General features: G+C 40.0%; 2 protein-coding genes across 8 annotated transcripts; one reads left to right on the top strand and one right to left on the bottom strand.

Annotated features, from left to right (window-relative positions):
* Positions 1-15,213: 15,213 nt before the first annotated feature.
* Positions 15,214-25,571, bottom strand: CWC15 (CWC15 spliceosome associated protein homolog). Of its 5 annotated transcripts, none has more exons than XM_042958227.1 (7): positions 25,483-25,571; positions 24,072-24,210; positions 23,478-23,590; positions 22,524-22,612; positions 20,751-20,864; positions 16,601-16,719; positions 15,214-15,389 (listed from the first exon to the last, which is right to left on the bottom strand). In XM_042958227.1, exons 2-7 carry the CDS (start codon positions 24,200-24,202, stop codon positions 15,260-15,262), a joined length of 696 nt encoding a protein of 231 aa, XP_042814161.1. In that variant the 5' UTR covers positions 24,203-24,210; positions 25,483-25,571; the 3' UTR covers positions 15,214-15,259. The 5 variants fall into 5 exon arrangements, with proteins under 5 accessions (XP_042814161.1, XP_042814160.1, XP_007099450.2 ...); XM_042958226.1 differs by having other exon boundaries at positions 25,422-25,500; XM_007099388.3 differs by having other exon boundaries at positions 25,407-25,494.
* On the top strand, positions 25,512-59,604 carry KDM4D (lysine demethylase 4D). 3 transcript variants are annotated; one of them, XM_042958222.1, is made up of 4 exons: positions 25,512-25,592; positions 25,755-26,000; positions 27,624-27,717; positions 57,109-59,604. In XM_042958222.1, exon 4 carries the CDS (start codon positions 57,453-57,455, stop codon positions 59,028-59,030), a length of 1,578 nt encoding a protein of 525 aa, XP_042814156.1. In that variant the 5' UTR covers positions 25,512-25,592; positions 25,755-26,000; positions 27,624-27,717; positions 57,109-57,452; the 3' UTR covers positions 59,031-59,604. The 3 variants fall into 3 exon arrangements, with proteins under 3 accessions (XP_042814156.1, XP_042814155.1, XP_042814157.1); XM_042958221.1 differs by lacking the exon at positions 25,512-25,592 and having other exon boundaries at positions 25,601-26,000; XM_042958223.1 differs by lacking the exon at positions 25,512-25,592 and having other exon boundaries at positions 25,601-26,039.
* The last annotated feature ends 12,485 nt before the right edge of the window (positions 59,605-72,089 follow it).

Genomic DNA, 72,089 nt, shown 5'->3' with positions numbered 1-72,089 from the left:
TTATAAAGGCACTGATCCCATTCATGAGGGCTCCACTGACATGACCGAATCACCTCCCCAATGCCCCACCTTCAAATACCCTCGCACTGGGCCTTAGAGCCTCAACAGATGACTTTTGGAGGCATGTGAACATCCAGCCACATCACCCTCCTCCTCTTCGTCTGGCCGTAATCTACCAAAGGAGATTATACGGACAGACAAGAAATGGTCAAGAAACCATTCAAGGCATCCTATAAGTTCTGGAATGTATTTACAACCCCCCTTCTTTTTTTCCAGAAAGGTTATGCAGTGCTTACAAAGATACCTATCACCCAAAGGGAAAAAAGTAAAATGTGGAAGGGATGGATCCAAGCAAAGGGAACACAGGTCTGGAGAGTGACTAGCAAAGGAAACGTGGAGCCAGGGAGAGGAAAGGCGTGCAGATCTGCCTCCGAACTCCCCGGGGACCAACCACAGAGGAGCCCCTGGCCTTCACGGGACTCACCAAGTCTGAGGTGAGACCAGCCCGGCTCCTCCAGAAGACTCACTGCTTCTCTAGTTGCCAAGACCCGGGTGCCATGAGGAATGCTTCCGCGGCTCCTGGCAAGGAGGCTCACTGTGATGAGCTTTGGGGGACCGTGCGAAACAGTTCCCTGTAAAAGCTGCCATCGGGTGTCACTGAGGGCTGCTTCTCATGGCGCTCTGCCCGGGGAATGGCCCATTCAGAGCAGCTGTTCGATGAAAGTGAGTCTACGGGGGTCAATAGCACAGCTATTGCACGATCTGGCCGATCCAGCGATAAAACCCATAACACGTCGATGTCGCTCGTCCATCCGTAACCACGGTTCTCATAAACCAGGCTCTCATAATGACTGGAATCAAGAGCTTGCGGGTTGTAGCCTTCGGGAGGACCAGGAGAGGGCAGGGTCCAATTTCTCCTTTGAAAATTAAGGGGCTGAATCAGGCCAAGAGCCACAAGTGGAACAAGGGGAGATAATCTCCAAATAAGAACTGAATTACGATTCCGGGGGATGTGAAGAAAAGAAAAAGGGAAGGGAGAAAACTTAAACCACCCCTGTCACCCACGGGCACTGATTCCGACCACCTTGGTCTCATGATTACCCTTCTGCTTTCACGGTGGCCCAGCGGCTGTGTGCCGCCCGTGGTCCCCCAGACACGACAGAGCAGACACAACATCTGGCCAGTGTTCTTTCCACTGCGTTCATCTGAGTGATAAGCTTGGGCACCCACCACTCTAGGTTATGCTGTGGGCTCACGTTTCAAGACTAGCTGAAGTCTCCGCTAAAAATTTGGCTTAACCTGAGAAGAGCAAATTGAGCCTAGTGGAGAACTCAGGGAAGGAACGCAGGGGCCTCCTGGGGCAACCGAGTCATTGCTGTATTTCCTGAAGCGTCTGACTCGTAATCATACCGATTCTATTTGCCTCTGAGGCCCCACTCCTCTGAACGGAGAGAATTCGAATGGAAGGTAGTTTTCATGGAACGTTATCTCCACACGAACCGTTACTGTCATTAATCTCTTTTCGTGTTTTAGCAGTGGAAAACTGACAGCTCCTTCTTTTCTGTAAAGACTGAAGGAGACGCAAGCGGGAGTTTAAACGATTGCCCGGCTTTGCAGGACACATGCTTTCCCCTCTTTTCCAGAGCCAGAAACCTCAGGAGAGGAAACAGGCTTTGTAGAAGTGGCAGGTCCCCGGGGGCAGGGTGGGTCAGCAACCTCAGGGTCCTTTCTGAGCCCCATTAAGGGTACCAGGGGCAGCGGGCTAAGCCCACTCCTGCCCTTCTCGGAGCCCTGAGGGCTTCACAAGGAAGAAGACGTTATGATACCAGATGCCTCTTCCATCGGCCTCTTCCATCGGCTCCACACTTGTGGAGCACTTTGCATCTGATGGGATTCGCACGCCATCCTGAGAGGGAGCTGTCGTCCCCCGCACCCCCCCCCCCCCACCGTGTCACAGCCGAAGAGACTGAGCCCAGTCCCCACAGCCTGTCCCCATGCTGAAGGTCGCCCTGTTAGCATGTGCTGGGGCTAGAATTTGAACCCAAATACGCAAAATCGTGCTCCTCACTACCGGAGATGTTTTGGGGTTATCGCAAATGAGCAAGACAGAGACTTGGGGCGCTCAGACTGTGGTCAAACCTTGGCCCACAGTCAGTCATTACATAAGTCATACTTGCAAAGCTCTTTTCCGGTGGACCCGCAGTGTGGAGAGGCCGTGGGAGACAAACAGAAACTGCTTCAAGTGCATTTGGGTTTTGCTCACTTGTCTTCTTCTGTTCTTGTTTGTTTGTTTTGGTGGGGGAGAGGGTAACATGTAGTAACTTGCCTTATTCAAGCAATTAAAAATCAGGTATTAAGCGCCCATTATTTTTTCTGAGGGTGGGAGGAAGCGAGAATAAATAGCACGAAGCCTCTGTGAGAGGGCAGAGGCCCCTATCTCTTATGGGAGAGTCTTTCCCGTTAGATGTGAGATATCTCGTACACCTAGAAGGAAGACACTGCGGAAAGAGGAAGAAGGAAGTGCCGATTGCACCTGCGGGGATCTGGGAAGCTTTCTGGCGGACTGCAGCTGGCCCAGGAGGGATGGGCAGAAACTAGAAGGCCGGTGTGGGAGGGGGAGAAGCAGGGAGAGTGCTGGAACATTTGAGACACTACAGGCAGACCAGCATAGGGGCTGAGGTTGGCGGTGTTTATCATTATCTTGAACAACCAACTTCGCACCCTTACTTATGGAGTGCGACATTGCAAATGAGGTTTGGAATGGCCCCGAGTGACAACCACTGATGCCCTTAGGTGACTGTTTCTTTTTCTTTTTTCTTTTTTAAGTTTGCTTATTTATTTTGAGAGAGAGAGAGCACGTGTGCGTGCAGTGGCATGAGTGGGGGAGGGGCAGAGAGAGAGGAGAAAAGAGAGAATCCCGAGCAGGCTCCTTGCTGTCAGCACAGAGCCCGACGCGGGGACCCAAACTCACGAGCCGTGGGATCATGACCTGAGCCAAAATCAAGAGTCGGACACCTGACCGACTGAGCCACCCAGGCGCCCCTTGGTGACTGTTTCTAATAGAGCAGAGTTCTCAACATCAGAGCCTTCAGGGTTGGAAGCCAGGAGAGGATGTCTCTCCCCACTGCCAGCATGGGGCGCCTCAGCTCCCCTCCCGGAACTCGGGCTCTAGCTCACCACCACCCCCCCCCGCCGCTGCCCCCCACAACCCCCCACTGCCCTCCACAGCTCTGCCAGCAGAACACGGTCCTCCCACCTGGCTGGAGCCTGTGTAGGTCCAGACTCATCGAGGCTCATTCCTCACCCACACAAGACCCTTCTGCATGGATGAAGACAGACTTCCCATCCCTCCTTGCCGAACACCAAACCTTCTCTTATCTGGACTAAATGTAGGGTTCTTTCAACAGTTCCCCCTCACCATTCTTGTTTCTCCTTGTTCGGTGCTGAATGTAGGCATTTATTTCCCCTAGAGCACAGCTGCGCACTCTGACACCCTGCCAATCCCCCGCCCTCCCTGCGTGCCAGTGTGCACCCCTCTGGGCAGTGAGGAAAATAGCTTGTTGATACGAGGGGTGGGAGAATATGGGGGTGGGGGCAGGAGAGAACTAAGGTTTATTGATCGCTTGCTATGTGCCAGGCATCATGCCAAGAGCCTTACACATGTTATGTCTTATTCTTACAAAATGGGATCATCATCCCCATTTTGCAGATTGGCAAACTGAGGCTCAGGGAGACGAAATGACTCAAGCAAAATCAAGTAAGTGGTCTCTGTCTGACCCCAGACTGGCAGACTCATATGTCAAAAGGTCAGCACTGTTTCCTGAGCATCTTTGACCCCTCCACACTTAAAACGGTGTCCTGCACCGGGGCCCCTGGGTGGCTCAGTCGGTTAAGCGTCCGGCTTCGGCTCAGGTCATGATCCCACGGTTCACGGGTTTGAGCCCTGGGTCGGGCTCTATGCTGACAGCTCAGAGCCTGGAGCCTACTTTGGATTCTATGTCTCCCTCTCTCTCTGTCCCTCCCCCGCTGTGCTCTGTCTCTCTCTCTCTCAAAAATAAATAAACATCAAAAAAAAAAAATTTTTTTAAGAACAAAACAGTGCCTTGCACAGAGTAGGTGCTCAGTGTTAAGCACGTGTTTAGACCCACCCGCTAAAGGCACTGACTCACTATTATAAGCAAAACACATTCTAGCTTTATTTCTTCCAATTTCTTTTTTGGCTTCAAAAACCACAAACTTTTCCACATGAGCGATCTTTCATTTTTCCTGGTATGCTGCTGGACCGGGGTGCTCGGGCTTCTGACAGCCTATTAAATAATTATGTTCTGTCTTCACATGTTTTATGAGCTTTTTCCAGTGACCCCGCTCAGGAGATAATGGGAGGATGGATGTAGCAGTGTTCGTCCAGGGTTGATGGATGTGCCTGCTTTGGGCAATTTTCCAGTGGAAGAGAAGAAACTCAAGGAAACATTTTTTTTTCTCTGACTTGGATGCTTTCAGCTAAATTGTGTCCTCTGCCTCAGCCTGGCCAGGGGTCTAAGGCGACTAAGCAGGTCTGGTGAGCCCTGGACTAGACCCCCCCTCGTGGCTGGTGACAGCAAAGCCAGAGTGAGCCTGGGCTGCCCCTTCTTCGGCACCCACCTCATCTCGTTTCTCATTAAATCGTGGTCAATAAAAAAGTGGTAAAACGTCAACTCCGAGTGTCCCTTTCCTCTGGAGGCTCCCATGCTTGCTTTCTCTGTCTAAAGAACATTTTCCTTCTTCCTTTCTTTCTTTTTTAAGTTTATTTATTTATTTTGAGAGAGAGAGAGAGAGAGAGAGAGAGAGAGAGAGAGAACAAGCTGGGGAGGGGCAGAGAGAGAAGGAGACAGAGGATCCGAAGCAGGCTCTGTGCTGTGGGGCTTGAACACACGGACCATGAGATCATGACCCGAGTGGAAGTCAGACACCTAACCAACTGAGCCACTCCGGTGCCCTTAGAGAACACTCCTACCTTACGTGCAAGCGCGTTCCCTTTGGCAACTGTGTGAACATTCCTTTTTCATCGAGGCTGCTCTTCCTCCAGAAAAGAGAGAAGGAAGGACAGGGAACCGGTATGGCTTGACACCCAGGCTTTCCACATGCACCTTGTTTAAACGCCACGGAGAGGAATGGCTCTGGGAGAAGTGGCAGCCGGCCAAAGTCGTGGTGTGGGCAGAAGGCAGGGAAGGAAGAGAAGGGGCTCTGCGCTGGAGATGTTTGTTGAACGTGAGGTGCTGGGGGGGTGGGGGCGCGGGTGGAGATGCTCAGCAGACACAGAAACATCTAGGAGCTGGGGCCGGAGACAGAGTCCGGAGATCAGCAACATTAAACAACCATTGCTTTCTGAAAGAGCGAGCGAAACCAGCTCTTTCCCGCCTCTACCCGGTCTCCACACTACCCGCCATCCACAAGTTCCTTAGGGAGCAAAACCCAAGGGACTGTGCCTTTGTTACTCTATGTGGGTCTGCCTCAGAATGTAAAGGCTAGAGGAGGCGGCTAAGGACAACAGGCAGGAAGGGTGTAAGTAGAGGAGTCTATGAAATGGAGGCCAGGATGAGAGTCAACACCACGGAAGAGCCTCAGAGGAAGTGTCCACATAGGGCGTTCTGAAAACGGAGCCGGCAAGGGAACAGTGAGGCAGCTGCAGTTGGGGTGCGATGCCCGACACCCCCCCCACCCCCGCTACCCTGTCCAGCCAGGACTCAACGACTGTGGGCCAGCTGCCCCAACCTGTTCAGCACTGCTCAAATCCTCGGAGTTTATTATAACATGGTTCACAGTGGGGGGAACAGAAAACAAATAGAAGAGAGAAATAATATGAACAGCCAGTCAAAAGGTGATCGTACTCATATCAGTTATTGTGAACTGTCACCAGAAGGCCCTGATTGATACCGTTTGCCAGTTTCTGTGGTATAAATTCTCCCATGATGGACAATTTCAAGCTACTTATGACTTATAACTAGCCTACAAAATTTCTGGATATTGAAATACTAGCTCTTAGGCGAGTACCAAATCCGAGATGGTTCCAGAACACCACTAAACCTTGCCCATCTCCATTAAGAAGAACGATTTAGAATTATACTAGTTATCTTGGAAATATTTCTATGCAGTTTTGCTGAGTAAGAATAACAGAGGCAGGGAATTAGATCATATGATCCCATATACGTAAAACGAGTAAGTGTTCGTGTGCAAGCGTGCGTGTGATCATAGGAGCGAAGGAGAGGAACATGGACGATACACACTAGGCTGTTGATATGGGTTCTCTCGTGGGCGCTAACATGGAAGGAGCAGGGAAAGAGAGAAAAAGGAAAGCAAGAAACAAAGTAGAAGAACGCTGAGTCTTTTTATCTTAGTTTTTCAAAAGCACACACGGGGCACCTGGGTGGTTCAGTCCGTTAAGTGTCCGACTCTTAGTTTCGGCTCAGGTCATGATCTCATGGTTCATGAGTTCAAGCTCTGCGTCAGGCTCTGTGCTGGCAGCATGGACTCTCTCTCTCTCTCTCTCTCTCTCTCTCTCTCTCTCTCCCCCTCTCTCTCTATGCCCCTTCCACTTACTCTGTCTCTGTCTCTCTCAGCATTAACTGTCACAAATTTTTTAAAAAAGTAAAAAGCACACATAATATATGAAATAAAATGAAATTCATGTTACGTGAAATTACATACACGTATCAAAAATTGTTAAGAACGGTGGCAAAGTGAGGCAAAAGCAATGTAAACGTGGTCAGTGGTGAACAGTATATATTAACTGACATATGCTGAAACTTTATATGATAATTATTGAAAAGGAAGAATAACTAAATTATGCATTAATAAAATAGTACCTTAAATTAACTTTTTTTTCTCATTAGGTAAAAATGTGTATTCCGCTTTGGGAAATAAGGGGACGGTAAGCAGGGAAGTAGGGAGTGGACAACTCTGTCATCTGATGGATGTTGACCTTGTGTTCACAGTGGACCACCAGGTGGGGACAGGATACGGACACAGACGGTTGCTCTCCTGGAGAAGCAGTGAGACAAACGCTGACTTCCTCTGCCCCAACGGTGGCCAAAGAGAGGAGGGGTCCTACCACCCAGGCTAGCCAACTTGCCAGGAAATAACTTGTACACTGTGAAATGCACCAGAACATTATGTAAACATACATTTGTGGATATGAAAAATCAATCCATGTAGTCAGAGAATCACAAAATTCAAGAGCCAAACTTCTTGGAATTTAGATTTCTTAATTACAGTCTGAGCGAGAGAGCACAGCAGCAGTTGTTTTCCCCTGGCATTAGAACAGTCTCCCAAGGTCAGAAGCATAGAACTCCCAACACCTTGGGGCTTTCTCGGTGAATCTAGAATTCCGGCACCAGACGTAGTTAGCTTAGCTCTGGCCAGCCTACACGGGGGTTAACCCATGAAACGGCTTGAAGAACGCTTCAGTGTGGATTAAAAATATGACCAGAACCTGTACGTTTTACTAACATGATGGGGCACCTCATCCTCACCGTTCTGAAAATAGGCTATAAATACCAGAGGCGCCTGAACTGGGGGAAGGAAAGGCAGAGAGCTGCGTTTGGTTTTAGACTCGCCAAAGGCAACGTCATCCTCTGTCCTGGGATCTGGCGGGTCCCTTCTCCCTGCCCTTTCTTAGGGAGCCGTTAGCGCGGACATGACGTGTGCAAACCGGATCACAGAGAGGCAGCTGGGATGGTGACAGCTTCGTGCACGGTGGAAATTTGGAACAGGTGGAGGAAAAAAGATGATGTGTGCCTGCGTGTGCAGACATGTCTGTGAGGGTGTGTGCACACACAGGTGTGTGTGAGAGAGAGCAAGTGTTTGTGTGCGCTTGGCTGTAAAACATTTTATATCTAGTTTGCCCATTAACACCTGCCCTGATATCTAGACAGAAACACACAGACTTCAGCTCAGAGGAAATGACTGTGTAATGTACCATGCTGGGAACTTGACATGCATGATGTGCAGTTCTCCTTTCCAGAGGGAAAAATACAGTCTGCTGGAAGGATAAGACAAAGGCACAAATAAACTTTTATAAAAGACAGAATATATGTGTTAATAAATGTGCTGTATCTGAACGAGTGACATGTCACTGCTAAGCATAACGGAAGCTAAGAGGAAGAACAAAATGGCGGTGCCCCTATTTCATTATGACATTGAATAATTTATTCAATGAGGTGCCTCAGTTTAAAAATAATGACCAAGCACTTTTCTCTCCTCTCCCAAATAAACAACTTAAGAAAGAGTCAAAAGATATTGCATATATAAACCCAGGTCTGAAATAAAATTGCATCGCCTAAGATTAAATTTCTTCTATCTGTGAGGATAGGGGCTGGAAGTAGAAATTAAATCAAATTAAATCGAATTAAAACAATATGTATTTATGCATATCTGAGTCTGTAGCCTGAGAATTATATCTGCTCTATATAGGGCAGGAATTAAGTTAAATAGATAGTGTATCTACCTATCTAGCTAGCTAGTACATATACATGTAGTATATACAGAATATTAGATATTAATAATGTTAAAGAATACCCAATGTTAATATAATATTGAAGAAAAAGATACTGCGGGTATATGCAGTGGTTCTCAAACTAGGATAACGATTGCTATCAATTGGAGAGCTTTAGAAAATACGGATGTCCCAAAGATTCTGATTTAATTGGTTGGGATATGGCCTGGGCATCGATGTTTTTAAGAGGTTCCAGGTAATTCTAATGTGCAGCCAAGGTTGAAAACTACTGGGAGCAGGAGAGAGGTTAGGAGAATAAAAAAGAGATTGGAAAATGTTAAATATGATTGCCAAAATTACACAAAAATTCAGCAAAATAATTGAAATGAAAGGGGGCAAAATTCTCTAGAAAGTAGAACAAAAAGAGAAATATGAAGAAAAAAAAAGATGGAAGGGTAATCTACCAATCCACTGGTGTTCTGAACAGAGACTAGAGGAAAGAGAGGGGAGAAATTTTTTTACCAGAATTCAAGGCTGGGAATCACCATCAAAGGACTCACTGAGAATCAAACAAAATACAATGGTAATAGACTCACAGCTGGTATATCATTATGAACTTGTAAACCAGCCAGAGAGAGAGACGGAGAAAGAGAGAGAACATGCCAAAAAGATCGCAGGCATTAAAAACAAAATATTAGGACATATATAAAGGAATATAAAGGAGATTGATAACAAAAGTTTTCAGAAGCAATAGTGACATTTATTGAACATTGTTTTAAATCTTTATTTATTCATTTTGAGAGAGAGAGAGGCAGAGACAGGAAGAGAGAATCCCAAGCGGGCTCCCTACCGTCAGTGCAGAGCCCCACGTGGGGCTCGATCTCACAGTTCGTGAGATCACAACTTGAGCTGAAATCGGGAGTCCAACACTTACCTGACCGAGCCACCCAGGCACCCCAGCAATCCTGGAATTTAGAAAAAAATGAAGGAAACCTTTTAAATTTTAAGAGACATTTATTTTAAACCCACACTCAGGAAAACTCTCAATGGTGTGTGTGGGGTGGCGGTTGAGGGGGCGGGTGGGGGTGAGTCAGCGGGTGGGGGCGGATAGACTAAAGCTAGATGTAGACATACAAGGACCCAGACGTGCTACCTCTCATTCATCCTTCCCTAGGAAGTTACTGCAGGGCGTATTCTGAGAGACGAACAAATCGAGGAGAAAGACACGGGACCCTGAAAATGGGAGATTCCATGTGGGAGAACATTAAAGGCTGAGAGTATTCACCTAGAAGGGTAGAGAGAGAACTTGCCTACTAATCTCATATAATGAAATAACTTTTAAAAATAAAGATAAATAAAGACATTAACGAAAAAGAGAAAGGTAATCAGAAACTCTCAGAAAATAAAAAAGCTGTGTCAGCCAAGGAATTGAATCACAATATTGGTATTTTAAACTCATTGATCTACAAAATCTTCTCATAGAATCAATTTATCTGTTTTCTTTTTCTTTTGTTATTTTCTGCTTTTGCTATCATGCTCCGAAAGGCCACCCCAGCTCAGGATTAAACACGCATTTACCTATATGTTTCTCTAGTATATTTATTTGTTCTTTTCCTTTAAATCTTCAAGGAGAGGAAATGTCCCCCAGAGGACTTCTGAGGGAACAGCTCTGTGCGGGCAGCCAGACCTCACAGGCACCTGCACCGGCCCCCTGCGCAGGAGCTGAGCGCAGCTGATGCGAATCCTGGCAGGATGCCTTGGGATCTTTCTGGACTGGGGAAAACGGGAGATTTGCCAGGAGCAAATCGCTGTCTCCTAAGGATTCCGTCAGGGACAGCTTCCCATGGCCTTCTGGTACTGATGTGGTTTGCGGCTTTCTACCTCCCTTGGGGTACAGCAGAAAGCTATGCAAATTAGCTGCAGCCTTGGGGCGCCTGGGTGGCTCAGTCAGTTGAGCGGCTGACTTCGGAACCACAAGATCAGGACTCGATCTCAGAACCACAAGATCAGGACCTGAGCCGAAACCAAGAGTCGGACACACAACCGACTGAACCACCCAGGTGCCCCAGATGGCCTCTCCTTTCTTGACTGGCCAAATCAATGAGTCTTACACTGCCCTTGTGCTCAACGGTAGCAATGTATTTTCTACCACGTTGTTGGGAAACTTTCCTGACACCATTTACTGAATCGTTTACGCTTTCCCCATAGATTTTCTTTTTTCCTGCTTCTTTACCTTTAAAAATTTTTCTTATGTGTAAAAATTTTTCACGTACTTGCATTTGTTTCTGAACTTTTCACTATGTTCCGTTTGTACAAATTTATGTTCATAGACAAGTGTTCGACAATTTGGTCAAGACATTCGTTAAAAAATAAAATCCCAACTTGCATGTCCACAGTGTTTCAATTAAAAATGAGTAAATGATAATGAGATAAACCTAAAAATCCCAGCCTCCTGGAATTTTATCATTTCTTTTGGGTGGAGGGCTGGTATCTTCCCACCGTTGAGCCTTCCCATCCAGATATAGGTTATTTCTCCCCACGTATTAACCTTTTCTAACGCCCCACAGTAGAGTGTTAGAGTTTTCTTCAAAGAAGTCCTGCACGTTGCTTACGTGTGTGACTATATGCCTTAGATTTTGTGTAGCTCCCATGAACGGGATTGTTTTCCATTTTATTTCTTAAATGGTGATGGTTTGTTGAAGGGGGTAAGTAGGGAAGTGACCTGGTAGCCAGTGACTCTTTGGGGGACGGGAGAGGGGTGCCTGGTGGGGCTGGGCCTGTGACTCTGTGGGGCCACTGCCCAAGCATTGCTGCGGGCCTTGTCTCAGTTCTTCTCCTCATCCCTAGCCTTTTGTGCCCTAGTGGTCTCCTGGAAGTACACGCTCTCTGAGAGTGACTAAGTCCCAGCACTTACTTAACTCACCTTCTGGAAATAGGCCTCTGGGACCAGGAGTTAGAGTTTCTTTTTGTGTTGTTGTTTCATTTTTTTTTTAAGTTTATTTATTTATGTTGAGGGAGAGACATAGACAGCGAACAGGGGAGGGGCAGAGAGAGAGGGAGACAGTATCTCAGCACCATCGGCAGGGAGCCCGATGCAGAACTCGAACCCACAAACCTGAATCGAGATCAAGAGTTGGACACTTAACCGACTGAGCCACTCAGGCGCCCCAAGGAGTTAGACTTTCAAGGACAGGTGTGTGTTGAGGAAATCCCAGGATGCATTAGAACACTTCTTCTGAAGTCAAAAGGTTATTGAAGCACCTGCTCCTCTTACCTTCTTCCCCGGACTCTGGCACATACAGAGATGGCTGAGCTCTGGGAGGGCTGCTTCCAAGTAGTCTGGGGCCTTTAAGAGCTATTTCTTTGCCTCTTTCTCAAAAGAGAGGCGGCTCAAAAGTATGGTTAGATGAAAAGATCACCCTGGAGAGAGAACAGGGCAGATGCCTCTCTTGGGAGAGTGAACATGACAGATTTCTCCCTCCCCTTCCTCCCCCTCCTCATGTGCCTCTGACAGCTAGGCCAGGCGAGAGCCCGACATTCTCAAACGAAGAAAAACACCTAAAACAGTTTTGATATAGAAAGATCCCTATGGCTAAGATGTAGCAGGGGCCTCTACGGGAGTGTGATTTAGAGAAGGGGTGAGAGCCACCTCCCCACAATACCACAAACAAAATGGCACCCAACATTCATCGAAGGGGGAGCCCAAGGCCGGTCCTGTCTTCCATGTTCCACAGACTTTGCCCCGTGAAGGGGGGTTGGGTTAACACGTGGGTCATCAGAAAGGCCGGCTGACCTCCTCTCCCTTGCTCCACCCCCTCCTCCTCAGAGTGGTATCATCTAAGGAGTCCTCCTAAGTAGCCGTCTCAGAGACAGGGCACACCCCACCCCACTCCCGCTCCCTGGTGCTGGTGCTTCCAGTCTCCAGGGGACACGGACCCAGGAGGGCCTGATCCTGCGAAGCCAGGAGCATGAATGAACGGCCTCTAGTATTTTGGTGCAGAAATTTAGTCTTGCTAAGGAAGTGGGGCACATGAATTGACAGAGGTAGAGTCAGAGCTGAGCAGAGGAGGTGCCTTTTCAGTATTCTTTTTTTTTTTTTTAATGTTTACCTATTTTTGAGAGACAGAGAGAGAGAGAGAGAGAGAGAGCAGGGAAGGGGCAGAGGGAGGGAAGGAGACACAGAATCCGAAGCAGGCTCCAGGCTCTGAGCCATCAGCACAGAGCCCGACGCGGGGCTTGAACTCACGAATGGTGAGATCATGACCTGAGCCAATGTCAGACGCTTGACCGACTGGGCTACCCAGGTGTCCTTAAGTATTCTTAAGATAAGCCTCTATTCCACTGGAGTGTCTGTCACTAGGTTTCTGATCCTAGCAACCAAGCAAAAGCAATTACCGTATCTCTTGCCCAACCCAAGCTCTGATGAGTTAGGGAGTCTCTTAATTCAAAGTGAGACCATGAATAGAACAATAGGCTTTCTAAGTTTTAGCGACCCCTGCTGTATGCCAGCATAGAGAACATGTAAGACATCCCTACTATGTACCTGCCAGATACCTACACCTCAGAGCATTACTCAGTTCCCACCAAACTCCCTTATGGCTGTCTCACTGCTATTGTTTCGTAGGTGAGGAAAGTCGGGACTAATTAACATGAAGAGGCAGTCGAGCCTAGTAATTAAGAGGATGGGCTTTAAGAATAAAGACCGTTCTAGGTTGGCATCTCGCCCTTACCCCCTTAAAGGTTTAGGACTTTGCTTTTAAACTTCTCTTATAAACTTCAATTTCCTTGTCTATAAAACAGGGAAAATAATGCCTACCTTTCACAGGGAGCGGTGTCTATTAAATGAACGCAGTACAAGCAACCTTCGTGAATACCGTGTCAAAGCCTGAAGTGACAGACCCGGGCTTCACGTCTAGGTCCATCTGGCTTCAAAGCCCTGGTCCGCACTCAGCATGGGCCCTCAGAGGGATAAAAGGTCCCTCAATGTTTTCCAAGATTGCAAGGCATCAGAACTAAGAAGACTGTTCCCTGCTCTGTAAATCTGAGAGCTGACACCGAAACATTAGGTTTCTTGCATCCGACTCAGGTTACACAACCTGTTTTACGCTGGGAAACTATAGTCAAAAGGGGAATGAAGACATCGAAATGACGTTTACTCCGATTCTTCCTGAACCAAACAGGGAATCTGAAGTCAGCGCAGGCTGTGGTAAGGGTGCACCTACATCAGCCCCAGTGCGGGATCCGCCTTTCAGATGCTAAAAAATTAAAGCTTTTTATGATTCAGTGCCCCCCACCTCTTTTCCTTCACTTTGCCCAGAGTCCCAAGACTAGTTTTGGGAATCTAAGGTCTTTCACATCACATCTAAAAGCACATTTTCATGTAGTTTGAAGGCATTCATACCTGTATTACCTTTGATGCAGTCATTTGGCCTAAGTTTCATCTTCATTTGGAAGCCCCCCGGGACTTCCTTCGTATGTAACAGTGGTGCTATTTTGAAACTTGAAAACGAATGTAAAGGCACTTTGTAAATTGTAAAGCTGGAGATATTTTAAAAATAGGGCTTTAAATATTAATAAAGGGTTTAAAAAAACCCCACTAATTGAAGTATTCAAAATTTTGTGTAAATAGATCAACTGGAAAAAAATGCACAGCATGAATGTAGAAACCTGGGCCCCATTTCCAGCTTTACTCCTGGCTCAGGCTACATACAACCTGTGTCCAAGCTTCCACTGGGGAAATGCTGGAGTAGTGAATATGCTCTCAAAGGGTTGGAATAAATAGTCAGTGATAAAAGCATGTTATTTTTGCTTTCTAAGTTTTATCTTTAACCTTATCGAGCTATCAGTTACAACTGAAGAATCTTAGGACGGAGTCTCTGTAAATGGCTCCATTTCTGATCCCAATTTTTCCACCAAAGTGACACCCTTAAATCAGAGCCCAGGCTTAGGGAAACTTAACTTCCCAGCTGTGAAGAGACGTTCCCACTTCCCACATACATATCCTCGAAGGTAACAAACAAACAAACAAAATCCTATTTCCACAGGTTTTATTTCATGTACTGTTTGCTGTTTAGAACTTTCCTATGCTCTGCATCCTAAAGTCGATCAGTGTGCAAACTCTATCTCATTCAAAAGAGACATGGCCGTTGAGTATCCAGGAAAACACAGGTGAGTGCCACATGCTCACTGGGCATGCTTAAGGAGCTGTTTTGGGCCAAGTGAAAAAGAAAGGAGTGCTTGCAGAAGCGAAAGATACCCCATGCACCCTCAGACACACACTCAGGGAGCTTAGAGGTTGAGGACACTCTTCTATACCAACATGTGGGCCAAAACAGAATTCTTTTCATCTTCCATCACGCTTTTAAAAAAGCAGAGAAGACATTACACATTAACTGACCTTAAATCAATGTCAAAGAAATGAGGAGAAAAAATTAATGCACAAAGAATACAATTCACAAAACAAAATATGCAATGTTTTAAAAGCTGCATACATTTCAACAAAAAAGATGGGGACACAGATTTGGTTATATAGATTTTTCAAAATATTTATTATAAGAAGGCTCCCTTTCCCATATTAAAAGGAAAACATATGACTGGAAATATTCCAAGAATGGAAACTAGGTTAAACCAATTCCCAAGTCCTTATCAAATAATGGATCCATAAAGGAGAGTATATTTTGGAACTTAAAATTAGGGAAGCCTATGCTTAATGTAGATGGGGAAAGAGAAAACAGAACAAAGAATGATCGTTTACATTTTACAGTCTTTAATTAAGCACATAAAACTGTACTATTTAATATATTTCTCCATGAACTTTTTGTGAAATTCAGATCGCAGTGTATCATTTACAAATCTTTTGTCTTTCTTCTGATCATCTACACCTTTTGCACAGTTCTTGAAAACAACATCATCATCCCACCTAAAGGAAAAAAGCAAACAGAACACTTACATGTCTGTATCAGGAGACATGAAAAAAGTGAGTTGCAAAGCTTAGTCATTACCCAGAAATATGCTCAACATATACATCATCTGATGCAGCAATTACACCCAAAAGAATAAAGTAATTCTTAATAGGTTGTAATTTTGCTTTATTACAGCAGGAAAGGCAATTCCTATTTAGAGCATACATTCTTATGACTTCTCCTGTATGAGAAACTCTGAGTTAAAAAGCAGAAATACACTGGCTTAATTGCATAAATATTTAATGTTTTCAGGTCTGAAACAAAGAGGCAGCACTGGTATTACCCCTGGTTACTGTAGATGGTTCTAGATGATAATAACTGGTCAATTTACTATAGTTCGGATTACCAGATTTTATGCTCTTTGATCAGTTACCACTTAGTAATCATCCACTATAGTATGTGCATTTTATGGCAACAAAAGAAGAAACTACTGGGGTATAACCAGTAAGGCTCATGTGCTGGCCCATGTCCACCTGTCACTGCTAGAGTAAAGAATATTCTGGGTGACCCTCAGAAGAGGGACAGAGCATGGGGAAGTGTGCACATGGATTCCTCCTGTAGCTTTCCCCCTTATGACCTGGCTGTGGCTCTGTTAGTCATGAGGACAACTATATGCAGAGTCCTCTGTGTCCTTCTGGCGAGTCTCTGAATGTGAAGGGTGAGCTTGGGACTCTTCCCACACAGATCTAAAATGTAACTTCTGTAGGGTCAATGGCTCAATGCACTGCTCCATCCCTAGCGCTTGGAACAGTACCTGGGGGCACCTGGGTGGCTCAGTCGGTTAAGCAGCCGACTTCAGCTCAGGTCATGATCTCACGGCTCGTGAGTTCAAGTCCTGCAGCGGGCTCGGTGCTGACACCTCAGAGCCTAGAGCCTGCTTTGAATTCTGTGTCTCCCTTTCTCTCTGCCCCTCCCCAGCTTGCACTCTCTCTCTCTCAAAAATAAACAAGCACTAAAAAAATTAAAAAACAACAGTATTTGGTGCACAGCTAGTTATCAGAAATATCTACTGAAAGTAAGTACATGTTCATTCCTTCTCCTTCTATCATTGTAATATCTGACGGAGAAGATGACCAGTGAAAAAGGGGTTTTTAGAGGCTTCACATAATATAGCTTGGTATAAAACTCCCAATCTGCAATATATATCCAACCCGTTAGTGTAAAGTACCTTCTTTTAACTTTGAAGTTGGCCTGAGGCTGGGATGGGCCAGTGAGATTAAGGAGAGGGTTTCCACTCAATATGTTTTCCATACGTATTCTTTCTTCTTCAGCTTTTTGTTCTTGTTCCTGTCAATGACAGAGGAGGGCTCATTTACTTACATCAATTCTGGGATCAATCTTCTTGCATAACTCCTATTTTAAAAGACTGTTAGGATTTTTATGAGGGAGCTGGAGTAAGAATCAAGGTAGCCTTTTTTTTTTTTTTTTTTTTAAAGATGTAAGATATACCAGAAAAGTCTCACTTAATCCAAACAATTTGGCTTTTTTACTAGAAGTATTTCATGCTTATCATCATACATTCATTAGTCCGACTCTGAAATTCTAGAATGCATATTTAAACCTATTTTCTTTCTTGAAGTACATACAAAATTCATCGCTCATTCTAAGAGAATACATCAATAAATATATTCTAATAATTTCAGAATATATTAAACATCAAAAAGACACATTTAGCAAAACTATTACCCTTATTTTTAAAGATGGGCTATATATAACCACAATTAAAAAATAATTTTATTTTGAACTATTAACAATGTAAACTTGCAGCTCCAGGATTAGTGACAAGTTATTATTAACCAAGAAGTAGCTCCTAAAATAAAACAATCATGTAAAATCTTATATTCAGTTAACATGCATTTCTACTAATTCACCGCAGGTTTTTCCATTTTGTTCTTATCATTTATTGTTACTAACTCTCTTACACCTCTCATTCTTCATCAGCTACAAGCTCGTCCTTCTTCACTTTTAATTTAGCATTAACCTCTTTAAACCCAAATCACCCTGTTTCATTCTTAAAAATATAAAATGCCTAGAATTCTTAGCCATAGTAACTGCTGATCTATCTGTTCAGGCTATTTTAAACCAAAGATAAATCCTACTTTATTGGATTTTGGGGATGACAAAAATTAATCAAGGAAAAAGAGACTTTCAATTTAAAGTGAACCTAATAGTGTTTTATATCACTTTAAAAAATAACCTAATTTTTCATACAGGCTAATGATTATTTCATTTTAATATCCAAGTGTGAACAACAGATTTCATTTTTAAGAGGCCAAATAACTGGGAAGTGACAAGATGCAACTTTCAGGGAAATAAACAGGGAAATTACTTTAGGTCACTTTCAGACCTTAAGCAAACAAAATTAAGAGCATCCATCATAGATTAAGAGCAGACAGCTTTCTAAAAACTATGTATTTTTAACAAATTATATTGATGCTGAAAGTGAAAAGATATTTCTCTGAGATGCTATAAAAAAAAGAGCTCAAATATACAATGTATCCAACTTATAATAATAATGTATGTGATATGATAAAGTTCTGGCCATTTTATATCTGCATTTTTTCTTTCAGAGTCCTGGCTGATTGCCAAACACAGCACTGGAACAAAGGTGCCCACCCTTTCCATACTCAAGTACCAGGCACATTATGGTTCCCAAACATAGGCTAATAATGAGTAACAGCCTGCATATCAAATCCAAACTGCTCCGTTTTTATAAATAAAATGTTACTAGAACATGGATAGTCAACCTCATTCATTTTGGTATTGTTTGCAGTGGCTTCTGTGCTACAGAGAGCACTAGAGACTGCATGGTCTGCAAGCCTGAAATGTCCTGAAATATTTACCATCGGGCCCTTTACAGAAAGCTTCCTAACCCCTGACATAGGGTGACTGGTTTGAAAATGTTATTTTGGGACACCTCAAAAACCAGCCACTAGAAAACCAGACAGGCAAACAGGAAAAAAAGAAATAACTGTCATTCAATCCCAAGAAACATCAATACATTTTTGTACAAAGATAGTAGATGAGCCCCACAAAATTCCAAGATCTTTGTCTAAAATGTTTATTCTTGGTGCGCCTGGGTGGCTCAGTTGGTTAAGCGTCCGACTTCAGCTCAGGTCATGATCTCACAGCTTGTGAGTTCGAGCCCTGTGTGGGGCTCTGTGCTGACAGCTCGGAGCCTGGAGCCTGCTATGGATTCTGGGTCTCCCTCCCTCTCTGCCCCTCCCCTAGCTCGCATTCTGTTTCTGTCTCTCTCAAAAATAAACAAATGTTAAAAAAATAAATGAAATGAAATACCTTTATCTTTCCTAACGGTCAACCAAATGCATTTGAATTCTATGTCTCTTTACATATCTAGAGCTGTTAGGCAAGCTGATAGATTCTGGAATAGAACAACTGCCCTCTAGTGGTGTGCAAGTAATATCAGGAAAGTTCTTATAATTCTTTGATTTTTAAAAATTAGATACAATTATAGGCTATTATGGGAATTATGCCAAACTTTGATGAGAACTATCCTTAAAACATTCTTCTTCCAATTTGAAATCCAGCAATGTTCTACTTCCCTAGACTCCTCACATGAACCCATGTCAGTCTTTTTCCCCCCTTTAAACAGAACAAATTCTTGGTTCAAGCTTGGTTCAAGCTTGCACAGAGAGAGGCTCATTAAAAAAAGCTGAGTTGTTTTGTTTGAAAGTGGAGGCAGATATCTTCATCTGAATGTCTCGTAATGAATCAAATTCAACCTGTTCCAGAGGTCGTCATCTCTTTTCTCTCCGTCTAAACACGCTCATCCTTCTGTCATCCCCTGTATTAGTGACTGGCAGCAACATCTCCCCAGAAACTAGGGGGTCATCGTGGCTGCCACATCTAATCAGCCACTTTATCTGGTCAATTTTACTTCCTCGACAGCTCTATCAGCATCTACTTGCGTCTCTCAATTCCAATTCCTATTATGCAAAATTATCATAATTGCATGTGAGGATTACTGGAACAGCCTCCTCAATCAGTTCTCTCAATACAACCTCCATACCTCTGCCAGAGTAATCTTTCCAAACTGCGTATCCAATAATTTTATTATTCATGTTTCCCGGTGTTACTGAAATATTTCATAATAAAATAAACAAAAAAATAAAATGCATATCCAACCTTATCAATCTCCTGCTGAAATCAACTAGCTCCTCATGGCCTTCAAAACCCGAGTCCAAACTCCTTTAGCGCTGGCTTGTGAACCACTAAAGCTGTGACCTGTTCGAGCTCACCTGTTTCTTGTCTTATTTTTATTACTATGGCCAATTCATCCAAAGTTTACAAGTATGTACTATGGGGGCGCCTGTATGGCTCAGTCGGTTAAGCAACGGACTTCTGCTCAGGTCATGATCTCACGGTTCATAGGTTCGAGCCCCACATCAGGCTCTGTGCTGACAGCTTGGAGCCTGGAGCCTGCTTCGGATTCTGTGTCTCCCTCTCTCTCTGCCCCTCCCCCACTTGTGCTCTGTCTCTCTCTCTCTCTCAAAAATAAGTAAAATGTAAAAAAAAAATTAAAAAAAAAGTATGTACCATGGATCCTATGTAATCCTTGTAACTCTCACTGAGACAGACATTCTTTTCTTTCACTGTATAAATGGAGAGAATATGGGGACCCAGAAGTTAGGTAAATTGCCCTAAGTTATATAAAACCTATTGACAGACTATATCAACATATGCCTGGAAAGAAGGCTGCAAAGAGGAGACAAAGATAGCCTCATTATATCCATGGGTTCTCGGTAGGCCATGATTATATATCGTATTCAACTTTGATTCCTCTGACACTTACTGGACAATGACTCAATGTCTGCTGAACATATGAACAAGTATGTGAACGAAGAGCAGACTGGTAGTATTATTAGGCATGTCTGAGCTATTTGGAAAGAATTTTTTTTTTTTTTTTTAATTATTTTATTTTTGAGACAGAGAAAGAGAATGAGCAGGGAAGGGGCAGAGAGAGAGGGAGACACAGAATCGGAAGCAGGCTCCAGGCTCTGAGCCATCAGCACAGAGCCCGATGCGGGGCTCAAACTCACAGAGTGTGAGATTATGCCCTGAGCCGAAGTCAGATGCTCAACCGACTGAGCCACCCAGGCACCCCTGGAAAGAATTTTTAACACAACCAAGGAAGTTAGGATGTCACAAAAATAATAGGACTTGTAGACCTACAAGTGCTGTAATATCTAGACATAGCATGATTTCTAATACAAGATGATATTACTTACATCAAAAAATATTTCTAGTTTAGCACAGAAGATGGAGAAAGATGTAAATATTTAGTATTTCCATTTTACCTTCCTGGCCTGCTCTTCAGCTCTTTCTTTTTTAATTTTTTCTAGCTCTGCAAGAAGAGCTGCAGTATCATCATCATCACTCTCCTCTTCAAAATCTTCATCTTCATCTTCCTCCTGAAAAAGAATGACAACGGCCCAGGAGATTGGAAAGAAAATGCACATTATTCATTTATTTTTCCATAAAAATCACACTTATCAAATCTCTGGGGCAGCGGTCAGTTTCCTGTTGGGGAAGATAAATGTACTTAAATATAATTAAAATCAACAAGCAACCAAAAAATAAAATAAAACCCCACAAACAAGCTTACAGAATACTTACTAAAATGTCCCTCATATGTTTGAGATTGTAACTTCAAATAGGGTAACAAAATATCTCTCAAATTTACAGGGTCAAAAGAGATTTTACATATGAAAATAGTTCTAAAATCAGAGAAGAAATACTACACTGATATACGCAGTACATATGTACATGGTGTATCACCCTGAGAGCCAAATAATTTTACTAGCTCAAAACAACTTTTAAGCTAGGAAGTAAGGATCATCAAAAGTACAAAAAAGGGCGCTACATTCTCAGAATAATTTCAAACAAATAGTTATCAAATCCCATTTAAAATTGGGTTCCCTTTATTTAATTACTGAGTTCACTACTGAATTCAGTCTGTCAGGTCTGGAATTAATTGTTGACATATACATTTAGTTTGATGCTCCCCACGAAAGGCCACTCATGTTTTCCCACTGTATGTAGAAAATTGCAAGTTAATTACAGACTATAGGGCCCCAATGAATTTTAATGTTAACTGAAGCACTAATTCTGAAAACCTTCCACTTGGATCGTTTCCCTTCCTAAGCAGAGGAAGCCATTAAGTTGAAGTGCACATCTAGAGAGGGCACCTTTGGTATCTAAATGTGGAAAGGCCCCTGGGTTCAACTCTTGAGGGTGCTGACAGACACCCTAGGATGAGGAATGCCCTCTGGGGGTACAGAAAACATGGTCAACCTCCAGGATTTAGTACAGAGAATTCTTTTTTAGGGAAGCTTATTCTTTAATAGAGCACTTCCTTATGTGGTTCTCTGGAGATCAAACTTGCCCTTGAAGTTTGATTACTCTTTTTTTTTTTTTCTTCTATTTTTTTTCTTTTTCTTTTTTTTTTTTATATAAATTTTTTTTTTTAACGTTTATTCATCTTTGAGACAGAGAGAGACAGAGCATGAATAGGGGAGGGGCAGAGAGAGAGGGAGACACAGAATCTGAAACAGGCTCCAGGCTCTGAGCTGTCAGCACAGAGCCCGATGCGGGGCTTGAACTCACGGACCGTGAGATCATGACCTGAGCCGAAGTCAGACGCTTAACCGACCAAGCCACCCAGGCGCCCCGAAGTTTGATTACTCTTGTGATTAATACTTTTTGTTTAAGAATCAACCATGGGGCGCCTGGGTGGATCAATCGGTTAAGTGTCCAACTCCTGATTTTGGCTCAGGTCATGATCTCACGGTTCGTGAGACCAAGCCCCGTGTCCAGCTCTGCGCGGAGCCTGCTTGGGATTCTCCCTCTCTCTTTCTGCCTCTCCCCTGCTCACGCTCTCACTCTCTCAAAATAAATAAATAAACTTAAAAATCAACCATAAAGCTTAACACTGATGTCAGGGCTACATGTGAATAACAGGAAGTAAATAAATACAGGTCACTTCTCAAAGTCAAAAAACAAAAAAAGCATTTCAGAAAACACAATAAAAAAATTATCACGTGGAGATCAATGGAGGAAATAAAACATACATCTGTTAGAGGATCATCTGCATCAAGGTTGGCAGCAGGAATCTGGTCTAACCGAGGTTTCTTTGACACTGATGAGGAGGTTGTATGTTCTGGGGGAAAACAAACATCATTTAGCTTACTAAAATAAACACTGCATTTCTTGTAACATTTTAGGGACGTGTGGGCACAAAGAGCTTACAGGAACCACAGTGCTTGGAATGTGCCCTTGGTTAAGTATTTGTTGAATGAATTAATGAAAGTATTGATTTGAATAGGAGAACTATATAGCCTCTCTCGGGAAATTGAGGAAATAGTTTACATATACTGAAAATATAAAAAAGCTACTGTAACTGATGCCTGTAAATGCCTGCCAAAAACTAGCGATAAAACTAAGAGACCCTCATAGACAGAAACTTATGGGGCTCAATGAGTGTGGCTATTCTCAACAGTAAAAACCTTTATGTGAGGGGCGCCTGGGTGGCTCAGTCAGTTAAGCGTCTGACTTCGGCTCAGGTCACGATCTCGCAGTTTCTGAGTTCGAGCCCTGCATCGGGCTCTGTGCTGACAGCTCGTAGACTGGAGCCTGCTTCAGATTCTGTGTCTCCCTCTCTCCCTGGCCCTTCCCCTCTCGAGCTCTGTCTCTCTCTCAAAAAATAAATAAACATTTAAAAAAAAGATTAAAAAAAAAAAACAAAACACCTTTATGTGAACTGAAACAACAGCTACTAGATATCCCCAGGTCATCCTGTTCCTTCTACCACAGAAGCACAGATGGAATTAGAACCCAACCTCATCAGTGCTAATCTAATCGCTTAAGAAAGTGTTACTGATGTCTTAAAGCAAACAATATTTTAAACTGTTCACACCAATATTTTAAAGGCAAACAAAATACTGATCAGTTCCAATTAGAACATGAAATAAAAACCGTCATTGACCTAATTTCAGGAAACAAATGTCTGGGGGTAGTGTTAGTACCTCGCGTTGGACGATCTCTATTTTTTTCTCTGGCGGCAGCTCGCTCTCTCTCCTCCAGCTCTCTCCTGAAGTCACGGTTGCGAACCTCTTCAGGGGCATCCTGAGTGGTTTGTCTAAAGGAGAAACAAATGAGGGCAAAAATGTTACTTAGGCAACATGGATACAAGTTACATCCTTGTGATGTTTCCAATATTTCAAAAAGCACAAAGTGAGTCACACATATTTTCCCATAAGGCTGCAGATGAATTAAAATGTCTTTACTTTTTGTTAGCCATGTCATCTCAGGGCTCATTACTGTGACACTTTTAATCTCATAATGATTAGTGCAGACCGTGCACAGGCCCTCTGAGGTAACTATTACTGTGCCACCTACATATGGAAATTCCCAGTTAACAGCAATTTCTGCATCAGTAATATACAGTAGTGCATTATAATCAGAGCATAATTTTAATGTCAAATACTCTATTGCATTCTACGCCTATGAAAATAGATGACTTAAGCGATCAATCCTCAAACATGTTACAGTCTCATGACCATGCCATTTAACATTTTTAGTCTTGTTTTCTGAACAAGAAAATGAAAAGTCTTCGTTACCTATATTTTATCTTTGTATGAGAAGGTAGGTCTCTACTTGAATACTGCTTTGAGAGTTGGCTCAAATCACCTTCTCCTTTTCCTCTCCCCCCTCTCGCAGGTTCAAAAGTTGGCCTAGCTGCTGTTGTCATCTTTTATGCTTTAAAGAAAAACAGTATCCAGTTAATTCCAATATGATAAACTCTCATTGCATAAAGTATTCATAAATATCCATCCTTGTGAAATAATTTCCAAAACTCATTCTCCAAAATTTACCTAAAGAATCTCAAACAAAAGTTTTGAAGAAAACAAATTATGAAGCTCAGGGTGTATAAGGAATACGGCTTCTTAGGCGGCTCTTAGTGCAAAAAAATCTCTCATGAAGATCTGAGTTTGTGTTCCTGTTCTCCTGTCTCTGTGACCTTGGGCAAGTCACCGGGCTTAAGTTTCTGTGAAATGGGCTAGATATCCCTCAAAGGATTATTATATGAGAATTGAAATGTCAAAGTCTTGTAAAATTTAGCACTGCCACGATTAAGTTTTAAAAATTCTCAACTCAACATTACTCCACCAGACACCCTAACTAAACCTCGTACAACAGAAAATAGGCTACTGACAAGAACAAAAATTACTTTAAAATCACTGACAAAGTTAGTGAGTGTCCTGGAGAAACGTGTGCTAAAGTTTAATGACGGTTACGTGGGCAAAATTCTCCGACAACCCTTTGTTGATCCAATTTTCTCCTACAGCCACCGTTATAAGTCAGATCTTTTGTAGGTTACGAAGCTCAAGACAGGACACTCCCCCGCAAAGGATTCTGATAAGCAAAACTCCGGGACCCACTCCTTGCGTTACTTTTGGTTTTGAGCTGCCAAGAGTGGTGCCTGGCAGATGTGGCTCCTAAAACCCCGTTAAGGGTCCGAAAAGCATGAGTGTGGGGACGCTGGGGGAACCGGTATACTGTTCCAGATTTTCAAAAAGGGAAAAGGGGTGTATGCAAAGGGAGAAACTGGGTTGTCTGCCGCTGGGGGCGCCGCCGCCTCCCACACACCCCCGGATCATCGTCGCTCCCACCTCCCGGGGGTTCGCCTTCAGGCTGTTACCAGAAACTCGCTGACTCTCCACCCAAGGCCCGATTCGCAGGGGGTTGGGGGGTTGGAGGGGCGTGGACCCTATTTAACGCCGTCTGCAAAGCTGCCTTCACGCTGCGCGCTCCGCGGCCGGCCTGGGATTCGCCGGGTTCTACCACCGCCCGCTGCTCCGCGGCCTCCTCCGCCCGCGCCCGGTTCTCTACTGCCGACTCCGGCCGCAACCACCCTTTCCCGCCCCTCTCGGACAACAGAGACGACCTGCTACCCTCCTGCCGGTCACGTCGGCCGGGGTCTAATGCTGCAGCCTCCGGAAATCATACAGGCACCATTACGACTCGTACCTCCCAGGAGCCTCTGCGCCCAAAGCCAGGGGCCAAGACCCGGAAGCAAACCCTAAGCTCTTTAGTCGCAGTTTAGAGGCGGAGGCAGAGACCAATCCGCAGCAGGCAAGGTGGAAGTCGGCGTGACGACAGAAAGGGGCGGGGCCGAAACGGCCCAGGGGGCGGGCGTTTGAAATCAGTGCTTTAGGGTAGACCCTAAACATCATTTTATACCTTCGAGAACCAATTACTTAATGTCTCTTCCGTCTTTCCCTTCCCCGACCCCCTCCCAGACTCCTTCATTCCGGTGCTGCGTGGACGGAAAGCCCCGGGTAGCCGACACCACGTCCCCGGCTAGCGAGAGAGAGCGTAGAGAAGGATTACACCAAACTGTTTAAATCCAACGGCTCCAGCTTCCTCTCTCCTGAGCTAGACCCAACAAGCCTAGAGAGTTGGGCTACGGAAAAACTAGTGTTTTCATTTAATTGGATATGAAGAAAGAACAAATATGTACGGGGGCAACCACGATCTTTATAAAGGTACCATTCCTGCAAAAATATTAGTCTGCAAAAGCAAAGGTTGTATTCGTATTGTTTGTTAAAATTTCTATTTTTTAGAAAAGTCTAAGTTCTAGTGGGAGGGGAGATGTCACTATTCGAGATTCATTTATGAACCCGATTACGAGCGTTTAGAACGGTGGGCCCAACTGCCAGAAGCACGAGATGCAGTTATAAGATGGCTACTCAAGCGTTAGGTGAACTTTTAATGAGACAACGAACGAGGCGGGGGGGTGGGGGGGGACCTCAGCAGTCGTCTTTCCTCCCTTTCCCAAGAAGCACTCTGGGAGCAGGGCTCTCGTTTGCTTAGCCCATATTGGTATCTCCTCACATAGTTTTTGGCCACAGCAGATACTCAATATTTATTAAACAAATGAAAATTCAGCTCCTCCAACTTGGTTTCAAATGTAAAGAGCTCATTAAATTGAACATTAAAAAGCTTTATTTTCGGAACTCTTTCTTTGAAACTTATAAATGAAAAAAAGTAAAAAAAAAAAAAAAAAGCCCCTTATAAAGTTCAAGATGAAGATCTTAGTTCTTAATGGAGGTGTTTCTCCCCTAGTTTTGCACATCTCCGTAAAGGATGCTACCATGTATGAGTTATTAAACCCAAATCTTGAGGATCCTAATTGAATTCCTTTTTCTAAACCCTTCACATTTAGTTTATTTGCAACACTTGCCAATTTTACTTCCAAAATGATACCCCACATTTCATTCCACTGCCACTACCCTAAGTCTAAGACACTATTTTTCACCGGCATTTGCAATTGCTCCCTAATGCGTCTTCTTGCTTCCACTTTTGTCCAACGTACAGTTAATTTTGCATGCAGCAGTGAGAGTGACCTTTGAAAATTACAAAGCAGGTAGTTAAGTTACTCTCCTGCAGAAAAATCCACTGCACTTAGAGTAAAAGTCAAATTCCTTAATGCGACTTGAGACCTCGTGGAGTCTGGTTCCTGCCTAGCTCCTTGACTTCACTTATAATCAGACACTTCTTACATATTAAACTTTAGCCACAGCCAACAGGGCGTTTCTGTTTCAGAAACGAGGGTAAGGTTCCTTTGTACTAGGTTTTCTCTGTTGCCTGTGCCCCAAGACGACTGTTAACATCCTTCAAGTCTCTGCTCAAATGTTACTGTGTCAGTGAGGCTTTTCCCTGACATCTTCTTTGTCACCCCCAAGCCCCGAACATGCAAATACCGTCACATCGCCCTACTTTATTTTTTTTGTAGTACCAAATGCTGCCAAATTTATTCTGCCATTGTTTTTTCGCCTTGTTTTTTGTCTGAGAGGCAGTATAGCAGAGTCGTTAAGAGATAAGGGATCTATAGCCTGTCTTGGTGCTAAATTCCAGGTGTGCCTTTGACTAGCTGTTTAGCCTTGCCCTAAAGGGAAAGTTATTTTCCCTTTTTGTGCCCTCAGTTTCCATTATATAAAATGGGGATAATTCTAGTCTTGACCTCCTATTGTTATGATAAGGATTAAATGAAGTAATACTTGTAAAGTGCTTAAAACAGTCTCAGCAAACAGTACTTGCTAAATTAATGTTAGCTATTATTATTATTAATATTATTTTTATTATTATTGTCTATCTTCCTATATTAGAACGTAAGTTCCAGGAAAGCAGGAACCTTGTCTCTCTTGTTCACTGGTGTATCCTCTGCATGTAGAACAGTGCCTGGCACATAATAGGTGCTGAGTAAGTATTTGTTGAATGAATGAATGATTGATGCACTATGAAGTGGAGGAAAGAAGTAACAATGACAGGGTGGTGACACAATTATAGATAATACCCCTGGTTTCTATATCCCAGCTGCCCTTATCAGCCCTGAGTCAATCACCCTGATTCCTTTTGCTCTTAGCCCACCACCATGGGCTAATCTTTGGATCACCATGATTAAATAACCACCCCTGTAATTCCATTAACACCCACGTACAATATCATCAGTCCATGAAGTTAAAAGCTTTGACCTAAATGGTCTGAAAGTAGTAATTAGAAAACACTAAAAAAGTGTTTGCTTAAGTGATTTTAAAGTACTGATAAATGAAACCAAAAGCTTTTGACTTAAGTGGTTTGAAAGTATTAGAAAAAAAAACCTAAAAGCAAGTTTACTAAAAACTTAAAATATACCTTATCAGTTACCTTTGCTGGCAAAAGTCATATATAACCTCCCAGGAGTTCTCATTTTAAGCCCATGACCACAGAAATCCAGTTGTGCCTCGAATTCTGCCTGCCAAACCTCTTATGCTCCTCTAATTGCTTATTTTTCCACTCTGCAATGATATGATTTCCTACAGTCCCCTCTTTCTTCAAATCTACACACCCTTTCCACCCTCTTTTCCCTTCTCATCCTCTTTCCCAGGAGTGGATGATCTTCTGACTACTTGCGAAAACAAAAGCTCTTAAACAAGGATTTCTCACGTGCCCTCCAGCAGATCTACCAAACTGCCCATGACTGTGCCCATTACCCTCAGCTCTCTATGGGTTACTAGACATGAGATGACCTAAGCCCCCTCCTTTGTGGTCTGGATCCTAATCCCTCCAACCTTCTTTGTAACTGACATCCTGCTGTATTTCTTATCTCTCATAATCTATGAATCAATCCATTCCTTGTAGATCATTCTTATCAGGTTTTGGATACATATAGTAGATCTTAACCTTTAACAATGCTCCTTCATTTTAATATGACAAAGGCAGTATTTTAATTCAATGTGTAAGGGATATTTTACATAATAACTATGACTGTAAAACCGACTCTTGTGGCAGGATGTAATGTGGAGTTCTAGCTTCAGAATTTACACAAATAGTATGTCCTATTGAATTGAATATCCAAAAGGAAAAAAGAAACCATAAATATCTAAGAAGAAATCTTAAGAGACTATTTCCACAACTAGGGTTTGTAAAGACCTTTTGAGCAAGGCAGAACACCTAAGAGCTGTGCAAAGAGTAAATGTAAAACTTTATCTATATAAAATTTTTATTTTATTAAAGAAGGTGCTTAAAACAAAGTCAAAGATAAATGCTAGATTAACAGGTGAATTTTGTAATACCTATAACGTAAAAGGTTACTACTACTATACATAACAAGATACAAACAACCCAATTAAAAAGATGGGCAAAGAATATAAACAGGCCATTCAGAGATAGCAATTCCAAAGAAACAATAAACATAAAAGACACACAACCTCCCTATTAGGAAGATGAAAGGAAACTAATAATTACCACATTATAGTATCAGATTGGCAATAATTTTGACAAATTAACAAGACAATTGGATGGGATTGGGAGAAAAGGGGATCCAGCTAGACAATAGGCATTGGCTCCTGATTTCTCTCACAGTGAAAATAAAAGGTGCTCACAGTGACCTACAAGACTCTCCCCTACATGACTGATTTCCTCTCTTGCTCATGTCTCTCTAGGCTACATCCCTTCCTGGTGTTATGTGATCATATCTCCTGCCTTAGGGTCCTTGCAATAGCTATTTCCTTGGCCAAGAACACTCTCACTTGTCTTATTCAGGTGTAGGTTTAAATGAGGTCACCCAAACATGACAGTCCTATTGAAAGTTGCAACCCTCCTCCCCGTTGGTCCCCCAGCATTCTGTTCTCCTTATCTCCCTTATCCTGCTGTCCTTTTCTTTTTTACATAGCATATGTCCTCTTCCATGATCCTATATAATTTAGATATGTTTATTATTTCTTTCTCTACTTATTCCATGCAGTATATAAATTCTACAAGGGCAGAATCTTTGTTCATCCCAATGATGTAAGCCAAGCACCTAGAACAGTGCCTGGCACCAAGAGATGCCCACAATTTTTTTACAAATGAATTAATGAATGAATGGATGGATGGATGAATGAATGAGTGATTGAGTGAGTGAGTTCACAGGGAAAGAAATCACATTTTGGTATAAAAAGCTATTGCCTTAATCTCTTTTATATTTTAAAGGAGAGAAAAGTAATTTAACATTCTGCTAGTCTGGAAATAGATTTGAAATGAAGATACACCAAGACCCAAAAAGATTTCTTTTCAGGAAAGAATCACTAAATGAAAAATCCTGTGACTCTCAGGCTCTATAGGCACCATCAAAATTCTAATTCAGTCAGCCCCACCCCCATCCAGTCACAGCTCTAATTTAATCCAACCTTCTTTCAATTCCTCCAATTCTAGTAAACCCTCTCATTTTTACAAAGTTACAAAATGTGAAAATTTTGCTTGAAAATGTTTCTTTGAAGCTTTGAATAAGAAAATGAAGAAAAACCCCCAGTGGTCACAAGTCAGAAATCACGTTCAAACAAACAAACAAACAAACATAAACAATGGCATCTGTTTAAACTGTTTAACTTGAAAATGCCCAATTTTCTAAGATAAAAAAAACTGGTCCTTTGTTTTGACAAGACTAGATGCCCTGAAGCCCAGAGAGATGATTTTCTGGAGACAACTTCAGAATGAAATTTGTGATGGTTCAGGCTAGATTACTGGATAATAGTGTAATTTTAACACCTTTTACTTAATATGAGCACATGGCTACCTCATCAGCTGGCCAGCCCATAATTACCAAGACAATTAAAAACAAACATATTAAAGAAAAAAACAGTTAAAACTAAACAACTGATGTGGGGAAAATAAAGAGACAGACATACTGGGCAAATTCTAAGCAATGCCAACAAAAGAACTGTAGCAACATTATCAAAAGTATTTTGGGGGTACTTGGGTAGCTCAGCTGGTTAGGCATCTGACTCTTGATTTTGGCTGAAATCATGATCTTGCAGTTCACGAGGTCAAGCTGTGCATCAGGCTCAGTGCTGACAGCTGGAGACTACTTGGGATTCTCTCTCTCTCCCTCTCTCTCTACCCCTCCCTCACGTGTGTTCTCTCTCTCTCTCCTTCCCTCCCTCCTCAAAAAATAAATATTTAATAAAAAAAAGTATTCTTTAAATAGAATAGCATTAAGAAGGACATGAATAGGGCCATCCTATCATATCATAAAGAAAAATACTCTAGGAAAATATTTCCAATCATGAATATGCAACTAACTACGTAGTCGGGAAAAATATAAAGCAAAAATAAAGAATTAAAAGGAAAAACTGACATCCATAATTACAATGGGAATTTTTTTTAACGTAAATTTTCTCAGATTAATAGATCAAGCAGATAAATTAACAACATTGAAGCATTGAGTACATAGATACATATGCTCATTGCATTTATATATGCATATTTATATATTATGTTTATATGTGTATAAAATCCTTGAAAACGAGAATACACATCATTTTTAATAAACATTGAACATTTACAAATTTTAATCAAATATAAAGCCCTCAAATTTCAATAAATGCTTATGTATATCTAAATGATAATATTTAGTCTTGCCAATTTTTGAGCTTTATATAATGTTAAAAATGTTATATAAATGAATCATATGTGTTCATTGTGTTTTGCTTTTTTCCTTCGACTTAATGTATATTTTGTGTAGCTGTAGTATACTATGTGGAATTCCATCGTGTAAAAATACGCAATATGTGTTATTCTAATAACTATGCTTTCTGATGTGGGTGTTACAAATAATGCCACTATGAACACTCTTATAAATGTGCAGAGATGTATGTGTGTACATTTTATTTATATATATCCTGTCAGCAGGGTGAGGGTTTTAGTTCCATACTTTCACCACACTTGATATTGTCCAACTTTTCAATTTTAACTCACCTGATACATGATAGTAGTATCTTATTGAGGTCTGAATTTGCATTCTTTTGATTACTAAACAACATACATATGTTTAATGTCCATTTGGACTTCTTTTGTGAGGAATTGAGGTCTTTTTTTCTATTGATTCCTCTGAGTTTTTAGTACTTAGGTACCAGCTCTGTTGCTTATTTATGCTACATGTGTATTTTCCATTTCTTGACTCCTCCTTTTGGTATATTTTGATATACAAAAAGTCTTAGTATTTGGGTAGTTCAGCTGATCAGTCTTTTCCTTTCTGCTTTGTGCATGGTATTTATTGATTGAGAAATTCTTCCCTACTTGAAGTTATAAGAAATTCCTGGATATTACCCAAAAGTTTTATAGTTACAGCTTTCACGGTTCCACTAGGAATTCATTTTTGTGCATGCTGTGATAGAGAGGTCTTGAAATCTGGTAAAGCAAGCCATCTTATCTTGACCCTCTTTTATGAGTGCTGTACTATTCTTGGCCCTTTGTGCTTCAATATAAAATGTGAAATGTTATATTCTACAAAAATACTTTTGGGATTTTGATTAGAATAACATTGAATCTATAGATCAATATAAGAAGAATTGACAATTCTACACTATTGAATCTTTAAATCTATGAACAGTTATGTCTTTCCATTTATTTAGGTCTACTTCAATTGCCTCTAAGTAAATTTATATTATTTTCTTTTTAGAAAACTTGCAAGATTTTGTTATCTTTGGCCTTATGTGCCACTTAATTTTTAATACTATTGTAAATGGCATCTTTCTTAAATTTTGATTTCCTAGTTGTTGCTGATATATATAAATTTTTTTATATATTGCTATTTTAAATTCAGAGACCTTGCTAAACCTTCTTATTAATTAAAGTAGCTTATTTATAAATCTTTTGGATTTTTCATATGTGCAGTGATATCTGTGAATAATGATGGCTTTGTTTCTTCCTTTCCAATCTTTCCCCTCTCCTCTCTCTTTTTCCTTGCTACCTTATGTTGGATAGGACATCCTGGGCAGTGTTTAATAAAGAAATCACAGGCATCCTTATCTTTTTCCTGATCAGAAAGGGAAAGCATTCAACTTTTACTAGTAAAGTGAAGGTTTTAGGTAGATGCACTTTACTCAATAAAATTTCCTTAAAATTTTTAGTTTGCTAAATGGGTGGTGGATTTTATCAAACACTTCTACATCTAGTGGGGTTCTCTTTTAGTTTGTTAGTGTGTTCCTGTATGTATTTATTTAACTATCAACCTTTCATTCTTAGAATAAACCCACCTTGATCCTGATGAATATATTGCAGGAATCAATTTACTCAAATTCTATTTAGGACTTTTGCATCTATGTTCATAAGTGAGATTAGCTTGTTATGTTCCTTTCTCATAGTGTCCTCATTAGAGATTTGTGTAATAAAATGTGTTGGAAAATATTCTTTTTTCTGTTCTCTGAAAATTTGTCTAAGGTTGACATTGTTTCTTCTTTGAATGTTTGGTAAAATTTGATGGTTAGACCATCTGGACTTAGAATTTTATTTGTGAAGAGAGTTTTGAACTACTGTTTCGGTTTTCTTGATGTTTATAGATATACTCAGTGCTCTATTTCTTCATGTGTCAATTTTGCTATTATGTTTTTCTAAGAATTTGTTTCATCTGAATTTTAAAATATATTGGCTTAAAGTTATTTATTCTGTCTTTACTTATTTTTTAAATGTCTGCAGCAGTTACAGTGATGATCTTTTAATCTTTCCTGATATTGGTCACTTGTGCCTTCTATTTTTGGTCTTTGCTATTTTCATCAGAGGCTTTCGATTTTATTTGACTTTTCAAAAAAACAACCTTTGATTTTGTTCATCCTCTCTATTTTATATTGGTTTTCTATTTCATCCATTTCTGGTTGTATTTTTATTATTTTCTTTTTTCTACTTTCCTTGCTTTTTTCCTAAATTTCTGAAATGGATGCTTAGCTCATTTAATTTTTCAGACTTCTTTCTTTTCCTTTTTAGATATTTATTTAAATATATAAATCTTCTTTTTAATACCTTTTACTACATCCCACAAGATTTGAAATGTAGAATACCCCCCTCTAATTTAAAGTATTTCCTAATTTCCATTTTTATTTCTTTCTGATTAAAAGTTTGTTTAGAAATTTATTTTTAATTTTATAAAATTTGGGATTTGGGATTTGGGTGTCTTTTTTATATTGATTTCTAACTTTGTTGTTTATAATTATGGCCTGCCTGCTTTTAGCCCTTTAACATTTGTTAAAACTTGTTTTCTGGCCACAGGTTTATGGTCAATTTTGTAAGGTTTCCATAGGACTTGAAAAAAAATTCTATTCTGTATTTTTGGGAGTACAAAGTTCAGTATATGACCATTAGGTCAATTTTTAGATTTCATTGCTCAAGTATTCTATATTTCTTTACAAATACTTGATCAATTAGTAGAGTCCTGGTCCTGTTTTTCTTGATTCCCTGTCACTCTCAAAAGTGTGTCAGATTGGTGTTAAATGATATGATGTAACTTAAAGTTTAGAACCACTCTTATTAAATTCTGAAATGAATGTAGAATTTCTACTAATCAGTCAACATTCAGTATTTTACTGGAGATCATATCTAATTATATAAGACTTCCATTCCTGCCCAGCTTCCAAAAAAAAAAAAAAAAAGAAAAGAAAAGAAAAAAAAAAGAAGCAATGACTACTGGAAAAGAAGAGATATGAGTTTTGTATTTTTTTCAGAAAATATCTATATGGAAAAGTCTAGAGTCAATGGTCAGGCTGGTTTAACTAATAGGAAAAAGAGGTGTAAAGTTTGAAAAGAGATGTAGATCAATAAATAATGAAAATTAATAGAAAAATGTCTATCATAATACACTCAAAAAATTAAGAAGTTCCTAAGAATGTATCTAAGGCAACATATACATTATCTTTATGGATAAAATTTTGAAGCTTTATTGAAATACATATAAGATCTGAATAAATGGAGGAATACCAGTTAGTGAATGGGAATGCCCAGTATGGGAGGTATGTCCACCTCAAGTTTTTCTTTAACTCATGCAATTTCAGTTCAAATCAATAATATTTTTGTGGAACTTGAAAAATTTATCCTAAAATTAATACTGAAGTTTAACTCTACTAATCTACCCAAATTAATTCTGAAAAAGATGAATAAGCACATAGGGACTTGACTTACCAATTACCAATACTAAGCATAAAGCTATTATAATTAAATAGTATAGATTCAGCACAGAAATGGACAAATCAATGGACTTGAATGTAGAGTTTAGAAAGAGATCCATGTTTATATTGGAACTTGGCATGTGAGAGTGAAAGATTCCAACTCAGTGGGAAAATGGGGATAGACAGATTTCTACAAACAACAACAACAACCACCAAAACGACAATATAGATCCCTACTTCCCAACAGCATTCTAAATGGATGAAACAAAGAAAACAAAAGAAAATAAAATCTTTGTGACTTAAAGGAACAGTATGTTACTTAAACAGGACATAAGGGAACAGATCATAATGGAAAAGATAAGTTTGATTACATTTAATTTTCAAAATACCTAAAAAAGACACCATGAACAAATTTAAATGGAGGTGATGGGGTGAAGTGAGCTATTTACACACTGTGACAGACATAGAATTAGCATCACAGACATTTAAAGAACTCTTACAAATCAGTAGAAAAAGAAAAACTAATTGAAAAAGCAAAGGGTATAACTGGTAATTCATAAATTGAAACCCACATAAAGGCAATAATCAATGAAAAAACCTGCACCTCATCAGGAAACAAGCCACACAATCATATAAAAGGAAATAAATAATTTTGCCAATCAAATAGTTAACTAAAAATTTGACATTCTCAAGTGCATCTAGGGGTATGGAGAAAGAAACTTCTATTCAGTGCATGTGTTAATTAGGAAAATCACTAGGTAAAGCAACTTGACCTTGCGTAATAAAATGCAAAATACAGTTTCTGTATCACCTAAAAATATCTACCCTAGGTAAATTCTCACATATAATTACCAGAACACACATAAAAGTTTTTAGTGTAGCATCGTTCATAAAAAACAAAACAAAACAAAAAACACTTAAGTAATCTAAATACCCACTAATAGAGAAATGCATTGAATAAAGTATATTCTTATAAGAGACTATATATGTATATTTTTGTGTATTATGAGTTGAGACAGTGTTGAATTCAAAAACTGAAAAAAATTAGCATATTATGAAATCATTTATATAAAATAAAAGTAGTAGATACACAAAACAATAGTCCATATTTTTAGTGGATACACAACACATAACACACATACAAATGAAAAGACATCCACCAATCAAAAAATGCACCAAATTCATAATAATTGTTTATGAGGCTGGGAAAGAAAAGGAGATTAGGATTTGCAGTTTACGTCTAAAAGGGACTTCCACTTCATCTGAAATATTTATTTCTTCTATTTAAAAGTACCTGAAACAGGAACAAGATCCTTCAGGATGTCTGTTCTCACTACTTCTACTCAATATTACACCGAAGATTCTAATCAGGGTAGTTAGGCAAGGAAAAAAAAAAAAAAAAAGAACAGCATCCAAATTGGAAAGGAGGGACTAAAACTGTCTTTATTGACCAACAGAGGGCATGATTTTATGTAGAGAAAATCTTAAGGAACCACTAAAGGACTGCTAGAACTAGGTAAGTTTGGCAAGATTTCAGAATATAAGACCAGTATACAAAAATCAGTTGATTTCTGTACACTAGCAATGAGCAATGTGAATTAAAAATGAAGTTAAGAAATCAGTTCCATTCTCAATAGCATCAAAAAGAATAAACTGTTTAAGAATAAACTTAACAAAAGAAGTGGAAACTACATTGGAAACTACAAAATGTTGTTAAAGAAGAGCTAAATAAATGCAAAAGCATTCCATATTCATGGATCAGAAGACTTAATTTTGTTAAGATGGCTATACACCCCAAACTGATCTATGGATTCAGTGCAATTCTATTTAATTACTTCCGGCTCAACCCCCCCCCCCCCAGAAAATAAAACTTTATGCTGAAGTTGATATATAAATACAAAGGACCTGGAATACCAAAACAATCTTAAAGAACAAAAAATTTGGAGGACTCACACTTCCTGATTTTAAAACTTACAGCAAAGCTGTAATAATTAAGACACTGGTATCTGGATAGCTATATAATTAACTGGAATATAATTGAGAGCCTGAAATAAACCCTTAGCCAGTTGATTTCAACAAAAGTTTCAAGAAAATTCAACAGTTAAAGAATAGTTTTTTTTTTTTTTAACATTCTGCTGGAACAGTGGATATCCACAAACAAAAGAATGAATTTGGATCCCTACCTCACACCATATACAAAAATTAAGTCAAAATTGACCATGGACCTAAATGTAAGCAAATACTGTAAATGTCTTAGAAGAAAACAGGAATATATCTGCATGACCTTGGGCTAGGCAATAATTTCTTAACTACAACAGCAAAAGCACAAGCAATAAAAGAATTGATCAGTTGCACTTAATTAAAATTGAAAATTTGTACACTTCCAAAGACATAATTAAGAAAGTGAAATGGTAATGCACAGACTGGCAGAAAATATTTGCAAATGATATACTCAACAAGGGACTTATCACCAGGACATAGAAAGACCTCTTGCAACTCCATAATGAGAAGACAAATAACTCAAAAAATGAGTAAAGAATTTGAATAGAAATTTCTTCAGAAAAGACATGGGCAATGAGCATAGGAAAAAAAAAATGCTCAACATCAAATTAGTCATTAAGGAAAGACAAACCAAAACTGCAAGATAATTCACACCAACTAGTAGAAATACTATTTTAAAAAAAGGCAATAATAAGTATTGGTGAGAATGTTGAAACATAAGGATGCTCCTATATTGCTGGTGGAAATTTAAAATTTTGCAGGCACTTCAGAAAATCAGTGTAGCAGTTTCTCTGAACATTAAACATAAGAGTTACCATATGATCCAGCAATTCCACTCCTAGGTATCTACACAAAAATAAAAACACATGTCCCCACATAGACTTGTACATGAATGTTCATAATAGCCAAAGGATGAAGACAACCTAAATGTTATCAATGGATGAATGGACAACTAAAATGTGGTATATTCATAACAATGGAATATTATTTGACCATAAAAGGAAGCAAAATACTGATACTACAACAGGGACGAACCCCAAAAACATGCTGAGTGAAACAAGCCAGACACACAAAAAACTCATTATATGATCCTATTTATATGAAATTTCCAGACTAGGCAATAGATTAGTGGTTTCTTGGAGCTGAGGGTGGAAATGGGTTGTGACTGAAAATGGGCATGACGTTTCTTTTTGGAGTGATGGAAATGTTCTAAAACTAGATTATGGTGATGGTTGCACAGCTTTGTAAATATACCAAAAATTATTGAATTGTACATTTAAAATGGGTGAAATTTTTGTTATGTAAATTATATCTCAATAAAGCTGTTTTTTTAAAAAAAACACTTGAAGCAAATATGAAAAAATGCTAAGAATGTCAAGTCTGGCTGTTTGGAATGCAGGTTTTTGTTATATATGCAATTTTCTCTATTATTTAATGTTTCTAAAAAACAGAAAATTAAGACACCATAAATTCCTGAGCCCCAATTTCAAATGAAATAGATACACAAATCTAAAGCCTTTTCTTTTTTTTTTTTTCAATGTTTACTTATTATTTTTGAGAGAGAGAAAGAGACAGAGCATGAGCGGGGGAGGGACAGAGAGAGAGGGAGACACACAGAATTGGAAGCAGGCTCCAGGCTCGGAGCTGTCAGCATAGAGCCTGACATGGGGCTCGAACCCATGAACTGTGAGATCATGACCTGAGCCAAAGTCAGACACTTAACCAATTGAACCACCCAGGCACCCCTAAAGTCTTTTCATTATACTCTCACCCGCAGGTACTGACAGTTGCCCTCAGCCCCAAAGGAAATGACTGGATACTTGTCAGAGCACTCTCAATGAAACTTACCAGTCATACATAGCAAACAAAACTCTTCAGTGCCTGGCTCTTAAACATAAGCCAAGAATAATAGATATATGAGGAAAGCACTTAACATGAAGGACAGAAACCAAAGCGTCCTGGAAGAGTGAATTCAGGGGAAACAGACACAATGTAGAAAGCAAATGGAACCTTAAAAAAATCCCCAGAATTAATACTTCTAGAGAGAGAAAAAAATCTGAAGCCATGGAAAATATCAGAAATCCATAATGAAAGGAATATTCAGAAAGCAAAAAAGAATTTATGGAAATTAAAAATAATTGCTAAAAGATTTGGAAAATAAAGTGTAACAAAAGAACAAAAAGATGGAAAATAGAGCAAAGATAAGAAAATTAGAGGGTAAGTCCAAGAGGTTTCATAACCAACTAATTGTATTTCTAGAAAGAGAGAACTGAAAATATAGTGGGAAGGAATATATTAAAGAAATGATATCAGCCTCACAGCAACGAAGAACATGAGTTTCTATATCAGAAGGTCTAGCTCAATAGTTGACAAAAAAGACTTACGGATCATGTCCTAATGAAATCTGTGAAAATCAGGACCAAAGGAATATCCTAAAAGTGTCAAGAGAGTAAAAACAGGATGCACAAAAAGGATCACAAAACACATTGGTTTTGGATTTCTGGAAGCTAGAATTCAATGGAACAATGTCTTCACGGTCCTGAAAGAAAAACGTAAAGGTAGAACAAAGGCATTTTCAAACATGCAAACTTTGGTAGTTAATATACTTATGACCAACTTTGAATTTCCTTTTTAATATTTAGGAAAATTCCCATATTAGGTCTCCTGCCTTGCCAAGGTTGAAGCCAGAATTCAATCATCCAGCATCTGTTTTAGCAAAGATATAGACATATGACTTAGGCTCTTCCCATCAGACACTTGATTGGAACACCTCAATTTGAAGAAATGTGAGGAAGTTGGTTTTGTACAGGATTTGTTCCTGGAGGAGGTGGTGAAGGACAGTGAGCTTTCAGAGGCAGCAGTGGCATAGACTCTAGTTGGTAACTAGAGTTACCCATGGTCTGTTGCCCATGGTCTTTAGTACCTTGGACAAAAGAAGGTATAGGAATACTTTAATATAGATTGTTCGATAATTTGGGTGTTGTTCCTAGATGCACAGTCTAAAAACCTATTCTCTGGTCCTTCCAAAGATTCTGTAAACTACTTAATAATCTATAATGTAACCTCCAAGGATGCGCCTGGTGGACATGCTCCATCAACACAAGGGAGTAAACCAGGAAAGAAGACTGAGGTGGGAGGAATCAGGGATCTAACATAATAGAGAAAGGGAATCTCTAGGATTATGATAAGTAGAAACTCTAGCCTGCAGGCTATGCAGCACCCTAAAGACTAACCAGTCCAGATTCAAGAAAGCATATGGAGGGCTCCAGGAAGGATATTTCTGAAGAGAGAAATCTGATTTGGTACCTGATGTGTTTTATGTATCTACAAGATATTTACACTACTGGAAATGAATTTGGGAATGAATTAGTATGTATAAAACCAAGCAAATGAAACAATGAGACAATTATTAACTACCTGATAAATAAAATTTTGTATGTGGAAATGCAGTCATGGTGTACTACGTGACTCAGCTGTAACGAGTTTTGCATGGTAAAAATATAGACTTGGTTTAACCAAAAAATTTGATACAGCTATAGGAGAGGATGGAGTAGGGGAAGTCTGTGTTGGGATGAAGCATAAGAGAACTAAATCTGTATCTTTTATAGTATGACTATCCACAATATCTAAAACTGAAAAGTCTAGAAATGTTGGAAAAAGAGAACACAAGAAACAGCTAAAATACCTAAGAGTGATTATTTTTGAGGAGTGGAAATGAGGGACAGGAAGTGTATTAGTTATTGGCCAGGGTTTTTTAGCTGCATATTATAGAATTTACTCTAGAATTCACTGTAGTCTAAGGCAAAGGAGTTTTGTGTTTTGTTTGTTTGTTTGTTTGTTTGTTTGTTTTTAGCATTAAGTAGTTTAGAATCTCTGGAAAAGTCCAAGAACCAGACTTACATGCTACTCAAGAACTGTATTGGCAATTCAAAGAAGCACATGTTAGAAGTTGCCTCAATTCAATAGAGTGGCTGTGTCTTGTAGATAATGGAGTTCAAAAAAGACTTCTGGCTCTTGCCTCTCTCTGCTGCTAGATACCACCGTGACTGCCACAGTATCCATGTAACAAAGGAAAGAAATAGAGAAAACTCTAATGAGGTTAATATTCCCATGCTCAGTTTATTATATGTCACAACAAAATCATAATGTGACATTTGAATTGCTGATTTAAAGGCCAAGTCCTCCCTGCAAAACAAAGTAAAACCAAATGAAGGCCAAGTCCCAATCTTTGTTACAATTTAATCTATGCTGTTCATGCCCGACACTAACCACCAAACTCTTGGATGTTCCTAAAAAAGAAACTGACACCAAACATTGGCATTTGAGGCACAAAGTGTACAAGAAAAAAATCACTTTTTTATCTTCTCTTTTCCATGCAGCTAATAAAGAAGAGTACGTTGAAATTTGTGGGGCAGAAACATGCAGATATCTTGGGGAGAGAAGCAAGCACATCTCATGGAAGGGATTTATAGCTTTAGACAAGTACCCATTAGAGGTGAAAGCTAACTGTCAAGTAAAACATTCTGGATAGCTCCCACTTCAACAGTTTCTGCTAAGTACCAAATACGTGGCCCAGACAAATAGTTGGCAGGGAGGCCTAGGGTTGGTGGGGAAGAGTCTCGAGGAGGTTGGTCTGGAAGGTAGGGGTTATAACTTAGAGAAGTGAGAGAGGAAGATTATAGAGTCAGGGACAATGACAAAGAATTTGGAGCCCAAGGTTTGGGTTAGGTACTATTGAGAGATATATTTGAGGAAACAAGATATATAGATGGTGGTTTAAGTACAATCGCTTACTTTGTTTCCTCCAAAACTCCACTCAAGTAACAATAATAGGATTTTTGGCTTACAAAAAAACAGGTAGACAAGTAGAAACTGATTTACCAAACCCTGTAAAGTTGAATCCTAAATTGGCAATGAGGAAAGCCAAGAAGCAATGCAATTGTCTCTACAGAACCCAAAGACTTAGGCTTTCATGGCACTAGATACCTCTGAACATGGCAGTTAAAAGGAGGCTAAGGAGGATTTCTTGAAAATCTAAGAAGCAGTCAGAGCGAGCCTAAGATCCCCTCCCTTCCTAAACTTCTCTGTTGCCCTGATGGAAGACTAAATCTAAGAATCAGTTAGAGCCTCAGATCCCCTCCCTTTCTAAACTCCTCTTTTGCCCTGATGGAAGACTAAGCTTCATTTTCTAGAGAAGGTGAAAAAGATGGCCTCTGGACTGGGAATTTCCAGCACCTCTTGAGAGAGTGGCTGTCATAGGGAAAACAAACTGGCTTAGTGAACTTTACAAGTTGGATATTAGAAATTTCAGGGCCCCTTTTCCATATATTAGGGAAGTCAGGCCTGTCCCCTCCAGGAGGAAGACTAGAAGATCCGTCACTATTGAATATGACCAGCCCCAGAGATACATCAGAGGCTCACCCAAGAAACAGCCCAGACAGATCATCATTTAGGGAAACATAATCACCATACACCCTGAGCTTCTAAACAGTTTTTTGTGTTATAGTTCTATATGAACCAACTACTAAGGATCACCAGACATTTGAGGAAAGCCTTAAAGCTGAAAGATAGAAACTGAGACAAAAAATTAATAAAAGGAAATTTCAAAGAAACAGACCATACAGGCGGAAAAGAACCTTCAAAAGCCATTGACATGTTAATATTTTCAGAGAGATAGAAGAAATGTACCCATGAAACAAGAACAGGACAATAAGACACGGGGTGGGGGACAAGGAAGCTACATACACACAAAAAAGCTAAGGGATCAAAAATGCCTTGGAAATTAAAAGTTTGAGAAAGATGGAAAAGACAACTGAAGGAGTTTGGGAAGGTAAAGATGAGGACGTTTTTCTAGAAGAGCATAGTGATAAAAGGATACAAAACTGGGAGAAGAAAAGTTACAAAAGTTAAAGGCCCAATCCATGAGGCCTGATATCCAAATAACAGGAGTTAATAAACAGAGGAAAAAAGTAGAGGAAGTCATCAAAGAAGTAAAAAGTTTTTCCTTAAACTAAAGAACCTGAATTTTGAGACTGAAAAAAAAATTTAAGAACACTGGGATAAAGAAAATCTATAAACTTGAGAGGAAGAGAGAAAACACACAACAAACAGGACATATTTAAAGGACCAGGCATTAGATTTACATCTTCCTTTTTCCTCACATCATCCCCACAAAACAATAAAACAAGTTAACTTAAAAAAAAAAAAAAAGAATTAAAGGTACAATTAACATATAAAAGGGAAAAAAGTAAGATACTACTTAACCTGCCTCTGAAGGGGAAGTAAACTTTTTAAACAGATGTGAAAGACATTACAAAGCAAAAGACTCACCTTAAAACACTGAAATATGTGTCAACATTTTAGATTAAATAAAATCAAGGAACTATAAAGAAGCGGGAAACTGGGAAAAACCTATGAACATATCTAATAAAGGGCTTAATACGTAAAATTTTCATATGGGCAATATGTAAAATGTTCATATAAGTACATGAGAAAAAGCACTAGGACCCTAAAATGGTCCTAGGAAAATGGGCAAAGGTTATGAACCAATACATATGATGAAATGCAAATAGCTCATATTCATGAAAGGAAAAAAAAAAAAAAAGCCTTAGTGGTACTCCAAGAAATGTAAATTAAAACTTGAGCTCCACTTTTTTGCTTACCAAACAAGTAGTTTGTTTTTCCTTTCCCCTCACCCCCCAAAGTAAAGTTACTTAATGGTGAGGACGTGAAACATTCTTTCTGAAGAGTTTTGGAAATAACAGGTTAAGGACCTTAAGATATTTAAATCCTACAGTGCAATCATTCCATTGCCACATATCTAAGGAACTTTGTTAATTTCACCAATATTTTACTGTGCATACTGTTCAAGGTACTGAAATTAGGATACATATTTATAAGTAATAACTGTCCAATAGTACAAAGTTCAGTCACTTGTATCATAAACAGAATTTATTCAACCATCAAATCCATGGTTATAAATTATTTTCAATGAGTGGTAAGTAGAATTTGTAATTCAGGAGGGAATCTTTTATTAAACACAGAATTTAGATACTTCCAGCAGAAACAGTGGCTAATGTCTGAGGCGGACAGTGACTAGGGTAGCTGTATTATCATTTGTAGAAATAAAGACATCTAAAGGAGGAAATTAATTTTAGGAGAAAGATGATCAATTTGTACTAAAAAAGTTGATTTTCAGGGGCTCAGTGGGCTGTCCAAGATGAAGAAAAATGTTAGGAGCAAGTCGGTATGATAGAAAATTATGACAATAAATTATATCTTTGAAGAGTGAGAGTGCAATGCTAAAGAAAGCCATGAACATAAATGGGGAATTTAAAGAAAGAAAGAAAGAAAAAAAGACACTTAAGAGAGTGGAGCTTCGAGGTTAGTTTGCTTGCGTGTGGTAGGAAGAGGAAGTGGAAACAGGGAGATAAAGAAGAAGAACCAGAGTTAAGAGGAATTAGCAGTGCCTAGAGGTCAGGGTTTTAGGACGAAGAAGGGGGTGCTCCGTGAATCAGTGATGTGGAGAGATAAAGTATAACCCCTGGAATAGCATTTGGGAGGAAGCAATTCGATGATTTACGGAGATCAATTCCAGTGGAGAAGTGGGGGCAGAACCAGAAGATGAGAGAGAGGAGGAAGTGGGTTTGTGAACAAAGACTGTTTCTGTTTGTGCTTTTGACATGTTAGGTACTGAAAGGAAAGTGAGAGAAAGGACAATAACTTAAATTAAGAGACAGGTGACTGAGATTTAACAAAGGCAAAGGTGATAGTGATTATGTAATTGACCATCCTGGAACAGTGGGAGGTATTGATTGAAGGGGTTTAAAGGGAGAGATTAGCCAGAGAGGAGTATGTCCTCTTGAGAAAGAAGAGCAGGAAGAAAGCATGTGACCAAGAGGAGAGAGGCTGCAGGTGTATACCAAATAGCCTCACTTAATTATTTCTTGAATAAATTTTTGGAGTGCACAATATAGAAATTACAAGATCCCTTGGAAACTATAATAAAGAACAGGACACAGACCATGCTTTCAAAATACTTTTATATGGAAGACAAGTACAAAAATAGCTCTGGAGATTGAGACCACAAGTTCTTGGGTTAAATATGAATTTTTCTCCTCCATAAATTGGGGACAATGATGGCACCAACTTCATACATGACCAGTTGTGAGGTTTGAATGAGACTCTATTTAGGAAGTGTTTAATAAAAGGCCTGGCAAAATGAGATACTAAATAAAGGTAACTCTTGCTGTTCATAGTATATCAAGTATGAAGGATAAGTGCTAAGAGAGAACAATAGGAGATGAGAGAAGAGATGGTGTTTTTTTGGGGGGGTGGGCATAAAGGAAGAAAAGGGGTCAACTTCATGTACTTGAGAAGGGATGGAATTTAAGGACTGAGAAGGAAGGAAGGGAAATTTGGGTGAGATAATGTGGGTAGAGGCAGACAGTTTGAAATTTCATAGCATAAAGTAAAAAGGATTTCAAGACATCAATAAAATGACACTCGGTTAAAAAATACCTAAGTTAAAAAAAAAAAGTCCATTTCAAGCATCCCCATTCTCTTTCCAGCTTACATTTCCTAGTGTTCTAACAAGATTGTTTGACCCACTGGAGAAACTGAGTCCACAAGTCAAATACTATTTCATTCTCCATCACCACACTCATGTTCTCATTTCTTTTTTTAGCCAGGATAGATTTAATGGCCGATGATTATAATCACTCCATCTACCTAATCTAATCCATCAGTGTCCCACTTTGCATGAGACATACTTGCCTGGAAAAACCTAACCCTGATGGAACCTTACTATTTGCTTTCTTCCCATCTTTTGAATGCCCCTTGTTCATGGGGAAATTTTTTGTCCCGCTGGATAGTCCTTGTGGGGGCTGCCACCAGTTTTTCAAGGCCCGGGGATAAATACTTCAAAGTTACACAGTATGAGTTAAGGAAACACATCAAGTCCAAGGTGCACACAGTCCCCCTTTTTCTTTAGCATTTCCACAGAGAGACATCTCATGTTCAGGAGGCAGGCTGGATATGACTTTCGTTTTGTTCTTGTGGAGGGGCTCCTTCCCCTGTTCTTCCTTCTTATAGGGCTCCAATGGCAGCAACTTTATCAGGAACAGTACATACAGACTGCTGGGGGAATCAGTCTAGATGTCATACCAGCTATTTGGGGCCTGCCCTTTAGGAGGCAGCTGGGGACCTTGGGTCCATTTAGATGGTACAGTTCTCTAGCCATGGGAAGCAAGCCATTATTCCCGTGGGAAGCTGTACATAACCACTTCCCATCAGCTAGGGGAAGGAGTTTGGACTACTCTATTGTTGAGGCATTCTAGGGTAAACATCTAGGGTCATTTTTGGACACTGCTTCATAACCATCTATCCCCAAGACTCTTGAGTGCTCTCAGTTATATCTGGAATAAGAAGAGAGAGATGTTATTTGACATCCACCCAGAATTTAGAGTCTAAATTAATTGTATTTGTCATGTTCCCTTAAGGACGAGCCAGATTGTTATCTGGTCCCCTCATCCACATTTATTAGCAATAAGTTCTGTAAAGACCGAGAGGTTATTTTACCAGCTATAACCTTCCTTTCGTCCTTGGACACTAAAGTTGGAAAAGGAGAGGAGTGTACTGATCCTCCTTATCCCACCTCTGCAGATTCTTTAGTGCCTTAGGGTCCATCTAAAGCAGAGGTGCCAAGAGCTACCACCGCTTACTCAAAGTGCCTCTGCCATTGGCATTTGAGTCTGCAGCATCTGTTTGTTTGGGTACTTTTACAGAAGCCACCAGGTCACAGAAAGCAAACCCTTCCTTGGCTATTTTGGCTTCAGATCCCAGACCCAAAGGAAAAAGAGTTTATGTTTAATAAAGAAGCCAAACTATGGTGACCTTGTTGGGGAATGGGATGGCATTGGATTGGGCATGCGTCCTAGCTTCCTCTTGTCTGGATGGACCTCGAATAAGGTGGAAGAACCTAGGGTGCCAAGACTCTTGGGAACCACAGGAGATGTGAGGAGTTTCTATTATTTTGAGGTGATCTTGTGTAGTCTTATTGGGGAGACTGTAGGGTGAGATAAAATGCCTCAATCTCTAACCATAATGTGGTTGACTCTTCCCCAGGAGCTCCTCCTCACCACATTTCTTTGGCAAGGTTTTCTTTTCTTCCCTATAGTTTTTGGGCAGACCCAAATGCTAATATGTTTTATTCCCTAACAACTGTGCTATCTTTCCTATACTATTTTCTTCCCGTCCTGTCAGTGTTCCCAAGGAAATCTTTCTGTTCCTAGGAGGGTTCTATAATTTATATAACCTTCAGATCCCACAAAATGTGCTTGTGCTCTTGGTTTCTGGCAAACTTCCAGGCAATTTGTCCAGAAAAAGTCAGAAATTTCCAATAATTTTCTAAGGTGACTCCAAGTGGAATCAAAATCTCCAGGAGGTCTGCTCTGATTTCAAACACCAACTTAAGATAGTAGTAAGCTAGGGGCACCTGGGTGGCTCAGTTGGTTAAGCGCCTGACTCGATTTCACCTTAGGTCGTGATCTGACGCTCGTGAAGTTGAGCCCCGCATGGGGCTCCACACTGAGTGTGGATCTTGCCTGGGATTCTCTCTCTCCCTCTCTCTCTGCCCCTCCCCAACTCATGCGCCAATGCTTGTGCTCACGTTTTCTCTCTCTCTCTCTCTCTCTCTCTCTCTCTCTCTCTCTCAATAGAAATAAATAAATAAACAGTAAAAAAAAAAAAAAGATAGGAGTAGGCTTACTTGTCCCCCCCATAGGTACATCTAGGTAGTTTACCTGGAAAGCCCAGCATTAACTGCTCTATATCATCTTCCAGCTATTCCTCCTTACTCAGTCCTTGGCAGTTTCTCCAGTCACAGTAGCTCTGGCTGTGGAGAAAGCTGTTTGAGCTTACAAATTGTTTTTATTTTTATTTTTAAACACAATTTCAGATTTGTTGAGGGTTGGCCGTCATTTCCCGTCTTTATTTTCTTGTAAGAAGTCTCCAAGAAAAAAATTCAGGCAAAACACGCATGCTTTGTAGCTGGTAACATTGAAAATGAGGGTGTTTACTAAAACAAAGAACATTGTGAGTTCAGTTGGAAGAGGTGGTTGGATAGCTAATTGGATTCAGTGGTGATTGGACTAGGGATGATGGACTTGGGGTGGGGCCAATGTGATTAGAATTTTGAAAAGACATATAAGTTCATGTTTCATTGGGAGTTGTTTTCTTGAGAGACTGTTTTCTTGAGAGAAAACCATCTCTAATTTTATCCAAAACAAGGCAATCGGAGAAGGTGATATTTGAACTGAAACTCAAGGGAGGTAAGAGAATTGCTTGTCTGCAAAGACCATCAGGTAGGCGTACTCCAGGCTTTTCTGAGACACAGCCCGGGATGTGGTTGGAAGTGAGAGAGCAAGAGGTAGGTAGAGTAGAAAGCAGTGATACTGAGCATCAAGAGGTAGTGGGGTACCAGATCATGTAGGGACTCTTAGGACATTTGAAGGATTCTAAGTGAATGGAGTAGGCATGCCCAAATTTGAAGACAGGGAAGATAAAATAGAATATTTGGAGAGCAGATAAACAGAAATTAGGAGAGCATAAAAGGATTAGCAAACAGTATTAAGGGACCTCTTGAGATAATGTCAATGAAGTAGTTAGCATCTTTTTCTCCTTAAGAATGTTTCTTTTATTTCACTGCTAAGAATGATACTTGCTGTTCATTTTTTTACATTGAAACCCTTCATCTTACTATAGAAATATTTTTTAATGGTTTACCAGTAAAGAATTTAAAAATCATGAATAAGTGTTGAATTTCATCAAATAGTTTTTTGGTACCTACAAGATGATGATAGTTTTCATTTTCTTTGTTAGTATTCTGAATTACTTCATTAGATTTTCAGATACTGAATCATCCTTATATTCCTGGAATACATTCTATTTGGTCATGAGATATTATTCTTTTAATATGTTTCTTTATTTGGTTTGATAACATTCTGTTTAAGCTTTCATCTATGTTTATAACTTAAAGATGGCCTATAGCATAATTTTCTGTTGTTTTAATTTTCTGTTGTTTTCTTATTTTGCTATCAGACATTGTAGCCTCATCTGAGTGGCTTTCTAGCTTTTTCTCTGAAAGAATTTGCATTAATAAGAGCTAACTTTCTTAAAAATTTGCTAGATTCACCTATAATATGATGTATTTCTTGGACTTTTAGGGGTCATACTTGGAACCAGATTCTTATGCTTCTGTGTTCATGCTTCCTAGTTTTTCTTGGGTCCATTTTGGATATTTTTTCTCTGTAGAAAATTGATCTCTTTTGAAAATTTTGCTAGCAAGATGCTGATACGATTCTCTTAAATTTTTTCTACTGTATTATTAGATTTGTGTTCTGTTAATTCCTATTACTGCTTGTTGTCTTCTCTCTTTTCTTATGATCAATTATACTCATGGTTTGTTGCTTTTATTAATCTCTTTAAAGAACATTTTTGGTCTTCATACCGGTTGTGTATGTATTATCTTTCATTAATTTCATCTTTATTCCTTGTCATTTCTTTAATCCTCTTCCTTTTGTCTCTATTTTCTAGCCCCTTTAATTAATTCAGTGTTTAGTTCATTTATTTCTGTTAATGTAATGAAATATGTCTCGTAGTCTTTAATGCTAGCTTAATGCCTAAACTCAATCTTTATTTTATTTTTATTTTTTCATTGAGGTATAATTAACATACAATGTTATATTAGATTCAGGTATACAATATAATTTGGCAATTCTATATATTACCCAGTGCTCATCATGATAATGTGTAGAAATTGTTGAATCACTATATTGTACATGTGAAACTAATACAACACTGTATGTTAACTATACTGGAATTAAAATAAATTTTTAAAATTAAAAAAAAAATTTAAAGAGTGCTTTGTCTCTTTTGTTTGCTCATTTGTTTTGTTTCTTCAATTTCACATTTGAGTGAAATCATATGGTGTTTGTCTTTCTCTGTCTGACCCATTTCACTTTATATCCTCTAGGTCCATCCACATTGTTACAAATGGCAAGATCTCATTCTTTTTATGGCTAAGTAATATTCTATTTCTTCTTTATCCATTTCATTTATTGATGGACACTTGGGTTACTTCCATATCTTAGATATTATAAACAATACTTCAATAAACATTGGGGTGCATATGTCTTTGCAAGTAAGTTTTTTCATATTCTTTGGGTAAGTACCCAGCAGTGGAATGACTGGATAATATGGTAGTTCTATTTTTAATCTTAGAGGAATCTTCACACTGTTGCCTACAGTGGTTGCACCAATTTGCATGCTTACCAACAATGCGCAAAGGGTTCCTTTTTCTCCACATCCTTGCCCACGCTTTTTGATTGTAGCCATTCTGACATAAGTAAAGAGTTATCTCATTGTTGTTTTGATTTTCATTTCCCTGATGATTAGTGATATTGAGAATATTTTCATATGTCTGTTGGCCATCTGTATGTTGTCTTTGGAAAAATGTCTATTCAGGTCTTTGTCCATTTTTTAATCAGATTGTTTTTTTTCAGTTTTTGTTTTTGTTTTAGGTGTTGGGTTGTATAAGTTCTCTATGTATTTTGGATATTAACCCCTTATTGCATGTATCATTTACAAATATTTTCTCCCATTTATAGGTTGCCTTTTTATTTTGTCAGTGGTTTCCTTGACTGTGTAAAAGCTTTTTATTTTGATGTAGTCCCAATAGTTTATTTTTGCTTTTGTGTCCCTTGCCTGTGGAGACAAATATAGAAAAATGTTTATATGACTGATGTCAAAGAAACTACTGTCTATGCTTTCTTCTAAGAATTTATGGTTTCAGGTCTCCCCATTTAGGTCCTTAATTCATTCTGAGTTTATTTTGTGTATGGTATAAAAGAGTAGTTCAGTTTCATTCTTTTTTTTTTTTTTTTTATGGCTATCCAGTTTTCCCAACACCTTTTGTTGAAGAGACTTTTTCCCATTGCATATTCTTGCCTATTTTGTTATAGATTAATTGACCATAGAAACATGGGTTTATTTATGGGATCTCTTTTCTGTTCCATTGATCTATGTGTCTACTTTTGTGCTCATAACATGCTATTTTGATTACTATAGCTTTGTAGTATATCTTGAAATCTGGGATTGTGATACCTCCAGCTTTGTTTTTCTTTCTCAAGATGGCTTTAGATATTCAGTCTCTTGTGGTTCCATACAAATTTGAGGATTATTTGTTTTAGTTCTGTGAAGAATGTTGTTGGTATTTTGATGAGGATTGTATTAAGTCTGTAGATTGCTTTGGGTGATGTGCACATTTTACCAACATTGGTTCTTTCAATCCATGAGCATGGAATATCCTTTCATTTGTGACTTCAATTTGTTTTTTTTTTATTTTAAATTTATTTATTTATTTTTGAGAGAGAAAGAGAGAGAGAGTGAGCATGATCAGGGGAGGGGCAGAGAGAGGGGGAGAGAGAGAATCCCAAGTGGGTATCGTGCTGCCAGCATGGATCCCAGTGTAAGACTCAGTCCCACAAACCATTAGATCACAACTTGAGCCGAAATTGAGAGTTGCATGCTTAACTGACTGAGCTACCCAGGTGCCCCAGCTCTTCTTTAAATGCTTTGTAGAAAATGAACAAATCAGGAGACTATAGATGCTGGAGAGGATGTGGAGAAACGGGAACCCTCTTGCACTGTTGGTGGGAATGCAAATTGGTGCAGCCACTCTAGAAAACAGTGGGGGTTCCTTAAAAAATTAAAAATAGACTTACCCTATGATCCAGCAGTAGCACTGCTAGGAATTTACCCAAGGGATATAAGAGTACTGATGCATAGGGGCACTTGTACCCCAATGTTTATAGCAGCACTCTCAACTAGCCAAATTTTGGAAAAAAACCTAAATGTCCATCAACTGATGAATGGATAAAGAAATTGTGGTTTATATACACAATGGAGTACTACGTGGCAATGAGAAAGAATGAAATCTGGCCCTTTGTAGCAACGTGGATGGAACTGGAGAGTGTGATGCTAAGTGAAATAAGCCATACAGAGAAAGACAGATGCCATATGGTTTCACTCTTATGTGGATCCTGAGAAACTTAACAGAAGCCCATGGGGGAGGGGAAGGAAAAAAAAATGAGGTTAGAGTGGGAGAAAGCCAAAGCATAAGAGACTGTTAAAAACTGAGAACAAAATGAGGGTTGACGGGGGGTGGGGGGGGGAGGGGTGGGAGGGAGGGAAGAGTAGGTGATGGGCATTGAAGAGGGCATCTTTTGGGATGAGCACTGGGTGTTGTATGGAAACCAATTTGACAATAAATTTCATATATTAAAAAAAAAATAAATGCTTGGTAGAATCTACCTATAAAGCCATCTGGTTCTGGACTTTTGTCTTTTGGAAGTTTTTTGATTACTGATTTAATTTCATTGCTATTAATTGGTGTGTTCCAATTTTCTATTTCTTTCTGATTAAGTTTTGGAATATTATATATTTCTAAGAATTTATCCATTTTCTTCTAGGTTGTCCAGTTTGTTGGCATATAGTTTTTCATACTATTGTCTTATAATACTTTTCACTTCTGGGGTGTCAGTTGTTATTTCACCTCCTTTATTTCTGATTTTAATTATTGGAGTCCTCTCTCTTTTTTCTTGATGAGTCTGGCTAAAGGTTTATCAATTTTGTTTATCTTATCCTGGTTTCATTGTGCTATTCAGTTTATTTTTTTAGTCTCTGTTTCATTTATTTCTGCTCTAATCTTTACTATTTCCTTTTTTCCATTGGCTTTGGGCTTTGTTTGTTTTTCTTTTTCTAGCTTCTTTAGGTCTAAGGTTAGGTTGTTTGTTTGAGATTTTTCTTGTTTCTTTAGGTAGGCCTGTATTGCTATAAACTTCCCTCTTAGGACAGCTTTTGCTTAATCCTAAAAATTTGGGGCCATTGTGTTTTCATTATATGTCTCCATGTAGTTTTTCATTTTTTATTTTTTACTTTTTTAATGTTTATTTTTGAGATAAAGAGAGAGTGAGAGAGCAAGTGAGGGGCAGAGAGAGACAGAGACAGAATACAAAGCAGGCTCCAGGCTCCGAGCTGTCAGTACAGAGCCTGATGCGGGGCTTGAACTCACAAACTGTGAGATCATGACCTGAACTGAAGTCAGACACTTAACCAACTGAGCCACTCAGGATCCCCTGTCTCCATGTATTTTTTGATATCCTCTTTGATTTCTTGGTTGACCCATTTATTGTTTAATAGTATGTTATTTAACCTTCATGTATTTTAATTCTTTCCAGATTTTCTTGATTTCTAGTTTCATACTGTTGTGGTCAGAAAAGATGCATGATATGATTACAACTTTTTTAAATTTATTGAGACTTGTTTTGTGGCCTAATGTGATCTCTTCTGGAGAATTTCCATATGCACTTGAAAAGAATGTGTATTCCACTGTTTCAGGATAGAATGCTCTGAATATATCTGTTAGATGTATCTGGCCCAATGTGTCATTCAAAGACACTCTTTCCTTGTTGATTTTCTGTCTGGATGATCCATCCATTGATATAAGTGGGCATTAAAGTCCCCTACTATTATTGTATTAGTGTCAATTTCTTCCTTTATATCAATCAATAGTTGTTTTATGTACTTAGTTGCTCCCATATTGGGTGTATATTTACAGTTGTTATAGCTTCTTGTTGGATTGTTCCTTTTGTCGTTATGTAGTATCCTTCTTTGTCTCTTTTATAGACTTTGTTTTAAAGTATATTTTGTCCAATGTAAATATTGCTACCACAGCTTTCTTTCCACTTCCATTTGCATGGTAAATGTTTTTCCATCCCTTCACTTTCAATCTGCATGTGTCTAGATCTGAAGTGAGTCTCTTGTAGCAGCATATAGATGGATCTTGCTTTTTTATCCATTTAGTCACCCTATGTTTTTTAATTAGAGCATTCAGTTCATTTACATTTAAAGTAATTATGATAGTTATATACTTATTGCCATTTTGCTACTTATTTTACGTTTGTTTTTGTAGTTCTTCTCTGTTCCTTCTTTCCTTGTTCTGTTCCCTTGTGGTTTGACGGCTTGATATGATTGGTTTCCTTTCTCTATTTTTTATGTATCTATTACAGGTTTTGATTTTTGGTTACCATTAGGTTCAGATGTAACATCTTATGCATATAGCAGTCTATATCAGGTCATTTACATTTGAACTCATTATAAAATTTTTATTCCCCCACCCCATGTTTTATGTATAAGATGTCATACTTTATATCCTTTTATTTTGTGAATCCCTTGACTGATTTTTATAGATTTTGTTGATTTTACTGCTTTTGTGGTTTAGCCTCCATTATGGTTTTATAAATGATTAATCTACTACTTTATTATATGTTTGCATTTGCCTATGAAAATTTTTCCTTTCATAATTTTCTTATTCCTGATTATGGCATTTTCTTTCCACTCAAAGAATTCCCTTTAATGTTTCTCATAAGGCTGCTTTAGTGGTGATGAGCCCTCTAACTTTTGTTTGTCTGGGAAACTCTTTGTCTCTCCTTTTATTCTGAATGATAATAAAGCTGAGTAGAGTATTCTTAATTGCAGGTTTCTTTCTTTCAGTACTTTGAATATATCTTGCCACTCTCTTCTGGCCTGCAAAGTTTTTGCTGAAAAATTAGCTGATAGCTTTATGGGGTTTTCCTTGTATGTAACTCTTTTCTCTGGCTGCTTTTAAAATTCTCTCTTTATCACTACATTTTGCCATTTTAATTATTATGTGTCTTGGTGTGGACCTCTTTGGGTTAATTTTGTTGGGGACTCTCCGTGCTTCCTGGATCTAGATGTCTGTTTCCTTCCCCAGATTAGGGATGTTTTCACTTATTCAAATTAATTTTCTACCCCATTCTCTCTCTCTCTTTTTCTGAGATCCCCATAATGCAAATGTTATTACCTTTGAGGATGTCACCAAGTTTCTTTAACTGATTCTCATGTTTTATTATGCTTGTTTTCTTTTTTCTATTCAACTTGATTGCTGACCATTACCCTGTCTTCCAAGTGCTGGTCTGTTCTTCCACCTCCTCTAATCTGCTATCAATTTCTTCCAGTGTATTTTTTATTTCAGTTATTGAGTTCTTTATCTCAGATTGGTTCTTTTTTATATTTTCTCTCTTTGTTTAAGGTTTTACTGAGTCCATAAGTATGTTTATGACCATTACTTTGAATTTTTATCAGGCATATTGCTTATCTCAGTTTCATTTAGTTCTCTTGCTATGGTTTTGTCCTCTTCTCTTTTTGAACATATTCCTCTGTCTTCTTATTTTGTCAAGCTCTCAGTGTCTGTTTCTATGTATTAGGAAAGTCAGCTATGTCTCCTGATCTTGGAAAGTTGAGGCTCTATAAAGAAGAGGTCCTTAGGTGCCTTACAGCACAATGCCCCCTGTTCACCAGAACCAAGCACTTCAGAGATGTATACTATGTGGGCTGCATGCACCCCCCATTATGGCTGAGCTGCACTTAAAGTCTATTTTTTGATAAACATATGAAAATTTGTGAAAATCATCATAGCTTGATGAATTATCACAATTAGCTCTTCTGATAGCTGTGTAACCAGCCCTAGGTTAAGAACAAGAGTATTAATATTTCTTCAGAGGCTTCCTTATGCCCCACTCACAATCTCTCTTTTTCTCAAAGGTAACTACTACTCTGACATCTAATATAGCTAACTTTGCCTCATTTTTATCTTTTCTTTAAGTTTTTTTATTTGTTTTGAGAAAGAAAGAGAGAGAGCAAGTGGGGGAGGGCCAGAGAGAGAGGGAGAAAGAGAGTCGCAAGCAGGCTCCACACTGACAGCACAGAGTCTGATGTGCTGTCACACAAACTCATGAACTGTGAGATCATGACCTGAGCTGAAACCAAGAGTTGGATGGTTAACCGACTGAGCCACTCAGGTGCCCCTCATTTTTATCTTTATAAAAATGGAATCATGGATTATGTTGCTCAGTATGATGTTTATAGAATTATTTTTTATGTTTCTATGTGGTTTTGTTTATCGTCATTCTATATTATATTCAATTGTATGAATATACCATAATGTTCATCCATTCAACAGTTGATGGGTATTTAGGTTGTTTCCAGTATTTGGCTACTAGAAGTAATTTTGTTATGAACATTCTCAGAGGTACCTTTTAGTGCAGAGTCATGCATGTTACCTAGGCATGTTTCCTCATGTATGCATGTGTATGTGTTCAATTTTATACATGCATATGCTCAGTTTTATTAGTACATACTATCCAAATAGTTTTCCAAGGTGAGTGTAATGATTTCCATTATCTTTATTAGAGTATGAAATTCCCATTGTTCCACATCCACACCACCTCTTGTTTTATCATCTTATAAAATTTTAGCCTTTTATGTGGTATATATATAAAATGGAATACTACTCAGCAACAAAAAAGAATGAAATCTTGCCATTTGCAACAACATGGATGGAACTGGAGTGCATTATGCTAAGTGAAATAAGTCGGTCAGGGAAAGACAGATATCATATGTTTTCACTCATATGTGGAAGTTGAGAAACTTAACAGAAGACTGGGGGAAGGGAAAGAAAAAATATATATAGTTATGAAGAGGGAGGAAAACCATAAGAGACTTTTAAATACAGAAAATAAACAGGGTGAAAGGGGGTGGGGGTGGGGGTATGGGAAAAATGGGTGATGGGCATTGAGGAGAGCACTCATTGGGATGAGCACTGGGTGTTTTATGTAAGTGATGAATCATGGGAATCTACTCCCAAGAGCACACCGTATGCACTGTATGTCAGCTAACTTGACAATAAGTTATATAAAAAAATAAAAATAAATAAATAAAAATAAAATAAAATTTTAGCCCTTTGGGTGCCTGGGTGGCTCAGTTGGTTAAGCATCTGACTCTTGATTTCAGCTCAGGTCATGATCTCACAGTCAGTTCATGGGATCAAGCCCCGTGTCTGGCTCTGCTCGGACAGAGTGGAGCCTGCTTGGGATTCTCTCTCTCTCCCTCTCTCTTTGCCCCTCCCACTCCCCCCGTCAAAATAAATAAATAAACTTAAAAAAATTTTTAGCCATTTTTTGAGCGTTCAATAATGTTCCATGGTGGTATTTTATCTGTAACTCTCTAATACTTTTCCTACATTAACTTTCAAAATTTTTGTATTTTTTTCTTTTAGGCTTTGTCTAAACACTGCCCTGAAGACACTACCTTTAGGATACCCACCGAAGACTGAGTGATTCAACAAACCTCAAGAGGACCGAACCAGGTGCCAACAGAGGAGCATCACAGAATTGCAGGCACAGCCACCCTCATTTCTGGGCAAATATTCTACCACGAGTGCTGCTCCCTGATGAATCAGCAAGCCTAACAAACATTATCCTTTAATTTGCATAGTAATAGTAGTCCACTGGTGTTTCCAGCTGACACAGACACTCAAATTCATTTTTGAAAAAGTAGCATTTTCCAGCATCCTCAAATATCCAGAAGATATCTAAAAAGTTTGGGCTTTGGTGCTTATTAATGAAAACCATGAAGTCTAAGGCCAACTTTGCTCAGAACCCAAATTGTACCATAATGATATTTCATCCAACCAAAGAAGAATTTAATGACTTTGATAAATACATTGCATACATGGAATCCGAAGGCGCACACCGCGCAGGCCTGGCCAAGGTGATTCCCCCCAAGGAATGGAAAGCCAGGCAGACCTATGACGATATCAGTGACATCTTAATAGCAACTCCCCTCCAGCAGGTGGTCTCCGGGCGGGCAGGTGTGTTTACTCAATACCATAAAAAGAAGAAAGCCATGACAGTGGCGGAGTATCGCCAACTGGCAAACAGCGGAAAGTATCGGACTCCGCCACACTCGGATTTTGAGGATTTGGAGCGAAAGTATTGGAAAACCCGCCTGTACGATTCTCCGATTTATGGCGCTGACATCAGCGGCTCCTTGTTTGCGGAAAACACTCAACAGTGGAACCTTGGCCACCTGGGAACCATCCAGGACCTGCTGGAGCAGGAGTGCGGCGTGGTCATCGAGGGCGTCAACACGCCCTACCTGTACTTTGGCATGTGGAAGACCACCTTCGCCTGGCACACGGAGGACATGGACCTTTACAGCATCAACTACCTGCACTTCGGGGAGCCCAAAACGTGGTACGCGGTGCCCCCGGAGCACGGCCGGCGCCTGGAGCGCCTGGCCACCGAGCTGTTCCCGGGCAGTGCCCGCGCCTGTGACGCCTTCCTGCGGCACAAGGTGGCTCTCATCTCGCCCACGGTCCTCAAGGACAACGGGATCCCCTTCAATCGGATCACTCAGGAGGCTGGCGAGTTCATGGTGACGTTTCCCTATGGCTACCACTCTGGCTTCAACCACGGCTTCAACTGCGCAGAAGCCATCAACTTCGCCACCCCGCGATGGATCGATTATGGCAAAGTGGCGTCTCAGTGCAGCTGCGGGGAGGCCAGGGTCACCTTCTCCATGGACGCCTTCGTGCGCATCCTGCAGCCTGAGCGCTATGAGCTGTGGAAGCGCGGGCAGGACCGGGCTGTTGTGGACCACACGGAGCCCACCTCGCCAGACAAGGGGGAGCTCAGCGCCTGGAGGGAGGCCCAAGCTCCCCGGAGAGCCCTGCTGGGCCTGAGGCACCTCCCACCCCGCCGGGCCACGCGCACCCCTCGGCCTGTGGCCGCTAGTGGTGGGACTGGCCGTCGCACCCCGATGTGCCTGGCCTCCCCACGCTCCTCGCCGGCCCAGAGTTCTTCCTCTGATGCCCAGTCTGGGCTTGTCCCCGCCTGCACTTCCCAGGAGGCCGGCCCCACCCGACCACCGACCCCGATTCCCTCTGCCCGAGATGTTCATCCCTCAATGGGCAGATGTGGTCCTGGTCGTCGTCCTCGGGAACAAGGGGCCCGGGGGCCCAGCATCCAGGCCCGGGCCAAGAGGCGTCTCTCGGTGGGAACAACGCACACAGCCCAGTACCCTGAGGCTCTGCCCGGTCCTGTGGATGAACCCTCAGTGGACAACCCTGTACCACTGAGCCCTGGACTCCAGCAACCTGCGGAGGCTTCTGGGTACAGTTGTGCCCTTTTCCCCTAAGCCCAGGGGATAATGTTGTAACCTACTGCTCTTGTGTGTGGAGGCTCCTTGAGACCCACCACATTTACATCAGAGCTTTGGGCCAGCCTGCAGGTTACTGGTCTTCAGAGGCCAGTGATGTTGCCACTGATGCGTTGAGTCCATGTTCTTTATCATGTTCGCCATAGTTTGTTCTTCCTGCCAGACTCTGGAGTGTCTTTGGACACTGCTAATTCCTGTGTTGCCAACTGAGGTTCCATCCACTAGACACTCTTGTGTCTCTGTAAGCTAGGTCCTGCTGAGGTCATGAGAGCATAATCTTCCCCAGACTCCTCTGGGCCAATGCTTCTGGGTTTTGATTCTCCTCCAATCTCCCTGACTTTTCTCCAACCCTACCCCTTCCCCCCTTTCTTGCAAAACAAGGCCGTTTTGACCAAATGGGTCAGTAGAGACTCAGAACATAATTTATGATCTTTCTGAGTCTTGGATGTATTCAAAATGTGTTATGGCCAGTATTTGTTCACAAATGTATTAAAGGTAACCACAATGTTAAAATCTAAAATTCGTTTCTAATAAATATTGTGCATTCAAATAATTGAGGGGTTGAGGTTATTCTTTTCTGCACTTTTCTTGATAATTATATCAGAACATTTCAAGCAAGGCTGATTTTTGTTGGCTGGCTGCATTGCGTGATGTTGATGAGGAAGCAATTTGGCAGATGGTTATTGGGTATGAGCTGACGGGGTGGGTGAGGGGATTGGGCTTGCAGCCCTATCTTAAGGGTGACTTGGTGGAAGTCACCTGGTACTTTTCTGGGCAGTAGGACCCCAGCTGCTGGGAGGTGAGCATGCAGGGGACCAAAGTGCCCCATCCCAAGACCTTCTCCCCAAGTCTGCACTGCGTTTTCAATACTTTGCATGGCCCATTCATTGACTCATCCCAGGAGACATGTGCACAAAGAAATGGACAAGAGAATTCTACTTGTTAACATGTGCTGTGAAGACAGGAAAGGGGTGGGATGCTGGAACACACTGGGCAGGGCTGGCCTAGATTGGGAATCACAGAGAGTTTCATTGAGCAGGAGACCTCTGCCAAGACCCAACTAACAAAAAGGAAGCTGCATCCAGAGCTGACTTCCACTTAGAGGAAACAGTAAGTGGAATAGACCCAACATGGAACTTCTGTTTTCTCAGGAATAGAGAGGAAGCTCATTTGTGTCTGGGCATAGAGAGGAAGAAAGAGAGAGGCAAGGTGTAGGATATGAGGCCCTTGTAGCTCATGTAGAGTATCAGGGTTTTTTTCACCTTGACAGGAGAAGGCATTGGAAGTTTGACACAGCCCTTGACATGCTGGGATTTATGGATTTAAGCAGCGAACTGAGTTGTGGTGTGACGATGTGGGGGCAGGAGTAGTTAGAAAGCCCAAACAATAGTGGTGAGAGTCAATGGTTATTTCGATGTCAGAATTGAAAATACACACAAGTGGAAAAACTCAGAATCAGTCTTGGAAATTGCAAGTGAGGGTTGGGTACAGAAGGAAACATTTCAGAGAAGCAAAGCGCCTCTCTACTCCCTCCAGCTCTCCCCTAAGAACATCACGAAAGCTCTGGCATTGGAAGCCCCACGTATCCCCGAAGGCAAGAGTAATGAAAACATAGTGTTGGGTGGGAATTCTGATGCAGGAATGTGTGTCTCATTCTACACCATGCAGCTGGGCACCTTGGTCTTTCCTAAGGTGACAGGAGATGGAAGTAGACTCTGGAATGCTGGGCTTGGGAAGCTGAGCTCAGAGACACCCGGTACAGCGGGTGACGGGGGGGTGGGGGTGGAAGCCCCGGATGGAAGTGGACTGGAAGCATCTGGAAGAGAGCAGCCCTAGAGAGCAACTGGACCCACAGCATATCTTACATAAGCAACGAAGACACTTCGGTGTAACGCGTTACTGAGAGCTTGAGGGGTTTTTTTTGGTCCTTCAATTGAGATCAGTTGTGGATACAGCAGTGTAGGGGAATGCAAGAATTCTGAAAATTTCAAGGGCAATCCCTGGCTCATGTTCCTATTTTAAATGTTAGGAATTGAGATTCTCATTATGTTTCAGGAATCTTACAAACTCTTCTCTGGCAGATAGATGTCCCGGGCAGCTTAGCATAAGCTCAAAAAAGGGTTGGGTCTTAAAGGGGAAGAAACAAAGCTGATTTCCAGAAAATATCGTTCCCATTGGCATTCCTCTGTTTTCAGCCAGTTATTTTCACATACTTGTTTTAATTTGCCTTGCTCAATAAGGACAAGAAATATTAAGAATGTTGTTCAGCGTACTCAAACTTTTCTAAGCTTTTTAATGTTTGTTTGTTTGTTTGTTTGTTTGAGAGAGAGAGCAAGAGAAGAGAAGGGGCAGAGAGTGAGAGAGAGAATCTCAAACAGGGTCAAAGCTGTTGGTGCAGAGCGGACACAGGACTCGATCTTATGAACCATGAGATCATGACCTGAGCCAAAATGAACAGACTGACGCTCAACTGACCGAACCACCCAAGTGCCCCTAAACTAGTCTTCTTGAAAGGACAGGGAGCCGAGGGTGGTATTGAAGGGGCTTCTGCAAGCAGTTTTATTCACAATCCTATTTCATTCGTGGTGACACCCTCAGTGTAGACACTCAGTGTTGACTACTCTTCTCAGTAAAAGACACCCATCTCCAGCTGTCTCTCATGTCCACTAAGGTTTTCCTATGCTCAATCTTGGTAAAGCAAGGGGCATTTATCATAACAATTATATAAATTGCCACTTTTGTTCTCACTGCCATGATCTCTTCTAGACATTTCTTAACCTGTGAGAGAGAACAATGGTGAATTCAGTGTATATTCAAGTTTATAGACAAAAGTATATGCGGCCACAGGTAATATGGTGTGCGTGGTCTTATCAACTTATCCCATTACGTTTTATTTTTTATTTTTTTTAATGTTTATTCATTTTTGAGAGACAGAGGCAGAGCACGAGCGGGCGAGGGGCAGAGAGAGAGGGAGACATGGAATCCGAAGCAGGCTCCAGGCTCTGAGCTGTCAGCACAGAGCCCGATGTGGGGCTCAAACCCACAGACTGCAAGATCATGACCTGAGCTGAAGTCAGATGTTTAACCCACTGAGCCACCCAGGCACCCCCCGTTAGGTTTTAAAAATTCAATATTACATTTACAAGCTCTGAAGACATTGCTTTATATAGGTCTTAGTCCAACAAATTAAACGAGATCTGTTGTCAATTTTTATCTTATTCACTCCCCTTCTGATGGACAACAGGATTATTTCCAAATCTTTGTGAATTCAAACGCTTTCCTGAACAGCTTTGTATAAAGAAATAGAAATACTATGTTGTATTTAATGATCATTTTCAACTTTCCTAGAACAGTCAGATTGGCTTCCAATTTATATCTCCACTAGCAGTGAGGGAGTTCTAGCTTCTCTATATTTTGGCCCATTCTTAAAAATCACATGCTTTTATGCCTCCTAATATAAATGAGTAAAAACTAGAATCTCATTGTGTTTGCCTGATTGCTAGGAACTCTGCACATATTTTCATATTAGCCATTTGGATATAATTTGTTAATATTGCCTAATCTGAGGTTTTGCCCTCTTTTGGGGGGCTAGGGGATTGTTTTGTTTTGTTTTTTGTAGTTTTTTGTTTGTTTGTTTTTTGCCTTTGTAGAGGTTTTGTGATATTCAGGATACTAATTCATTGTGGGGTTGGTGGTTTGTTTGTTTGTTTGTTTGTTTGTTTTTTTGGCATGATGAAAATCTCCTAGAGTGTAATTTTTAATTGTTTTTATATCATTGAATTAGGGTTCTAAAGGTAAACTGAACCAATAGAATATATAGAGACACATAGAAGAGGAGCTCTTATTATAGGAATTGGTTCACATGGTTGCAGAGGCCAAGAAATCCAATGATTTTCTAGATTAATGTTCTGCAAGCCTGACAACCAGAAATATGGTGATGTAACTCAGCATGAGTCCAATGGCCTGAGAATCTGGGAGCCAATGGTAGAAGTCTGAGTCTGGGTCTCATCACACTTAAAAGTAAAAAAAAAAAACAAAACAGTAAGGGCCTCTGGGTGGCTCATTTGGTTAAGCATCTAACTCTTGACTTCTGCTCAGGTCGTGATCTCGCTGTGCTGAGAAGGAGCCCCATGTCTGGCTCTTCGCCGACAGCACGGAGCCTGCTGGGAATTCTCTCTTTCTCTCTCTCTCTCTCTGTTCCCTTCTGTTCATGCTCACTCTTATCTCAAAACAAATTAAAAAATGTTAAAAAATTTAAAAAAATTTACCAGCAAAAGATGGGTTTATTCTGGAAAAGGAGAATCACAGGGTGAGACAAAAAAGCTGGGGCAAAACTGTACGTGACTCCGGGGAACAAAGGACAGATATGCTTTTTTAAGGAGACCAGGGGTAAGTTAGGAAGGCTCTTTTAAATTAAATGTCCACTGCAGTGAAGTGGGAGTTTCAAATGTGATGGTTTTTCATTGGCTGAGCTGTTGCCCGAGATGAGGAAAGCACCTCTTCCTCCAGCTATTATCCAGTAGTAGCCACCTGCAAGATCAAGTCCACGTAAGGTTGAGTCTGCCTCTTCCTGTTGGGTCCGAAATTGACATGAGAGCTCCCCCTGCCAAAAGCTCCCGGCTCCACTTTGGTGAGGTTCTCCACTACCAATTTTCATAGGCCAAACACCTGGGAACCAGAGGCCCTACGTCTGATGTCGCAGGGCAGGCAAAGACGCTGTGTCAGCTCAAACCAAGAGGCTGCATTGACCTTTCTTCTTCTTTCATTCCGTTCCAGCACTTGATGACTTGGATCAGCTCACCTGTATGGCTGAAAGTGATCTTTACTCGGTTTACTGATGCAAATGCTAATCTCTTCCTGAGACACCCACGCAGACACACCCAGGAATAATTTCTTTAGCAGCTACTGTGGGCAGCTCTGAGCCCAATCAAGTCCATGCATAAAACTAACCATCAGAGTCATTACATTGGAATGAGTTAAGTATATCAGACATTGCCACCATGGTGCTTTTGGTTCTTTAAGGCCTTTTTTTCCACCCTGAGTTCAAAAAGACAAATTCTTCAGTATGTTTTCTGTTAGTCGTCAAGCTCTGTTTTGAATCTTCAGCCTGCAATCCACCTCAAATTTATGTAAGTGGTGTGAGGTAGAGCTCTACTATTTTTTTTTTTTTCTCTCAAAAATAGTCCAGGGGCGCCTGGGTGGCTCAGTCGGTTGAGTGTCTGACTTCGGCTCAGGTCACGATCTCGCGGTCCGTGAGTTCGAGCCCCGCGTCGGGCTCTGGGCTGATGGCTCAGAGCCTGGAGCCTACTTCCGATTCTGTGTCTCCCTCTCTCTCTGCCCCTCCCCCGTTCATGCTCTGTCTTTCTCTGTCTCAAAAATAAATAAACATTAAAAAAAAAATTTTTAAAAAAAATAGTCCATTCTCCCCCACCCCCAGTTTGGTGTTCCGTCCCCATTATATAGAGATTCCCAGTTACACAGTATGCGTGTCTGGCCTCATCTATCTCGTCTACAGATGTGTTTGTTCGTTGCAACTCAACTATCACAGCCTCATAGTGGAGAAGTCAGCCTTCTTTGTCCTCCTTTCAAGGAATAATCTCGGAGATTCTTTGAATATCTGACTCTACCACTTGCTAGATCTGTAACCTTAAGAAGTTTGCCTAATGTCTCCTTGACTCAGTTTCCTCACCCGGCCAACATGAGGATAAGGAGGAGGACTTCCCTGGAAGGGTCGTTATGAAAATTAAACCAATAATTCTAGGAGCGCCTGGGTGGCTCAGTCAGTTAAGCTTCTGACTGGCTTATGTCATGATCTCACGGTTTGTGGGTTTGAGCCCCGCGTCAGGTTCTGTGCTGACAGCTCAGAGCCTGGAACCTGCTTCAGATTCTGTGTCTCCTCCTCCCCTACTCGTGCTCTGTCTCTCTCTGTATTTCAAAAATAAATAAATGTTAAAAAAATGAATCATTCTATGCAGACTATTTTGAACATGTCTGGTATTGGTACTCTCCCTATGCATTAGCTAGCTACTTTTTAATAATATATGTCCTATTAGTTGTAAAGAGGGACTTCTCTTCATCAAAAGATATGAAAGAGAGCGTGAAAAGGCAAATCAGGGAGAGGAAACAGATACCATATTACTCATATCCAATGCAGAGAGAATATCCAGAATATATAAAGAACTACTTCAAAGAAAGACTGACAACCCAGCAGAAAAATGGAGAAAATGCTTGATTAGGCACTTAACCAAAGAGCATATCCAATTGGACAATATACTAAAGAAAAACTCTCTCACCCTCTTTAGTGATCCCCTGGGAAACGCAAATCATAATGGGATACTCCTGCACGGCCATCTGATTAGCTAAAATAAGAAGGCTGATAAATCATCGAAGGTTTGCAAAAGTGAGGAACCACAAGCACCCTCATATGCAGCTAGTGAGTGTGTAAATTGGTAAAAACTCTCCAAAAACAGTTTGGCAGGACAACGTTTGAATTTACGTTCTGTGACCAAGAAAGTGAGTTTTAGGTATGAATGCACGTGTGTGCTCCAATGAACGTGTGTGAGAGTTTTCAGAGCAACACTGTAAGAGGTCAAGGGTGGAGGCGACCCAGAGGCCCCTCGACAGTTTAAACGTTTACATGGCTGAACCCATGACTGCCCTGAAACAGAACAGAGTCCAGCGATGGGCGACAACATCAAAATGATCAAAAAAATACACAGAAGGGTACATTAAGGCACACAAAGTAGGATTGTATCGATATGAATAAGGTTAAATAAAGTTTTCAAAAATGGGCACAATTTTAATTTTATGTTGTTTACCAAAATTGCTACGCCCAGTGTCAGGATAGGATTAGTGTCAAAGGCAGTTGGGGCTGTAATACCAGAGGGGACGGACAAGTCACGTTCCTGGGTGTCTGGTGAGGTTTTATTTTCTTGACCTGGGTGGTGCTTGCTCTATAGTTATTTGTTAACAGAACATATAAGCTTTATACATTTCTGTAAGCACATAGTTCATGGTTTTAAAACGTTAAAAGGAAAACCCCCCTGCTTCCTGTTCTAAAACTATTAAGACCTATAGTGATTCATGAAATCATTTGATTTGTGTTGTGTTTTGTAGACTGTTTGAAAAATCTAGATTATATTTCTAATATTTTTCATTTGAATATCACTTATTGGTGTCTTCTCTTGTTTATGTTATTTTATTATACTTAGTAATACTTTCCTTTTTTAGAACAGTTTTAGATTTCTGAAAACTCGAGCAGGTAGTTCAAAGAGTTCCCATTCCTCCCAACCCCTCCCACTCCCATTTCCCCCTAGTATTAATGGCTTCATTTCGATGACACATTAGTTCAATGAATGAGTAAATACCAATGTTATTTACTAGAACTTCCTTGTTTTTCACAAAAATGCTTATATAGAACCTTGACAATTTTGGGGAGTAGCAGTCAGTTATATTGCAGGTTGCCCCTCTGTTGGAATTCGTCTTTATTTATGATTACCCTTGGAGGAAGATTACAGAGTTACAGTGCCATTTTTGTCACACCATATCAAGGGCAGATACTATCAACATAAGTTATGACTCTCGGTGTTGACTTGGCTGAAACCATGTTCATTTCACGATCTCCATTGTAAAATGACTACCGCCACCCCACTTGCCACTCTGTACTCCTGAAGGCAGTCAGTATTCACAGCCTGCACTCAGGCAGCAGAGTGTTATCCTCACCTCCTTTAGAGTGGAGTATATGCAATGTATCTGGAATCTTCTGCAGGACAGATTTATTGGTCCTTCTCAATTTGTTAATCATTTATATCAGTGTGGACTCATAGATATTCATCTTATACTTTGAGTTGTCATTGAATAGCACTTTCATTATTTTGTTGGCCAGATTGTTTGAGTTCTGGCCGTTAGGAGCTCTTTCCTGTGGTTCCTGTGCCCCTTTGCGGTGACTCTCAATGTCTTTATTGGTGTAATGGGTCCTTAATTTCAAGATTTGAAGAAGCTCCAGGCTCAGGTCATCCGTTTCCTGTCCCAGTCCTAGTAACTTCTTTTCCTTCATCAGATTTGCCACTTTTTTTTTTTTAATTTTTCCCTAAAAGTATCTGTTTTCTGGGACACCTGGGTGGCTCAGTGAGCTGTGTCCTACCCTTGATTTTGGCTCAGGTCGTGATCTCATTGTTCCTGAAATCCAGCCCCTTTTGAGGCTCTGTGCTGACAACATGAGCCTGCTTGGAATTCTCTCTCTGCCCCTCTCCACTCACACTTCCTTTCTCTTCTCTTTCTCAAAATAAATAAATAAACATCTTAAAAGTATCAGTTTTCTGTTTTATTAATCATCTCTATTTTTGCAGGTGTTCGTTTTCACCTTCGTTTATTTATCATGGTATCATTATTCTGATTTTTTTTCCCTTTTCTCTTGCATAATACCGCTTTGTTTTTCACTGAGTTGAACATACAAATCAATAGCATTTTATATGGATATTATTGTAGGCGTTATGTGGCTTCTAATTTTCAAATAAATATAGTTGTGTTCAGTTTTTTATTGCTGACTTTCAATTTTCTTTCACTGTGGTCAAGATTATGCTCAATATGTTGGTTCCATGGAAATGTTATTACTATTTATTTTGTGGTCTTTTATCAGTAATATTTTAAAAGTTTCATTATTTTTGAGGCAAAGAGAGAGAGGCAGAGAGAGAGAGGGAGAGAGAGAGAATCCCAAACCGGCTCCTTGCTGTCAGCACAAAGCCCACCAGTGGGGCTCACATTCACAAAACCGTCAGATCATGACCTGAGCCAAAATTGAGAGTGGGTGCTTAACTGACTAAGCCGCCCAGGTACCCCTTATATCAGTAAATTTTTATAAGTATTTTATATGTATTCAAAAGCATTTTCCATTGTTATTCTTTGTGTGTGTGCTTTACTTCCCAGTGCTGTGTGGTTAGGCACATAAAGTACATCACTGTTACATTTTCCTAGTGAGTGTTTCTCTTTGATAACTCTAAACTTTCTTGTATCCTATAAATATATTTGATGTTAATTACAGGTATCTTTTGTTTAATGTTTGCATAGTTTGACTTTCCCACTCTCCATTTTCAGCCTCTTAGTTTGCTTTGTTTAAAGATTGGTTTAAAAAACAAACAAACAAGAGATTACACAAAGTCGGATGATTACTTACGACCCCAGCCCCAGGATTCCGTTAGATGGGCACTGATACAATTAAAATCAGCTACTGGCCGGGTATAAAGCCAGAGCCATCAGGACGTGAGCTGCATTTGGACGTGAGCTGCTAAGAGTACGAGGTCTCTCCAGGCCCTGGAGTACCTTCAGCTGGAATCAGGATTTTGTTGCTGGAAGGTAGGTCGCTTTATTTGTGCTATTTGCTCTTGTGAGCAAGAGTTATTTTTCTGTTACAAGTTTAAGTTGCTGACTGTAGTTTTATATATGTTTACATTTGAGAAATACACATTGGGACCTCATTTCCTTGGGTTAAAAGAAGGCAGTAAAAACAGTTTTATTTTTAGGGGTTCTTGGGTAGCTTAGTGGGTTAAGCGTCTGACTCTTGGTTTCAGCTCAAGTCACAACCTCAAGGTTCATGAGATTCAGACCTGCGTCGGGCTCTGCACTGATGGCTTGGGATTCTCTTTCTTTCTCTTTCTCTCAAAATGAATAAATAAACTTAAAAAAAAAAACAGTTTTACTTTTAAACTGTGTTTTCAGACTTGTGGAGTTAATATTCTTCTTAATAACTTCTTGGTAAAAATCATAGATTTTCAGGAAAAAGCCCTGCATTCAGCAGGCTGGTATCCAGTAGAATTAAGACGGCTTCTAGAACTGGCTACTGGTTTCTAGAATTGGACTACTACCCCTGCATTAACTAGTTGCAGAATGCTATAGATATTTCTCTATGCTAACCTGTGTCTGGAAACTTTGTTGAACCCATCAGTTTTAATAATTTGTCTTTTAATGCAACATGATTAGGTTTTAATTAGACTGCTTCAAGTGTTTACCCATTAAGGTTGAGAACATCCGGTGTAAACTTAACATAAGCATTTATGTTCTGTATTTTGTTGTTTACATAAATCTTTGCTTCTATCATGGCACTTCTTTCCCTTTTTTAAAAAAATATGCATTAAAATAATAAAATAGGTGTTGAGTTATTTCAAATATTTTTCTGCATGCCATCAGATGATAATTGTTCCATTTGATTTGTGAAGGTATTCAGTAATACTGGTAGAGTTTTTAAACCATCCTTGCAATACTTTATCATGATGTGAATGTTTTGTTTTGTTTTGTTTTGTTTTTAATGCCATTTCTGGTAAAAATGGGATAAAATTTTATTGGAGACTTTTGCAACTTTTACCCTCAATAATGTTGGCCCTAAAGAGCGCTTATCCATTGTCAGTCCCTCTAGGTTTAGCTCCCAGGTTATGCTGGTAGCCTCACAAACAAACTGAATATCATAGTCTAGAAAATTTGTACGAGGCAAGAGTTAGAATCCACTTGTAAAATGGCGTATTAGGTTTTTATGGGTCATACTTAAACAACTTGTTTTATTTTTATTAAGTTTATTAGTATATATAAGTATTCTAGTTTTTTCTTGCACCCATCTAGGATATTTGCACTTTTGAGAAAATTGTCCATTTTTAGTTTTCAAAGTTAGTAGCGCCAAGTTATTTATAAAATTCAATTATAATTTAAAAAATTCTCTACTAGATGTTCTGCTGTATGTCTTCTTATCAAAATGTGGGCTATTTGTATTTTTCATGCTTATGTCTTTTCACTTCTAATTGTCTTTATTAGAATCAGGTTTTGGTTTTGGTGACCACTTCTACTTAAGTTTATTTGTTTATTTTGAGAGACAGAGAGACAGAGAGAATCCCAGGTAGGCTCCAAGCTATCAGTGTGGAGCCGGATGCAGAGCTCGGTCTCATGAATCACGGAATCATAACCTGAGCAGAAACAGCATAGGATGCCTAACCCACCAAGCCCTTGGTGATCATTTCTATTGGGTAAAATGTTTCATTCGAAATTGTTTGAGCTCATATCTTTGTTTTCCTTTCCTTAATTTACCTTTGAGGTTAATTCACCCAGGGCTTCACTCATTTATTTACAAACTTGCTCCATTATTCTTGGTTCAGTTAGATGTTTCTCTTTTTTCTGTCTCATGCTTTGCCCTCAATTCCTTTTTTTTTTTAATCTTAACTTTACTGAGGTATAATTGACATTAAGAGTTGTGAAATACTGAAAGTGAACATTGTGGTGATTTGATGTATGTACACACATTGTAAGAGGATTTGCCCGTCGAGATGATTAATACAACAATCAGATCACATATTTACTTTTTTTTAATGTATTTTTTGGTGAGAACGTTTAAGTTCTATTCTCATAAAATTTCAATTCTACAGCACAGTTTTATGAACTAGAGTCACCATGGTTTACATTAGATCCTCAGAACTTAGTCATCTTATACCTGAAATTTTGTAGCTTTTTACCAGCCTCCCCCTATTTTTCTCACCCCCAACCCCCCGGGAACCGCTATTACATTCTGTTTCTGTAAGTTTCACTCTTTTTTTTTTTTTTTTAATTTGTTGATTCCACACATAAGTGATACCATGCAGTATTTGTCTTTCTCTATCTGGTTTATTTCACTTAGCATAATGCCTTGAGGTCTATGTTGTCCCCAAAGCCAGATTTGCATCTTTCTCAGGACTGAATGGTATACCCTTGTGTGTGTGTGTTTGTGTGTGTGTGTGTGTATCACATCACATCTTCTTTTTTTTAATAGGGAGGTAGAGAGTTATTTTTTATTAAAGATTAATGAACATATAGTATTATACTGGTTTCAGATGTACATTATAATGACTGAACAATCCTTTTTTAAAATAAGTTTATTGTCAAATTGGCTTACATACAGCACCCAGTCCTCATCCCAACAAGTGCCCTCCTCAATGCCCATCACCACTTGCCCCTCTCCCCCACCCCCCATCAACCCTCAGTTTGTTCTCTGTATTTAAGAATCTCTTACGGTTTGCCTCCTTCCCTCTCTGTAACTTCTTTCCCCCCTACCCTTCCCCCATACGTTATGTTTCTCAAGATCCACATATGAGTGAAAACATATGATATCTGTGTTTCTCTGACTGACTTATTTCATTTAGCATAATACCCTCCAGTTCCATCCACATTGCTGCAAATGGCATGATTTTATTCTTTCTCATTGCCAAGTAGTATTCCATTGTGTATATAAACTGCGATTTCTTTATCCATTTGTCAGCTGATGGACATTTAGGCTCTTTCCATAATTTGGCTATTGTTGAGAGTGCTGCTATAAACATTGGGGTACAAGTGCCCCTCTGCATCAGCACTCCTGTATCCCTTGGGTAAATTCCTAGCAGTGCTGTTGCTGGGTCATAGGATAGTTCTATTTTTAATTTTTTGAGGAAGCTCCTCACTGTTTTCCAGAGTGGCTGCACCAGTTCCCTTTCCCACCAAGAGTGCAAGAGGGTTCCTGTTTTTCCACATCCTCGTCAGCATCTAGAGTCTCCTGATATGCTTATTTTAGCCAATGACTCAACAATTCTATGCATTACTTAGTGCTCATCATGGTAAGTGTGCTCTTTAATCCCCATCACCTATTTCACCCATCTCCCTACTCACCTCCCTTCTGGAGACCACCAGTTTGTTCTCTGTATTTAGGAGTCTGGTTTTTTGCATATCTCTTTTTCCTTTGCTTGTTTTTGTGTTTTGTTTCTTAAATTCCACATGTGAGTGACATCATATGGTATCTGTCTTTGACTTATTTCATTTTACCACAGTTCACTCACTAGGTCCATACACATTGTTGGAAATGGCAGGATCTCCTTCTTTCTTACGGCTGAGTAATATTCCATTGTATATATACCACTTCTTCCTTATCCATTCATTAATGGATATGCACTGGGGTGCGTCCATATCTTGCTATTGTGAATAACGCTGCGGGAAGCATGGGGTACAGACATATCTTCGATACTGTTTTCAGGTTCCTTCAGGTATATACCAGGAAGT

This window comes from Panthera tigris, chromosome D1, assembly GCF_018350195.1.
Source record: "Panthera tigris isolate Pti1 chromosome D1, P.tigris_Pti1_mat1.1, whole genome shotgun sequence".
In the NCBI taxonomy this organism is placed as follows: Eukaryota; Metazoa; Chordata; class Mammalia; order Carnivora; family Felidae; genus Panthera; species Panthera tigris.
This window is presented reverse-complemented; position numbering and strand designations above follow the sequence as displayed.

Excerpts from the sequence above, each read along its gene's own strand:
- CWC15 (XM_042958227.1), bottom strand. The coding sequence starts at position 24,202 with ATGACAACAGCAGCTAGGCCAACTTTTGAACCTGCGAGAGGGGGGAGA. Across the intron at positions 23,591-24,071 it reads CATACAAAGATAAAATATAG|ACAAACCACTCAGGATGCCC; the intron begins GTAACGAAGACT and ends TTTCTCCTTTAG. Across the intron at positions 15,390-16,600 it reads AACTTCAAAGTTAAAAGAAG|GTGGGATGATGATGTTGTTT; the intron begins GTACTTTACACT and ends TTTTTCCTTTAG.
- KDM4D (XM_042958222.1), top strand. The coding sequence starts at position 57,453 with ATGAAAACCATGAAGTCTAAGGCCAACTTTGCTCAGAACCCAAATTGT.